Here is a 72,089-nt window from a genome sequence, read left to right on the forward strand (position 1 = left end):
AGCTTGTTGAGTAGTGGCAGCATTCTTAATAGTACTCCTATTTTGTAGGATGTGAATGAACTCTTCCAAAATCCCCTCCAGAGGATCACCACTAAGTGATACAAAAGCTGGACTGGATCAACTTTAGTTCTGCTTTAGAAGTTTAATAGCATTCTTAAAGGTTAGAATACACTAAAGAATGTAGTCAATAACTACGGGGTTGAAATGTTTATAAAAATAATTAATTAAAAAACAGCATTTTTATAATATTAAGATTTTCTTAGTTCGTAAGATACTAAACTTATCAAAAAATAATAAATGGTGATTGGGGTACAGCTCAGTGGTTGCATGTTTGCCTAGCATGCAAAAGACCCTGGGTTTGATCCCCAACATAGTAAATATAATAATAATAATAATAGATATAATTAGTTTACCTTGTTGAGTCTTTATTGTGATTACAGTAGAGTGTCATAAGTCATCTCTTCAGGAATGATTTTCTTATTTTTTTAATAGGGACACCACATACTAAAGATTAATATTGAGAGCAATTAATTATCTTTTATGTATATTTTTAAATCAAGTCTATTTCATTGATGCTTACTCACTTAAATCGAAGTATGTTTTTAAAAAGTCATTTGACTGGAAGAGATGACACACACCTTTAATCTCAGCACTCAGTATGCAGATGGCAGGCAGAACTTTGTGAATTCAAGACCAGTCTGATCTACATAGCTAGCTCCATGCAAGCCAAGGAAACATAGTAAGACCCTGTCTCAAAACAAAGAAAAGATCCATTGGCCAGAAATCATTCTTCTGACTTTACCATCATGTTCAAATAAGACCTTCCATTTAAACATGTTGAAAGAAACTGATAAAAAAAAATATGGGACCACTCCTCCTCTGAGTGAGAGCTTGTCTGAGTGGAGACAAAGTAATAACAAGGAAATAGAAAGACCCTTGAGTAAAAATCAAGCCTGTGATGTGAAATCTCTCAGAATTATTTAGAGTTACACCTTCCTCTGCTATCTCCCACTTTATCTTTCCTGCTTGTTTCCCATAGTGCCTTGCAAACTGTAGAGGGACTTTAGGGATGCCATTTGTGGCCCTCTGTTGCTAATCCTTGGGATCTATTTTCTTTTCTGGATCTTGTGCATGATTTTCTCTTTTTATAATTTATCTGTTATTCATGTACTCTTTCAATGGTCACCCAGATAATGCATTTTATTTTATTCTATTCATTGCTTTCTTGGTCACTGAAGATTTTACATTTAGAACATATATAACATTCTGTGGAATTTCCAATTGCAGACAGCCCACCAACAGGAATGTTAGATGAAAACACCATAAATTGATAACTGAAATACATGGCTAGAGACAGGTACGAAGCCACATCCTCTTTCCATTCCTTTCAGCAGGAAGGCAACAGATTCTGAACCACTTGAGATTCAATTTTCTTGTCTTTAAAATATAGATATAGCACCTATTTTGTGGTGCTATTTGGCAAACTAAATTCCAGTATATAAATGACCTAGTTCACAGCAGACAGTTCCTGCTATTGTTATGATTATATCTGCTATTTTACTGTGCTTGTGGTGAAAGCTTCTGTATGGGTCTGGATGCTAGAAGTTAAATCTTACATCTTCTACAGGAAAACAAGCAGAATGTTTTCATAAAATGAGGTAGTGAAAAAACACATGAAACATTAACTTAAAGGAAAAGACTGCTGCATTAGACTTTATTGAGACTTAAACCTTCTCTATTTATAAATATTATGAAAAAACTAGTACAAATTCCTTTGCATAGTAACACAATTTAATATATATGAAACTTTTGACACTATTAAAGAAAAAGACCTCTAAACTAAAAGAAAATGTTGATGAGTACTTCAACAGGAAATCAATCAATGGACAAAGTCATATGGCAAAATGGTCAGATCACTCGGCATCAGGAGCATTCACCTTAGATACCATAAGACACCATTATTCACCAGCGAGAATGGCTCAGAATTATCTTAGGAACAAATGTGGACCACCTTGAACTGACAAAGGTGCAAAGTAGATTGATCATCGTGGGAAACTGTCAGTATCTACTAAGTTGAACATTCATATAGCCAAAGTCACAGCAAGATCACCACTGTTTCTATACTAACAGCTTATACTACAAATAGTTCAGTGTTGCTGCCGTGGCTAAAATAAGAAATGTCCATCATAGACTTGTGTATTTTAGCACTTGGTTCCCAGTTGACAGCATTTAGGACACAGGTTCTTGGAGAGAATCCATCAATGGAGTCGAGCTTTGAGAGTCTGTGCCCTCACCCCAGCTGCAGTTTGCACTCTCTGCTTTGTGCATATGTGGCTGAAGTTATTATCTATCAGCCACCATTGTGGACACCCCCGCCATAGAACTGTAAGCCCAAATAAACTCTTCTGTATGCCACTTTTGGTACTGGTGTTTTACCACAGCAACAGAGGGACAACTAACACAATTAGAAAAACCCTACCTGTCAACTGCTTCTGTTGCATAAAGGTTATCAAGAAATGGAAATGAATGGATCATGGTAACATATTACAATAAGGACTTAAGGTTATGAGTCATAAACGGCAGCAGAAAGAGCCTAGTGCTGATGAATACAAGCAATGTTGTTCCTTTAATGAATAAAGTTGAAAAACAAGCAAAAGTAAATTATGGCCCTTGGTGTTATAATAGTGATGACCTTCAGGGAGGGAGGAATGGTAGTTTGGAGAGGCATGGAGTGGTAGGTTGGACTGATGAGAACATCTTCATGAGAGGTAGAGTCAATGATACCAGAAAAATTCTCTTTATGATATTTCTTTTTTATTGATTTTTATTGAGCTCTACATTTTTCTCTGCTCCCCTCCCTGCCTCTCTCCTCCCCTTTAGCCCTCTCCCAAGGTCCCCATGCTCCAAATTTATTCAGGATATCTTGTCTTTTTCTACTATCTATGTAGATTAGATCTATGTATGTCTCTCTTAGGATCCTCATTGTTGTCTAGGTTCTTTGGGATTGTGATTTATGGGCTGGTTTTCTTTGCTTTATGTTTAAAAATCACTTATGAGTGAATACATGTGATCATTGTCTTTCTGGGTCTGGGTTACATCACTCAAAATAATGTTTGCTAGCTCCATCCATTTGCCTGCAATTTTGTGATATTTCTTACAAACAGTCAAGATACCTACAACTTTCTATATCTTTACTATACTTCAATAAACAAGTTTATTACAAATATTTACTCCTTATTGGGAAAATATGCATTTTTTTTATTTTACAATGGGAGTTTTCCCTTCTGCCAAATAAGTTGTACTTTGACAGACATGCAAACAAATACAAGTTGGAAATTGAAAGTAGAAATGTACTTCATTACTTTTCTTTTCTAATAAATATTTCATTTGTTGATTTCACAAATCCCCTGAGTCTCCAAAGAGAAAACAGATTCCAGGTGACAAAGCACCAGGCTAAACAAGAGTAGAATGTTATCATGGATCACCTTATTGGCCCTTCATAAGCAGGGTCTTCCTTTCCTTCTGAAGTTAGTTTTTTTGTTGTTGTTGTTTTTTTAATTGAGCATAGACTCTACTCTCACACAACACATCCCGACAACAGTTTTCCTCCATACACTCCTCCCAGACCTTCCACCTCCCTCTTTTCCTCCCACCCTGCTCATTTCCCTTCAGAAAAGAACAGACCTCCAAGAGACAACAATCCAACACAACAAAACAAGACACAATGAGACGAGACAAAATCCCTAGAGGCAGCAGTAAACAGGTGATACATTCTAGACGGGAAGATTGTTGGTTGATATAGAAATGTATTTTAACATCATTTTTTTGGACAAGCTGCAGTAACTTGTTCTGCGGTGTTGGAGTTAAAGGATGCATAAAGGATGCTTCAGAAAAGTTACGTAGTTTGACACGTGTCTTTGAGGAAATTGCTAATCATTTACTCAATATCCTCATCAGATGGCTCTGTGATAGAAGAAAGTTCTTTAAAGATTGCGCAGAGAAATTATTTGATCAGGGTGTAGTTGTGGTGTGTCCCCAGCGGTTCAGTATGTGCTTAGTCCCCAGTACACCATTATTGCGGAGAGGTAAGGGAGGACTTTTCAGAGGTGGAGCATAAGGGACAGTCCTCAGAAGAGTCTGATGTCGACAACCACAAGCTGTCAACAAGTGTCTCTATTTGCCCTGATCCTTTTGTTATTACTGTGGAACCTTGCCCATGCCCACCCCGCTTGGATACACTTCATATATGCCATTCATCATGTTGAGGTATAGACAGAGTCAAAAGCCAAGCTTAGTATCATGCCTTCAGACTTCCAGAACTGTAGGCTGAAAAGTCTCTTTTCTTTGCAACAGACCCAGTTTTGTATATTTCCTTATTGCATTGCTTGATGAACTAAGACAAATCCCCAGAAATATATGTTTTTTTTTTATTTAAATCAGGTAAATTCCTCATTATACCATTCTTTGGGCCGCTGGGGCAAGCGGAGCTAAAGCAACTTGGCTTTCCTTTCTGCATTCTACACAGCTTACTAATTTCTGTCTGATTTTTATTTTTTCCAAAATTTTATTGTTACTACATTGTTTACAATCTATATAAATTGCTTCTTGGGCAAAAATGATGACATTAAATGTGTTGTTCTTCTTTATTTTAAAACCCTTTTTATTTCTATGAAGATTTACCATTTTAAAATGAAAATAGATTCTCCTCTTCCACTACATCACAACCATAGTTTCCCTATTCTCCCATTCCCCACCACCAAAATATAACTGTTTCTGTTATTCATATATGGTTGAGAAGGCACAAAAGTATACTGACTTTCATAGAAACTATACTGTAGTGAACACATGTACGCAAGTTGGATAATAAACATCAAACAGAAGAAACGCAATAAAAGCTTTCAGCCTAGAAAATAAAGGCCTCAAATGTACACAGAGGTCAGTGAAGAAATTTGATCTGGGACATCAAGCATTTCTATGAATCAAAAACCAAAGATTTAATGTACTATTAGTCTGGTTTATTGCCTTTGAAAGAAGCACACTTGAATTAATTATTGAAAAAATACTGTCACAGAATACTTTATTATGGAAATACATTAAAGAAACATGCTTGGCAATTTTTGTTGAAATATGAGCGGCGGGGCTGCGTCCCCAACACCCCAGCCGCTTGGCTAGCTCATGCCCGAAATAACAACACACAAACTGTATTCATTTAAGAACTGCTTGGCCCATGAACTCTAGCCCTTACAGGGTAATTCTCGCACCTGGACTAGCCCATTTCTAATGATCTGTATAAGCACCCCAAGGTGCGCTTACCGGGAAGATTCTAGCCTAAGTCCATCGTGGGTTGCAGCTGCCTGGGAGAGCAGAGCATGGCGGCTGTCCGGTCCCTCTGGAAGCAGCGCAGAGTCTGACCTCACTTCCTCTTCTGCCCAGAATTCTATTCTGTTTCCTCCTCCCATCTATGTTCTAACCTATCAGGGCCAGCCAAGCAGTTTCTTTTATTGCTCAGCCAATGAAATCAATAGATTGATATGACACTCCCACATCAAATTTTATCATTGCATGAATGTCATAGAATGTCCTTAAAGTAAGACAGCTATGACATCATAAGACTGCAGGCGATCTCTTCCATGGAATCATTGTGTTATACATGGTGCACTGTTGACCAAAGTTTATAGGGGAGTTTAAGAGCATAAGAAATATTTTATTTCATGTTAACAATTTGTTTATCTGAAAAATAAACATTTAGGAAATGACCTAGTCTACAGCAAGATATATTGGCTTTTGTAGCTACTAATTTTGGTGTTGTGATTTGTATGTTTGTTTTTATTTTTATGTTTGTTCCTGTTTTGCAACTGCTGGTGCTCTTTACTCGGACTTTCACAGAGGTAGGAAGCACTACCATTGAGCCATAAAACCTAAAGAAATTCTATGTACTGTTATGCCTATGAAAATTACAATTATTAGCCTGACATGGCGGCAGATGCCCTTAATCCCAGTACTCTGAAGGCAAGGCAAAAGGATCGCTTTGAGTTAAAGGCAAGCTTAGTCTACAAAGCAGGTTTCAGGATAACCAAGGCTGTTACATATAGAAACACTGTCTTGGAAACAAATATATATATATATATATATATATATATATATATATATATATGTATATATATATATCAACAAAAATTACACTTATTATTATATCAATGGGAAAATATCTTTAGTCAAGGTAATCATTTGAATAAGGTTAAGAATCAGCTGCTTCTTCCACTAACGAATGAGCATAAACTGAACATATATTTGTCTCTACTTTGCATATCCATATTAGCCCTGAATAATAGGTCTGAGTAGATAACTGGGATGGGCTACATGTGATCAGGGAGCCAAAGAGGGGGTAAAGAGTAATGAATTGGTGTCACTTACATGCAGTGACCTTGAACAAAGAAATAAAATAAAAGCCAAATATGAATATGGGTGAATTCATACTACGCTTAAACATGATTTTATACCCGAGGCTTTTTTACATTAATTTAACATGCCTGTAAAAGGGTGAGAAGTCTATCAGTGTATATTTGCAGTGAGAGCCAAACAATGCTTTACAAATGTCAAGATCAGGGAGATAAAAGTACTGCACAAGGAAGGCTCATAAAACAGCCCAGGACAGGTGGAAAGGGCCTTTACTGCTCAACTTAATGATCCAAAACTTGATGGCAACAGCATTCCATTTGAACTCCAATAATTTCTTACTGGACACTTTCAGTGTCTTTGTTGAACTATCCTTGGACCCTGTTACACACTCCAGTTTTGTTTCTCAGTCTTTGGGATGTATCTGTTTGCTGCCTATAGAAGGTTAAAAGTGTACACAAACCTCCTTTAATTCAGAGTTTATTGACTACTTGGTGTGCATCCACATTGCTCTAGACTCTACCTATATGGCAAAGCTCAAAATAAATAAATAAAAGATGTATATTCCAAGAAGCGAGACTAAACTAACAAAGAACCCCACCATGCAACACCAAAGGCTAAATTCAATAATAATTCATTTTAAACTATCTGAATAAGTAGTACAATGGTAACTGAATTTAATAACATTTTCAAATCAATTGGTAACTACAGCTAGAGACAAAAAAGAGGCATTGGAGGCTATTTCAGTAGATGTGAAAAATCAAATACTGTCAACAGAAAAATAAGGCAGGACATATATATATATATATATGATGTATATATATATATATGATATATATGATGGCTGCATCCACATCTATTTCATCCTCTCTTACTCACTCTTCACTGAAATCAATCCCCAAATCTGGATTGACTTTCATAGTCTAAATATAGTGGTCTCAAGTAGTAAAGATGCTGAGTCTTCAGGTAATGGCAAGAGACAAAAGATGGACCAAAACATCAATGTTCATCTCTAGAGGACCACTGCATGGGCCACTCTCCCGTACACAGACATGCAGCTGTAAGAGCCATTAGTCAGTTATTTCAGTTTAGGGGTTGCTGTTAAAGTTGATCAAATCACAATGGTGCTGTTTTGAGGTCAGTTGAGTGGGGATCCCCATTGAATACTGGAGTCTTGGAAGTTACATCTGACATGATCCTGATGGAGTATGATCAGATAATTTGAACTTTAAAATGCTATATCTTTTTAAAAATACCCTTTTGGTATTATAACTACACTTCTCCCTTGCTTTTTTTAACCCCTTCCACATACCCCACCTTGTTCTTTTTCTAATTAGTAGCCACTTTTCCATTAATTGTGTATTTGTGTGTATGTGTGTGTGTATTCAATTTGTATAATGCTACTAAAATGTTCATGTTTTTTCAAGGCAGACCATTTGGCTTTGGGGAACCAACTGGTATGCTCTTCTTCAGCACTCCTCAGCTGGCTGGACTTCTCTGTGTCAGGTTGCGGCCGCGTGAGCGTTCCCCCACCCATGTTAGCATGTCTGTTGGCATCCTCCTTGTTCAGACCATGTTAGATAGTTCCTATTCCTCACCAAGGAAACTTCTCTTTGCTACGTATGGAAAACCATGACAGACTGCAATGCAGAATTGTGGAGTCCACTCTTGTGAGTACACCAACAGAATAGCTCCCTTGCTAAAGGCTTAGGAAAATTGTGGAAGAGGGAGCAAAAAAGTTTTAAGAGCAAGGAGAAGAGGAAGTTTTCTTTGGGATTGTGTCTCCTAGAAATGTCAGGGAAGCGACCAGGAAATCTCTCTAAAATTTAGTTCCCTAAGGCTATGCCTTTATTTATCTGCACTTGGAAGCTGCCACATATGACACTAGGGACAGCTGAGGAGGGCAGGACCTGTCAAGTTCAATTGAAGTGTTTTGCTGGGCTTTTATAGAGTTTAAATAAAAATAAGAAACCCAGCCCCGGGTTAGATTGTCATGTAGCTTCTCTCTGGCTCATACAGCAAGGCTGGATCTGAAAGAGAAAGATGTCTCACTTTCCTACACCGCCACACATTTGTAGAGACTAGGGTGTTTCTCCCTGGGTGCTAGAGGGTTTTCTTTGTTCCTGCAGACTTAGTACATCTAATACTAGCACAAGTAATTTTGTTTTTTCTCCATTTTTCTTTTGTTCAAACCTAAACCCCACCCAATTCTATGATTACAGAGGAAGCAGCAGGGCTACTGCTGTGCACGTCTCCTCACAGTGCTGCACTGTATGAATGTGGAGTCAACAAAGGCGATAGACAAGACATCTTTCGGGTTTTCAATAGTGCTATTATTCTACTGGCGGCAGGAGGTATGGAGTATTTTCCCAATACTTCGAGCTTGAAACACTGTGAAAAGCATCATGGTGCCATTGGTATCTTTGGGGTTAAGAAAAAAAAATCCTTGCCAGTGTAATTAATCTAGCAAGGATTGGTAAGGCCAACAGCCCCTGGAAGTTGCCTTCCTTAGCTTTAAGACAAGTTAGCCACCTACTGGCAGAATTTACTATTCTGCATCACACACGTACTCTAGCATCTGACAGTGGATGTGTACAGATATTCCAGAGTAACAATACACTCCGGGATTGAAGCAGTGATGTGAGCAATGCAGATGGGACCAGTACCTTGGGTGCAGTCAGCAAACTGCCCCCTACCAAATTCATCTAATAAGTGAACTTGATTGTCTAACCAGTGTGCATATGTGTGTACAAGAATATTATTAGACATATTTTTATAAATATGACAATATACTTGAGATAAACAACTCATAAGAAAGAATGTTTACATTGACTCATGGTACAAGAGATTTCAACACATAGATAGTTAACTCTGCTGCCTATGGACCTGCAGCAAGTCAATGTATCTTGGTAGAGCATGCAACACTGGAAGCCTGTTCACCTGTCTACATTTAGGAAGCAAAGAGGAGTGAGGAGAAGGGGACTCCCAACATCCTCTTCAAGACATCTCCACAGTTGCCTAGCTTCCTTGTATCAGACCCATCCCTTAAAGGGTCTAATGCTTCCCAGAAAGCACCAAACTGAGAACAGGGGTTTAAATGCATAGACCTTTGGGTTTACAGGCCAGAACCAACTGTTCAAGGTCAAACAAAATAAGAAAACATTCTTGAAGAACAGTGTTGGAGGGAGCAGGATGCTGTTCATCCCAGCTGCCCAGCTAGCTTAGCCCCAAAATAACCACACAGAAATTGTATTGATTAAATCCCTACTTAGCCCATGAGCTCTAGCCTCTTATTGGCTAACTCTCATATCTTGATTTAACCCATTTCTATTCATCTTTACATATTGCCACTTGGCAGTGGCTTACTGGCAAGATTCTGTCATCCATCTCAGGCAGGGGATCCATGGTATCTCTCTCTGACTCTGCTTTCTTCCTCCCAGAATTCAGTTCTGTCTTCTCTGTCTAAGTACTGCCCTATCAGGACAAGACAGTTTCTTTATTCATTAACCAATAAAAGCAACACATTTACAGAAGGACCTCCCACACCAGAACAAAACTATAGAACTAACACACTTTGTGTTTAAAACTCCTATCAACTCTATTGTAATCAAATCAGTGTTGCACTAACTTAAAGACAGGCATATAGAAGAATGGAACACACCGGATGGCCAGAAACTGTTGTACTTATGATCTAGTGATTTAGATAAAACTGATAACACAAGTGAGTGAGGTGGAGATCTTAAAATAATTTTAAATAAAGACCATTTGTTTAAATGATGAGCAGCCATTTGAAGAGATTATTTCTCTAAATATGAATGAGTGACCAATAATCATGTAAAATGACATTCAACATCAGTGATCATACAGGCAACCATGATTTTATCATATCACCTGTGATTTTACCTTTAGGTCCTGAAAATCTACTTCCACACAAATTCTTGCATACAAATCTCAAAACTGTGTTATTCATAACAGTCAAAAAATTAGAATTAGTCATGAACAAATATAATTCTGTATATTATGCAATGAAATATTATTTGAAATGAAAAACAAAAATTAAAGGAAAAACAGACCATGTACTATAAACAATGAACCTTGAAAATTTTATATCAACTGGAAGAAGTCAGATGAAAAGCCTACTATTATATGGAGCTACTTAAAATTATATGTCCAGAGTGGGCAGAACCATGGAGACAGAAGTATGTCAGTAACTGCCTAAGACTGAGGGAGAAAAGATACTTGCTTTCCACTGCCAATGTGTGTGCCTTTAGTGGGTAGTATAAAAACATCCTAAAGTCAAACAATTGAAAACATTGTGAATAACCATGGATTGGAAGTTTTACAAGGTTGAACTAAAGTAATGTTAACTATATTATTACAAGGAATATGAGTTCTATCTTTATAAAATACAAACGAATCTATTACAACCAGTTTCATTCTAAGAGGTTTTTGTCTTTTGCTTTTGGTCTCAAAAGACCACCTTTGTCACCACATGCACACTTACACTCCTGTTGCGGTCATTACTCAGTGACAGTAACATAAACATGTGCTGTTTTCTGGGCCTCTACTATGCAGGGGTTTCCTATGCTGAAGAACACACACACACACACACACACACACACACACACATCTTCCTAAGTGGGATTGACCTTGCTATTACAGTTTGAGCCAGAGACCATCCAGTGTAAATCAGAGTGAAGCTAGTCCCCACAATTTTCCCTCTATTCCTCTTGCCTCTCTAGCTATTTTAAGACATCATTCAATTATCCTTTTTATCAATAATCCTCACTCTGATTTTTCTTCCTCGAAAAAAACATTTTTCTCATCCCCCCCTTTATGTGCACATTTAATACCTGGTCTTATTTCATCCTCAGAAAAAGAATTAGATTTTTTTCAATCCTGAATGAGTAAAAAGCCTCTGAAAGAAGAACTTACCTGAAGTTATACCTTAACATGACTGAGTTAAAACATGAATGCAATTTGTATGACTTCAGAGGGTCTGTTTTTAACCAGTATAAAGCACTCTCTCTCTCTCAAGTTCAACAGCCTAAATGTTAACAGCCTTCTTTGAGTTGCTGCCCTATTCTCTGCTCAAGGTGTGTAAAGGCTACTCATTTCCATTTATCATTCAGTCCACACCAGGTTAGTACTTTAGTTATTTATTAAATGCCATAAAGTCACACTTCTTTAGTACTGGGTCCTATGCCCTCCCGCAGAAAGTATTTGTGAACGCCTGTAGAAAAGCTCTTATACACTCTGGTTCTCAGAAGGGGCAGGTGAGGATGACATTCAGGATCTGTTGCTCTTTTGAAGAATAAGGGGAGGGTAATAAGGGAAATGCTTTCAAATGCTTCTTGCAATTGAAAAACAAAACTACATAAGCAATAGTAAACTGAGTAGTATCTGACATTGCAATCTCTTGTTCTTAATTACTTTAATAAGAGCTATAAGTAGTAGATATTGGGCATAAATCCACTAAAGTGAATGACAAACTCTTAGAAACTAAATTATCTAGGAGTGAGCTGCAGGCTGCACAGGAGTTTGGGTGCTGTTGGGACTCACACCTTATTTGAAGAACACTGTAATACATGTTAGCTTCACTGAAGGTGTGTTTTATCTGTGCACTTACAGCAAAGGCTGGTGAGGATTATGCTGTCTTTGGTGCTTCTGGTTTTAATTGAAAAGCCACAAAATAATATAACTTCTTCAAATAGAAGAGAATTCTCTTGGTGGTGATGATTTGATTTTCTTTTTATATATTTGTTTCATACCTTTTGACTAGGCAACCATTTTTAACATTATATAATAGAATTGGTGAGGTATTATATAGCACAAAATTAAGCCAAACATAAATATTTTACAATTCTGTGGCCATTTTATTTTGTGGAAGAGATCTTTTTATGGTAAAAATCTTTTCGGTATTTTTCTACAACATTTCATGTTAGACTATGTCTATCTTTCCTGTAGTCTCCAGCATGGACCTGCGGGACTGAAACTTGATATCTTTTCACCATGGTAGAGGGTAAAGTTTGATTTTAGGAAGAAACCAATTTTGAATCAGCCAGCTTAAGCCTTCCTGTAGTTTTCCCAATTTCTTTTCTCATTCTCTTTGCTTCTGTCCCCAATCCTACCGCATACTCTGCTCCTACATAGCGCACTCCCACTACTCATGTCTTCTTTACCCCACAGGCTGCAAGACTTTCTCAAGCTCCATAACGAAAGATGAAAATCCCAGCAAGAGATAATGAGACACGAAAATCTGAAGGGCTCTCCTTTTCTCTGTTTAGAATTCCTCTGACTCCACATGTAAGGGGTAGATTATGTTAGGACAGTCAACAAGTTTGAGCCAGGAGTAATGTGTGGCTCTGTGTGGAAAATGAGAAATGACAAAAAAGGGAAAGCACAAAGGGACCTCAACCTGCAGAAGTCACTCAGGTGGAAGAGTCTCCTAATTAGACCCACCCACGCTGACTGGCTCCCCAAGCAGATTTTCACAGATTTATCAACACCTTTCCTTTCTAGAGGTCTGAAAAGGAAAGTTCTCAGTTATCTGCCACCAACAAATACCTCCAAAATATTAAGTCAATTTTGGTATCTTAAATCATGATCTGGTATTTTTTTAATTATACCCTTAGAGTAAGTTTTTAAAACAATTTGAGCTTCTTCATCTTTCCCAGGAAAATATACTTTTATAGAAATGGGAAAAGGAGAAAGACTATAGTTGCAGATTTTCAGTGTGCAGATTTTCAAAGGGTTCACCTCTACCAGAAGTGTCAATTGACCTTCAGATATGTGCACCTTGCTGTTAACTGCTTAATCTAAATATTTTTCATCTGATGTCTACCTCATGAAAGAGTTTTGGTGTGAGTTCTTGAAGGGAGAAAGTATAATATGCTTCAACAAACAAGAAGATGCTGAACTCCAACCAGTCCACATGTCCATGAAAATGTGGCAGATGTACATAATGAAATTGATTCAGTTGTAAGGGAAAATGAAATTCTCAAAATGAAGTTTTAGATTAAGTGAGGTGACCCAGGCTCAGAGAGATGAAAATCACACATTCTCATGCACAGCTCCTGAACTATTTTGTTTGTGGGTATGTATACAAGAGGTTAGGAGACTACAGTAATAAGTAACCAGAAAGGTCACATGTTACAGGAAACGGAAAAGAGGTGGAAAGCAAAGCACAAAGGAAGAAGTGGGAAGAATTTGGAGAAGAAACAAATTTTGCCTGAAAAAAAGCCACTATAAATTATTTGTAAACTAATACAAATAAATAAGTAGCCAGCTGGTGGTAGTACACACCTTTAATCCCAGTACTCAGGAAGCAGGAGGATCTCAAAGTCTTCTAGGCAAGAACTTGGTCTTCTTCCCTTTCTTGACTCCTAGATCCAGAATCAAATACTTGGACACTTTATTAGTACTTTCTTCTCAGTTATATTATGAATAATACAAAAATTTTAGGATATATTTTAAGGATTTATTTGAAATGTTCTTTTATAAAAAAGAATTCCTCTTATAAATATTTGCAAATATTTATCTCTCTAGCAAATTTTCTTGTAATATTATTTAAATTTTTTCACACAATATATTGCTCATATTCCTTCCATCCGTCAATTCCTCCAAAATCTCCTCCACCTCACAACCCACGCAATGTTGTGCTGATTCTCTCTCCCATTTTCCCCTTTCCCCTCAAAAAAGTCAGCAACTCAAAATAAATCAAAAAAAGAAAACCAATAAAACAAAAGTATGTATTTGTAATCAGAGCAGTTATAACTGAAGAATTATCAAATTGCAATCTATAATCTCCAATACTGAGTCCCCTGACTATATTTGCCTTTTAAGTTTTTAGATGAATTGTGTTATATAAAAGTAGAGAACTTCTTCTTTTGATCTGTCTTAATTAGGGTTACTATTGCTATGACAAAATATCATAATTATAGTGGCATTTCATCTGTATTTTAAAAAAGAAAAATATCTGAAGATCACAAAGGTAAAATAGCTATACTGGCCACCCTGACAGACCAGGCAGCAATGACACACACCTTAAATCCCAGTAGCCACAACGACATATACCTTTAATCCAAGTAGCCACACTAGGTTTCCATAGAAACCAGGCAATAATTGCGCATGCCATTAATCCCAAAACTAGAGAGGAATATAAAATGGGAGAAGACAATTCTCAGTCTCAGTCTCATTCTGAGTTTTCTGAAGGCAGGATCACCATTTTTGCTAAAGGTAAAAGCCAGTGTCTGGTTGATTTGCTTTTCTAGTCTTCAGGTTGAACCCCAGTATCTGTCTCTGAGTTTTTACTAATTAACCATGGTTCATTCATATAAGCAAAACAACTTGAGAGGAAAGGTTTTACTTTACTCACAGTTCCATGTAACAGTTTATCATCAAAAGCAATGAGGGCAAAGAAAGCCAGCCTACAAACCACAATCCCAGAGAACTTAGACAATAATGAGGACACTAAGAGAGACTTACATAGATCTAATCTACGTGGGAAGCAGAAAAAGACAAGATCTCCTGAGTAAATTGGAAGCATAAGGATCTTTGGGGAGGGTAGAATTGGGAAGGGGAGAGGCAGGGAGGAGAGCAGAGAAAAATGTAGAGCTCAATATAAATCAATTTAAAAAAGCAGTCAAGGCAGAAACTCAACCAGGGCAAGATCCTAGAGACAGAAGCTGATGTAGAGGCCATGAGGGGATGCTGCTTACTGGCTTGCTCTCCATGGCTTGCTCATTGTGCTTTCTTACAACATCAAAGATCACCAGTCCAGGAATGAAACTACCCACAGTGGGATGGCCCTCCACCATCAATCATTTCTTAGTTGAGACTCCCTCATCTTGTGTGACTTTTGCTTGTGTCAACTTGACATAAAACTATCCAACATACCTTCAAAATCAGTTCTGGTCTAGATTCTTCAGAACACATTTCTAAATCATAGATTTATTTGTCTAAATCAAATAGATTTTGCTTTAGTTACTTCTCTGTTGGCTATGATAAAGTATCATGACTGAAGGCAACTTAGGGGAAAAGTTGATTTGGCTTACAGTTCTGGAAGGATAGCATCGATTATGATAGGGAAGACTCAACCAAGTGGGAAGCTGTTTGATCACATCTTTCATCCACATAAAGAAAGCAGGGAGCCAACTAGAAGTGGAACAAGGCAATAACTCTCAAAGCCTTCACCCAGGAAATCACCACCTACTTAAGGTTCCAAATCTCGCCAACAACACCACCAACTGGAGACCAAGTGTTCAAACACATGAGCCTGGGGAGACATTTCTCTTACAAACCACACAGGTTGCATTTATTGATGAAATTATAAACGCTACCTTCAGGATCTGAATAAGGAAAAAAAACAAAAGCATTACTCATTATTTGCTGAATGTTACTATAGTCATGGCAACAAGGATATAAACAAAATTGGAATGACTGTTTATATGCCCCTTCTCTCAGGGCCATTTCCTCTTAACCACTGTAGTTCTGAGAATGACAGTTCCTCCTTACTCCATCCCTGGCATGCTAAGAATCAGAGCTCAATACAGTGCCTGTCTGCTTCTCTATTCCATCACGATCCCATGAGACACAGGCAAATTCTCATGGAATAAAGTGCTGTGGGAAATATTCGATTTTGACAACTCCTTTCTTGCCAGAGATGTCTTCTTCAAAATTCTTGCTCTTATCCATTTTCTGCTTCAGTCCCTCTATGTTGCTGTCAAAAATACCATCTTATAAAAAAAAACTCTGACAGTATTCATATAATATCAATTTATTCAGTAATGGTACATATTTCCCAGAGGACATCCCAACAAAATAAGCAAAGGAGCATCAGTTAGTATCACTGCTGCTACAACACCGATGAAATGTAGGGGGCAGAATTATTACATCAAGTTCAAGAACATGAAGTGAGCTTGGGGAAGACTTAGCTGAGTACAAGGGCAATCGTGGGTCACAGTTAGAGACAATTGGAGCACTCTCTTCCCTTGGGAACAGCTGCACAGGATATAAATTGAACATTTTCCCAAATGTACTTGAAGAAATCTAGATATTTAGTCATTTCCTCATGACTAAGTGCTATTGAAAATAAGAAAATTTGAACACAATATAAAATTTCAATTTGAAAAGGGAGTTTTGAAAGTTATCCTATAGAATATGCAGATAGATAATGATCTTAACCACTGTATATTTATTTCTTTATTGTCTGGAAGTGCTTATTTTAAAGTATTGTGACTTGGTGTGCTGCCAGTGTTTGACAAAGCAGCTAACCAAATGGCAATAATAGTTGGAAACTTTAAGAATGTCACACTGGGGAATAATAGCTCTGGAAAAAGAAAACCCAGCAACAATAAAAAAAAAAAAAAAAAGCAAAACTTGTCTTCCCTGTGAGTATAAAGGGAAGAGAACATGATCAGAAAACTAAAAGGACCGGGAATGTGTACTGAAACATCTAGGCATAAATGTTGGCCAAGTCCAAAGTAAATAGATCAAAAGAGTCTATGCAAACACTCACAGCATTATCTAAAATATCCATTGTGTAGCTGATGACAGTTACGCTGAATTCGTCCTGCACCTATTAGGGCTTTGCCAACAAAGCAGCTCTATTCATTTCATCACCATAGATTCCTGTGTCAGGCTTTGTGCTAAGCACCAAGCATGGTGTTTTAAACAAGAAAACATACCACCGTAAAAGAGACAAGAGAAAAAGAAGATGCAAGTCTGGCTGTGAATGGCATGTTACAGTCAGACAGGTGATGCTATGAAGATACAAGGAAAGTAAAAGATAAGTTTGGGTTGTCAGCACAGGAGAAAGTAATCCAGGCATATAAAGATGTGTGTGTGTGTGTGTGTGTGTGTGTGCACATGCACACGCCAACAGATAAATAGAGGAATAAATAGACAGACAGACAGACAATAGATAGATAGATAGATAGATAGATAGATAGATAGATAGATAGATAGATAGATGATAGATAGATAGATAGATAGATAGATAGATAGATAGATAGATAAATAGATAGATAGATAGATGATAGATAGATAGATAGATAGATAGATAGATAGATAGATAGATAATAGATGGATAATAGATAGATGATAGATGTTAGACAGACAGTGAGAGATCACTTGAATCTTTGTGTTTGGTCATACATGAAGGATACGAAGAAAAGGCGGGAGAGATCACTTTGACAGTGGTTTGGAACCCTAATTTTAAGTCTCGAACAGTACTTCCAAATCAACTTAAATATGAGAGGAAAAGAAAGAATTTATTGGAATGACGCTTGAATCTCTCAAGCACAAACTAAACCATCATGAGAGAGATGAAAAGGAATGCATCTGAATTTCAAACAATGGCCACCAGTGATGGGCTGTGCTCAATCTACCTGTGTACTCATTATTCACATAGTGTTGACTCAGGAAAGGAAATCCCAGACATGAAGCTGTTGAATATTATATCTTGATTCAGCTTCTGGAGACGAGAGTTTACACCCCCCCACACACACACACCCTGCTTAATTTCTGATTCAAAAAATTCCTGTGTGATCCAGGCATGGATGTGTTGATTGTGTGTGGTGAATAAGACAGGCCCATACTCTCCAGGACGCCTCACCCTAGCATGGGGTGGAGGCGGTAGCAGAAAATAAGTGCATGAGTAATGCATCTGAGTAGTACTGCCTTGGAAGGAAGCAAAATAGAGCAATGAGTAGATATGCGACTGGAGCAGGGACTGGAGAGGCAAAACGTGAAACAAGTCTAGTTGGACAATGTCAGCAGGATGAGAATTTAAACAGAGGAAGAAGAAAAGGAGAGAAGTAATAGGGACATATTTGACAAACTAGAGGACCTTTAGATAGTGAACAAAAAGGGTGATAAAGTTAAATTTGAGGTAAAGTAAGGAACCAGACTGTACACAAGCTTATGAGGCACTGTAAAAAATAAGAACAACAATAATAAATTCCAGGAATTCTAAATGAATTGGAAGACCATTCTGAGTGTCAGAGGAAAGGAAAGGAAAAGAACGAGAGATGTGGAGCAGCAGGGACTTGTAGTAATTTAGGTAGAATATACTGGTGAGCTTGGATTCAAGTGTATTTAGGGAATATTGCAGAATGAGGGCCACAAGGGCTTGTAGATGTCATAGATGTGCAAAAGCAAGGGAGACTAAAAATCCCTAGTTTTGCAGCATGAAGGAAATCAATTACTAAGAAGATTCCAGAGAATGAGCAGGATAGTCTTTTATATTACATAGTGTTTTTATTGATTATTTGGGAATTTCACATCGTGCACCCGGACCACTCTCACTGCTCAGTCCTCCCAGGTCTATTCCTATACCCTCGTGCTCTCCCTCTCCCCAAAAGAAAACAAGTCCAATTTGTGTTTCCCATATTCTCACTGGAGCATACTGTGGGGAGCTGTGGTCAGCATCATTAGCAGAGTTTTTAAGATTTCTCCAATGACTTTATGTCTAGGCTGTTACTCTGTGGAGGGTGAGGATGGGGGTGTCCTGGAAGCCTTCTATGTCCCTCCTTCTCAACTGAGAGTCTGCAGTCATGGATACCACTGCAAAATTAACTTCTTTGCTCTTAACTGTCAGCAGGAGCATGGATCAGGGACATCTACATGGTTTCTGGCAACAGCACAGACCATGAAATTCCACATGGTCTCTGGTGTTAGCACGTGCCACAGACCTCAACATGGTCTCTGGTGGCAGTACACACCACAGACATCAATACACCCCTCTGCCACAGCAGGAGCCACAGACATCAGCATAGCCCTCAGTGGGGCAGCAGTACAGGCCAAGGATATCAACATGGCCTACAGGGCAACACGAGCCACGGATACCAATATGGTGCCCAGTGGTGATCCATGCCACAACATTAACATGACTTAAGGCAACAGCACAGATGATGGACATCTGCCTGGCCTTTGGTAGAAAATGGGCCATGGATGTCCACATGATTCCCAGATGCAGCAGGAGCATGGACATCAACATGGCCTCACATGGCTGCACAGACAGTTCACATCAGCATAACCCCTGGCAGCAACCAGACTTGCTGACACCAACATGGCTTCAAGCAGTGACATGGATCATGGACATCTCATAATCTTTGTTGGTGACCTAGGCTCTGTACAACAACACAACCCTCAGCTGTAGGATCACAGATTCAGACATGGCCAAGAAGGGCAGTCTTTAAGAGCTGGGCTGCACAGACTATGGTAAAATATCTAGAGGTCCTTAGAAAGTCATTAAAATTTAGTTGGCCCCACCACTAGGCCTAAAGATTTGTATTTTTCTATGCTATCAAATTGATAGTAACTGTTTTATTTGGGGATAAAGAAGGACAATTGTTATAGAAAAATAAGGAGGATGCAGAGAAATTATTGGTAGTGTTTGCATATATATTACAAGTATAATTATGTCTATGTACAATATATACATGTGTATGTAGTTTTACATATAATATAGGTATTCATCTATGAATAGCATTATATTGTACACACACACACATATATATGGACATAGGTGTCTGTATATACACATACATACACATAATATTACCTGTATTAATGTGAATTCACATTGAACATGAATCATAGCTGAAGCAAAATCCAAGAAGCATAGATAAGATATGCTGTGGTTGACTATGCCAGTATTTTCCCTTCTTTCTGGCAACCATTGGAGTCAGCCTTTTGCTCTTAACTCAAGTTGTCTACCATGATCTACTTAGTTACAAAGGAACAAAAAATACTAAGCACCTAACATATTCATTTATATGCTTAGGGCCATCTATATTTTGACAAGGAACTGGTTTTCAAAGTTCAGTCCATCGTGATTTTAAAACATTCACCCCATCAGGGAAAAAGAAAAAGATCCCCTGACTTAAGGATGGTTACTAGCTCAAATCCTGAGGATTTGCCAGGCACATCCTGCACAGCCCTTTGGATCTGCCTCTCTCCCCAAGGATATTTGTAATGCTGACAAGATGTCTCTGTCCTTCAGAAATAGCCCTGCAGGTGGTTATCAACCTTACAAAGCAGAACTCTAGAGAGAGAAAGAGAAGGTAGCTTGTTTTCCTGGACCAAGGTTCAAAGAACACCTCTGGGCTCCTCCCCAAACACCTTTGCCAACCGGTGTGATGTGGGATTTCTTGCAACTTTTTTTCTGTTCCTTCAGGATGGTTTTAATGAATGTTTTGTGGATTAATGATCCTCTCCCTTGGAAATCCTTTTTCCATTTGTATAATTTGATTAAATGGCTTAAGTTAAGTATCTATATTCATGTTAATACATAATAGGTTCCAGTGGTGACAGCAAATTGTGAACCATGCAGTTAGTGTCACGTGCTCAAATAGAACCTGGAATTTTATAAAGGAAGATTCTCTACCTGTGTGTTTAATGATTTTTGCTATAAATGTTGTCAGTTTATAATCGGTCTCTTTTGGGCTCGTGGGTGTTCGTCACCCGACTCTTCCTAAGTACATCCTGAAACAGCCCTGCTGTGATACCCTGCATACTTCTGTTTTTCAGGCATTGATCTTACTGCCTAGTTCAATGCTGTATCAGACACATTGTAGAAATGATCTTTTACCTGAAGGAGCCAAGAAAAACATTAGTCTTTACCTTCATGAATGCTACAAAAATGTCTTTGTGTCTTCCTCATAGAGGTATGACTTTTGGTAAGAATTTAGAATAGATTTCTTTTGGTATTCACTATAGGAGTTTTTGTTAATGTGGAAATTCTAGATTAACACCATGAACCACACAGTGTACACAACACAGTGAAATCTAGAAATACAGACAGGTTGTAGCATCTCTATGTGTGACACTCAGGGTTTCAGCTTCTCCACCTGGAAGTGACAAACACACTGAGGGATCAGATACTTCACTTCTGTGTGTGTGTGTGTGTGTGTGTGTGTGTGTGAAAGAGAGAGAGAGAGAGAGTCATAAATTATGTGATCGTGTGAGTGTGCGGTGCATGTGTCTGTGCATGTATAGGTCAAAGGATCATATGTATATGTGAGTGCATGTGAAGGTCAATATGTGTGTCTGTGTATGTGTGTGAGTGTATATGAATGTGTGTACATGTGGAGGCAAAAGTTTGATGTGTATTTTGAGTTGATAAGGAAGTCAGAGGTTATATGTGCATGTGAGTGTGTTTGTGCATGTATACGCATGCATGTGTAGTCAGAGGCTCATGTGCATGTGTGATTGCCTAGGGGGTACGTATGGAGGCTGGAGAATAGGTGTATTTGTGTGTTACCATATGTTTATGCATATGGAAGCCAGATATTGAAGTCTCATGTCTTCTCTAATTACTCTTAATCTTATCTTTTGATAAAGTGTCGTTCGCTAAATGTGGAGCTTGAAGATTGGGCTAGACTGGCTGGAGATCTGAGCTCAGGGCCCCATGTTAGTAGAAAGCACTGTTCTAAAGGTGGCTAAAGCATCTTCCAAGTTCCCTCTTCGGACAGAGAGGTACCTGAGACACTCATACTTCTACACTGTGCATACATTACAAAGCCAGAACTATTTTGGCTTTGAGGTTTGAAAGGTTCACCTCAGGGAAAAATTCCTTTTGACCTGATAGTCTGTACCAATACTTAGTTTTGCCAATTTTGACTTGACAAAGGGGAAACTCTATCAAAACTCCACTAACACAAATAACAGTCATTAAACAACCTTAAAATAATTCCAATTTGTAACAAATTCTGCTTTTCTAAAATGTTAAAATTAAATATCCTTTGAAAAATATTAAAATAATGATAAAATTAGTATCAGACATATATATAAAACATATACATGATTTTTTAAAATTTTTATTTATTTATTAAAAATTTCTGCCTCCTCCCCTCCACCGCCTCCCATTTCCCTCCTCCTCCCCCAATCAAGTCCCCCTCTCTCATCAGCCCGAAGAGCAATCAGGGTTCCCTGCCCTGTGGGGAGTCCAAGGACCTCCCACCTCCTTCCAGGTCTAGTAAGGTGAGCATCCAAACAGCCTAGGCTCCCACAAAGCCAGTATGTGCAGTAGGATCAAAAGCTAGTGCCATTGTTCTTGCGTTCTCAGTAGTCCTCATTGTCCACTATGTTCAGCGAGTCCAGTTTTATCCCAGGCTTTTTCAGACCCGGGCCAGCTGGCCTTGGTGAGTTCCCGACAGAACATCCCCATTGTCTCAGTGTGTGGGTGCCCCCCTCGCAGTCCTGAGTTCCTTGCTCGTGCTATCTCTCCTTCTGCTCCTGATTTGGACCTTGAGAAATTAGACTGTAAAAGGCTAATCAACCCAATTATGAAATGGGGCACTGAGCTGAACAGAGATTTCTCAACAGAAGAAGTTCAAATGGCCAAAAGACACTTAAGGTCATGCTCAACTTCCTTAGCGATCAGGGAAATGCAAATCAAGACAACTTTAAGATACCATGTTACACCTGTCAGAATGGCTAAAATAAAAAACGCCAATGATAGCCTTTGCTGGAGAGGATGTGGAGTAAGGGGTACACTGATCCATTGCTGGTGAGAATGCAAACTTGTGCAACCACTTTGGAAAGCAGTGTGGCGGTTTCTCAGGAAATTCAGGATCAACCTACCCCTGAACCCAGCAATAGCACTCTTGGGAATATACCCAAGAGATGCCCTATCATACGACAAAAGTATATGCTCAACTATGTTCATAGCAGCATTGTTTGTAATAGCCAGAACCTGGAAACAACCTATACATGATTTTTTAAAAAATAGTTCTTTAATGAAACTGAATGGCTAGCTGACAGAAACATATTTTTAAAGAAGTATACTCTTAAGATTTGAACACATGTGAAACGAATACATTTATTTGTGTAAATTCATCTCTGTAAACGTCTGTTACTTCTGCACTAAAACTTTTGTTCCAGCTGATCAACAATGAGCAGCTAGCTGAAGCCGAGCAGCCGGAGTTCCTGAGCGGCTTCGAGCCAGCACATGACTGCATTTCACAGTTCACCCCTCTTCCTAAATCACTACTTAGCTACCCTCAGCCAGTTCCCCAGCCTGCGAGCTTCAGGTAAAGCTCCTTTCCACCCCATGTGGGTTTGTTGCTAATGCTGAGCACGGGCTGGTCTTAGAGTGGGAGAAAGTGAAGTACATGTTGGCACCATTATCATGAAGGCCAATTACAGACTCATGAGTGGCAGGGAAAGCCATGAAAGCTGTCTAACTGACTATGGGGTGAGGAGGGATGTGGATTAAAGCAGGGGATCTCACTGGAGACAGCCCAAGCTCCTTCCCAACTAAATGTTTCAATAATTACTTTTTTTCTTACAATTATCTACTGTGAGTGTGTTTGCATACACGAGTTCCATGGTGCACACGTGGAGGCCAAAGGTCAACTTTCAGCATTTTCCACCTGTCACCATATAGATCCTGGAGATGAATCAGGTAGTCAGGCATGGTAGCAGCATCTTTATCTACTGAGTGACCTTGACTATCCTTGAATTATTATTTAAGTTCATGGGTGCTGTCTCCAAGATGGTTGCTTCTGTCTGTTTCTTAAATAGGATTTTCCTTAGTAGGAACATGAAAAATAATAGTTCTAAATTTTTTATTTGCCAGCTTTGCTAAACTTCACCAGGCACTAAAGGTAGAAAAGCAACTAGAGAATATCATTAAATTAGGTCATTCAGAATTATTCATAAAAAAGATTACCTCTATATCAAAATTAGTCACAGAATCACAAATATGAGAGCAAAACTATTTGAAACTTATGTCACTGAAAATAAAGTAGCTATTCACTGAAACGAGTGAGTCCAAACACGGAAAAGACACCTTCTTCTGTTGTGTATAAGCTGACAGGCAGCCATCAGTGACAGAGCATGTCATCAGTGTTTATTAAAGTAAAAAGCTGAGCCGCCTGAAAGATGGCTGTGCAGCTGAGAGCACTTTCCGCTCTTCAAGAGACCAAATCTTCCCCAGCACCGCAGTGGGCATCTCACAACCCTCCAGAAGGCCAGCTCTGATGCCTCTGACCTTGCTGACACCAGCCAGCACGCATGTGCACAAACACAGTCTCACAGAACTAAACAGTAAAGGTAAAGAAACAAACCCCTTTAAACATCAGTTCCCTAACTGTGGCTGTGTAGATATACAGGTGGACTATAAAGACAGGAAGGCGTTTCATGTATTTCAGTATGCAAGGTGGTAAAATAATTCAAAATAAAAATTTAAAATAATGAGGAATTGTCTAGAAATAGTTTTGCAGTAGAATTAAATATCTTTGCTTTCTGATAAGATAGAACATATATTATGCTTTATTATCCTATGTTTTTGATCACTGGGTTTCTAAATCTGTCATGAGTAATTTTTTCCTTAGATGGAACTGAACGCCTGCTCCCACCTGACTAGGGTGCTCTTTCTCTCAACACTGAGTGTGTAGGTGTGTAGGTATTGACTAAGAAGATGCGATTTCTGGTGTTCTATCCAGTTTGAGGCCAAATCTTAATTATAAAACTTACTCTGTATGGGAAAATTTCTAATAGCTATATTTTATTTTCTTTTTTTCACTTATTTATTTATAATTTTTCAAAACAGGGTTTCTCTGTGTAACTAACCTGACTTTGTAGACCAAACTGGTCACGAACTCACAGAGATCTGCCGGCCTCTGCTTCCAGAGTGCTGGAATTAAAGGCATGAGCCACACCACCACCGCCCGGCTTATTTATTTATTTGTTTGTTTGCTTGTTTATTATTTTATTTATTGATTTAACATCCCAACCACAGTTTCTCTTCCCTCTTCTCATCACAGCCATTCCCCCTTATCTTCTCTCTGCTCCAACCCCAATTCTCCCTTCCATTTCTATTCAGGAAAGGGCAGGCCTCCCATGAATATCAACAAAACATGGCATATTAAGTTGCAGTGAGACTAGGCAACTCAGTGGAGCAAGTTGTTCAGCTCTAGAGATCAAGTAGCATAGGAAGACAGGAAAAAGTCTGCTCAAAGACACATCCCAGTGGCACAGCTTTCTCCTACCAGGATTCGCTTTTTTGTGATCTTTTTCTTTTTTACCCTTTTAGCTACCTTGTCAAGTTTTTTTTTAAACTATTTCTTTTGTTGCTTTTATATCTTTCTTTTTTTTCTTCCCCCTCCTTCCTTCCTTCCTTTTTTCTTTCTTTCTTGTTTGTGTATTTATTTATGAGATTATAATTACTTACATTTCTCTGTTTTCTCCCTTCCAACCCTCTCATATGCTCTCCTTCAAATTTATGACCTCTTTTTTTGCTAATTGTTATTGCATGCAAATATGCATACACACACATTCCTAAATATAACCTGCTGAGTCTATATATTTCTTGCTTGTGTATTTTCAGGGTTGACCTTTTGGCACTGGACCACCAATTGGTGTGCTCATCTCTGCGGAGGACTCACTACCAGCTTTTCTCAATTACCTACAGCTCTTTGTATAGGGTTGAAACCTCATGGCCTTTTCGCCATCCACTTTGAAAGCCCCACTACTTAAATGCTCCTCCAGCATACAGCAGTGCTAGAGGCTGGCAAACAAACCTCTAATTTACTAAGCTTTAGGACACAGTTGTCCAAGTCTGAACAATGGGACATTTTGGAAGATCAAATAATTGACACATTAAGAAGTTGATAACCAGATATACACATACACACACACACACACACACACACACACACACACACACACACATTCATTGCCCAATGGCTGTTATTATCCTACAGAAATAACTGCTATTATTATCATAAAATTAAGGAATGACTATGACTTGTGACTTACACATAATTCCTAAAAAATAGCATTTAGGAAAAAGCTAGGACACTTTTGATAATATTTGGTCAGTACTTTATTAGGTCTTTGTACTATCGCTCAATAACATAAAATGGCAAAACAGAAGATGGGATTGATTATTTCTGTCTGGGATTTTGAAGAATAAAAGAGCCCTATAGAAATTCATCCTTTACCTAACAGAAAGGGAAAAGTTCCTCTGTCAAAATGGATTAATAATCCCTTAAGACATGCACCAGTCATTGTGGTCATGAAATACTTTTTAAATGTCAGGTTCAGAAAGCTGATCAAAACCCTTGATTTTATAAATGAGAACAGAGAATCGGAGAGATTAAGTAGTCTAGCCAGAGCTGCCCAACTGGCTTGGAAAAAAGCAGTGTGTCATTATTTACTAGGAACATTTTATCACTACCTGAGTGACTTCCAATAAATTTTTCACCCTCTATGAGCCTCACTGCCCTCATTGGTATAATGAGGACAATCTAACAATATGACCATGGGGAAGATTAATAATCTATTGCATGGGTAACATCCAGGTACTTAACACAGCCTCTGGTCCTCTTTAGACCCAGGAGGAAAAGAAGAATGAGCTCTGACAAATGGGGAAATGACTAAGGCCACAAGGAACCCAAGAGCTGTCAGCAGAAGATAAGGGATGGATGGAGTTGTTCTTGCAGCTACAGAAGCTTGGGTTCCCTCAGAAACTAGACCGTTTGGAACCTAATGAATATTTATTGAGGACTTAGAATTAGGTACCAGGTATTATATTAAGTGTTGGCTTCACCAGAGTGAATAGTACAAGCTCTGTTGAGGGAAAGAGCTGGCCAATGTACAAGTTAGTAAGAAAATTGGACAATGTGCTAAATTTTGATTATTGTTACTGGTGGCAAAAGCAGAGAAAAGTGGCAAGGAGGCAGGCCATAGTGTATGGAGGGTGTTATGAGCATTAAATAAGATGGTCCAGGAGCAGAAGAGTCTCGAGCAAACCACATTAGAAGCATTTTTACAGTGTAGGAAAAGCTTCCCTTTCGGAATATGACATTCCTCAGCTTCACATGTATTTGGAGATTCAGCTCTCATAGCTTTATCTTATAATATCAAGTCACAATTGAAGATTTTATTAAGTATATACCGAGAAAAATACATGAACTTTTGATAACATGTTCTAGGAGAAAATTCCATGGCCGTGAGGCTATGCTTTATTTGAAGTATCCAAAATATACATTCTTATTTTCTTAAGTACATTGCAATGATTCCTCATAACTTGTTGATAGTATTTATCTTATTGAGACAAGATAGAGATTTTTAACTTAAAAAGATTCTTTCTTTTCTTCTCACATCTTTGTATCAGAAACAAGTCATGCAGTGACAGGAGAAATTTATTGCAGGAGAAATTTATAAAGGATCTGAACTAGAAACTCTTCTGACAGGCCAGCACAAAGGCCAAAGTTGTCAATGCAAATGTCATTCAAAAATAAATTTGAATTCTTCCTTTGATGCTTTTATAAATAAAAGAATTGCACAGGAGAGGTCTCTCCTAGACAGAAGCTCATGCAAAATGTCTGGGAGGTTTAACGACCATCAGCTCCAGGTGAGCCAGGAGTGTGCTGTACCTTCTCAAGAACGTGTAGTCCTCTACATGTATTACTACGCTGTGGTGTTAGCAGAGGGGACCCAAGTCCCATTGCAGTCAACATTAGGTGAATAAAATCTGGTGCACAGATGAGCTGAAACTCATGGCTGGGTCTTGCTTTTCTCTGCCACAGTGCCAGTCATTTCGGCTGTGCATTCACTTGCTCAGTGCCTGCTCCTCCTGCAGGTCTGTATGTTCCCTGAGGTCAGGAACTGTAGCTTTATTGTTTAACACTTTATCTCCTGAATCCAGAAGAAGTACTCATGAAAATAATGTATTTTATTATTCAGTCTTGTCAATTTTAACAACCTCACTTGTTTTTTTTTTTGTATATTGATAATTGCAATGTTCATATGTACTAAATATAAAGTCCAAGCCCTTTAGAGGCAGAAATTGGTTTATTCAACTTCATTTACAACTATTTGAGTGGGGTAGAAGAGAGAACTGATTGCAGGAAGATTCAAAAAATTGTCAGAGCTAGTACGGAGCAGGAGTTAATAATCTGAGCCAGGCATTTCACCAAAAAGCCTGTAAGGGACTCAGAAGAAAATTATATGTAAAATGTTGAAAGAAATAGGTTCATTACACTAAAAGCAAGGAAGTAATTTTCAACAGAGATGACATGATAGTTTGGGTTAAAGTTTAGAATAGTTTTCATGTGAAATGGAAAGTAGCGAATTTAATGACTTTAGCTCAGGAAGTCCCTTCTACGTGGTAAGAGCCTACACCCTGTTCACCTGGTGCTGAGCAGTTTCTCATGCTGCAGTGCACTTGTGGTATCCTCTTTAACTAACAAAAAGTTCTAATTTGAATGGTGAGTTATTGCATTGTCTCTAAATGGCATAAAATATCTTAAATTATTACTTGGGATCTTTGAAAATGTAATGTCTCCTCTTAAGTTGCTAATACCAAATGTCCTGAAAGAAATATTAAGAAATAGTTTATTGGGCTTACAATTTTAGGTTACAGTCAATCACGGCAAGGAAGTCAAGGCATAAACTTGATGCAGCTAGTCACATCACATCTACAGTCAAGAGCATGCATGTTTGCCTTGCTTAGCCTCCTCACTACACTTGCACAGTCAAGGACCCAAAGCTAGGGAATTGTTCTGCCTTGAATTTGTAGAAAAAGCAACGGGCTGCATTCCTGTCTGGCTTGCAGCTAGCTTTACCCAAAATAGTTACACAGAAACTGTATTCATTGAAACACTGCCTGGCCCATTAGTTCTAGCCTCTTATTGGCTAACTCTCACATCTTGACTAACCCATATCTAATAATCTGTATGCCACCACAAAGTCGTGGCTTACTGGCATGAGTCTAGCCAACATCCATCTTGGGAATGGTAATCATAGTCTCTGCCTGACTCTGCTTCTTTCTCCCAGCATTCTGTTCTGTCTACTCCACCTATCCAAGCTGCTGTCCTATCAAAAACCACCAAGGCAGTCTCTTTATTTCACCAATGAAAGTAACACATAGACAGAAGACCCACCTACATCATCAATTAATGCAATTAAGGCAATCCTCCACAGACATTTACACAGGCCAATATGATGTAGACATTCTTTTAACAAGACTTTCTTCTCAGGTGACTCTGTTTTGTGTCAAGCTGACAACTAAAATTAACTATCACGGTTATTATGCACTGTAAAGAGTATAGATGGGCTCCTGGGAACTCTGTCTTTTAGTGGCAAAGCTAGAACTTGATCCTGGTAGCCTAGTTCAAACTCTTTGACCTTCTGTTTGTTCTGGAAGGTAATTTGATTTTTCTCAGATTTGTTACAGAGTTCAGGGTGTAGAAATAAAAGATTTTCATAGGAAATAGCCTATGTAATGCAGTTTATATGCAAACTGATTGAACAAATGAGCAGTATGGTTAGTCAGAAATAATCTGACCCCTAGAAAGTGCCCAAGCACAAGACTAACATGACAGTTTGTGTTATTTAAGGATGCTCAACCTCATCATATGGGAACTAAATAGCACACATGATTCTCAGCTGTGGTTAGGAAGAAAAGCTAGGAAAAAGGTCAAAGATATATACCATAGGTGATTGTGGAAGGAGGCCAGTTAACTGTAGAAAACATTGGCCTGCCTGGTAAGGATTTTAGCTTTCTTTTCAATTATAAATTCAATCCTTGCACTTCTACATGGTTGGTCTTACTACACTCTCATATGCTAACCTGCCGTTCAACCAATAAGAAGTAGGGTTCAGCCTCCAGGGAACAAAGACTTCTAACTAATTAGATTTGATACCATTATTCCTCTTTCGTTTTAATTTATGCTAATTTTGGCTTTCCATTTATAGTTGTGATTTAGTATGACTTTTTAGTTTTTTTTTAATACTTTGTTGTTTTTAATTGAACTATACATTCATTCCCATTCCCCTTCCTTCCTCCCCTCTTCCCTTTCACCTCTCCCAGTACCCTCCATGCTGCTCCCAATTTACTCAGGGTATCTTGTCTTTTACTCCTTCCTAAGTGGATCCATGTATTCCTCACTTAGGGTCTTTTTGTTGTTGTTGTTGTCTAGGTTTTCTGGGGTTGTGACTGTAGGCTGGTTATGCTTTACTTTATATCTAATAGCCACTTATAAATGAGTACAAATTTTATTTGTCTTTCTGTGTCTGGGTTTCCTCACTCAGTATGTTTTTTTCCCCAGTTCCATTCATTTGCCTGAAAATGTCATGATGTCATCATTTTTCACTGCTGAGAAGTATTTTATTGTGTCAATGTATCACATTTTTGTATGCATTATTCAATTGAGGGGCATCTAGGTTTTTTTCTAAGTTCTGGCTATTATGAATGATGCTGCAATAAATATGGTGGAGCAAATATACTTGTGGTATGATTGAAAATCCTTTGGGTATATGTCTAAATGTGGTATTGCTGGGTCTTAAGGTAGATTGATTTCTAATTTTCTGAAAAAAATCACCATTCTGATTTCCAAAGCAGCTGTACAAGTTTGCACTCCTACCAGCAATGGTACTCCCTTTACTCCACATCCTCTCCAGCATAAGTTGTCATCAGTGTTTTTGATCCTGGTCATTCTGACAGATGTAAGATGGTATCTTAGATTTGTTTTGATTTACGTTTGCCTGATGGCTAAGGATGTTCAGCATTGCCTTATGTCTTTTTTGGCCACTTGAGATTCCTATGTTAAGAGTTCTCTGTTTAGATCTGTATCCCAACTTTTATTGGATTATTTGTTCATTTGATGTCTAGATTTGAGTTCTTTGTTTATTTTAGAGATCAGTCCTCTGTCAGATGTGGGGTTGGTGAAGGTCCTTTCCCAATCTGTGGGCTACTGTTTTGTTAATGTCCTTTAATTTACAGAAGCTTCTAAGTTTCAGGGGGTTCTATTTACTTATTATTGTTCTCAGTGTCTGGAGTTAAATCTAGAAGTGATCTCTTGTGCTCATACATTAAGGATACTCCCTACTTTGAGGTTCAGTGTGGTTTTATGTTGAAGTCTTTGATCTATTCGGACTTGAGTTTTGTGCATGGTGATAGATATAGATCTATTTTCATTCTTCTACATGGCACTAACCAGTTATGCCAAAGCTTCTTTGTCAAAAATCAGGTGTTCATAGGTGTGTGAGTTGATATTCAGGTTTTCAATTAGATTCCATTGGTTCTCCTTCTGTTTTTGTGCCAATACCAAGCTTTTTTATTACTGTAGCTCTATAGTAATTTTACAACAGGGACAGTGATGCTTCCATAAGTTAGTTTATTGTACAGGATTGTTTTGGCTATCCTGGGTTTTTTTGTTTTCCATACAAAGTTGAATATTGTTCTTTCAAGGTCTGTGAAGAATTTCCTGGGATTTTGATGAGAATTGCATTGAAACTGTAGATTGCTTTTGGTAAGATTGCCATTTTTACTATGCTAATCCTACTTATCCATGATGGCCATAACTTCTAAGAAATGTGTGATTACTGAGTCAGCCTTTTCCAAGCTCAAGGCAGTTGCCCATTGAAAACCTAAATATGTGTCTATGGTGTGGTACACATTTTTTAATTTTCCAAATTCTGTAAAGTAGAACACATCCATCTGCCAGATCTCATTCCTTTGAGTACCCTTTGGGTTACTCACTGCAGGCAATGGTCTTTGGTTATATAAAAAGAGCAAGTAGGACATCTCTTTATCATCTCCTTAGCTTTCCACCTAATAGGAAACTCTTTCTTTAAACCTTTGCTATTGACATGATGTTTTTTATGAAATTATGAGACCTGCAACACACTTCCAATCAATAATTGATCAATTTCTTCATTACTTTGTGCTAGAGGACCTGGCAGACCCATATGGGATCAGATGTGTGTTATGTATATAGGACAAAGCCTATTCCTGATTATGTCTTGTTCCTGAATAAATAATGAAGTCAATTCTGTATTATCTGGTATAAATTCGCAGTTTCAATATGCAAGACAACTCTATCTGCATATTGTGAACAAGTGACTATATTGAGAGGTTCTTTAAAATCCCTTAGTACCATAAGAATAGCATATAATTCTGTCCAGAAGACAGAATTATAAAGGCCTTGTTCCACCGTACTTAATTCTTCTGATTTGTAGCCTGCCTTCCCTGATTTATTTGCATCAGCATAAAATGTATGGGCTCCAGTTATTGGAGCATCACGTAGTTCGGGGAAGAATCCAAGAAGTTCTCTTTATAAGGTTAAGTCTATTGTTTATAAGGTTAAGTCTTCTGGGATAACTGCTACTAATTTCTACTAAAAAATTAACACAAGCCCTTTGCCATGATTCATTGTCTTCCCATAATTTCTTTATTTTATCAGTAGTAAATGACAGTATAATCTCTGCTGGCTATTAATGATGTCTCAATTTGCCTTTTATAATTAATTCATGGACTTTTTTCACATAACTTTTTAATTTTTTTTTACTTGGTTTATGTGGTTAAAAGATCCATTCTAAGATAATATCATTCCTCTGAATTAAAATTCCCATAGGAGAAATTCTGGAAGGCAATATGACTATAATACAATTAAGATTTGGATTAACCCTATCCACATGTGCCTCTTGTGATTTCTCCTCAACAATCTTCAATTCCTTTTCTGCTTCAGCTGTTAGTTCTCTGCAATTATTTAAGTCTTTACACCATCTAAGGTTTTATTTAAATGAATTATTGATTAGGTGTTATTCCAAACGCCAGTTGTCGACTGGAAATGTTTCCTAATAATCTTTGAAAGTCATTAAGTGTCTGCAACCAGTCTCTCCTAATTTGTGCCTTTTGTGTACTAATTTTCTGTAAACCTATTCTGTAAGCTAGGTAATTAACAGAATCTCCTCTTTGAATCTTTTCAGGAGCAATTTATAATTCCCATTTAGGCAAAACTTTCTTTACTTCTTCAAACATTATTTCTCAAGTATATGCATTTGAATCAGATAACAAAATGTCATCCATGGAATAGTAAATTATATACATAGAAAATTTCTTACATATTATTTCCAATGGCTGACTGACAAAATATTGGCACAGGGTGGGGCTATTGAGCATTCCCTATGGGAGAACGGTCCATTGATATCTTTTAGTAGGCTGAGAAGTATAAGTAGGCACTGTGAAGGCAAGTTTTTCTCTATTCTTTTCTTGTAAAGGCATAGTGAAGAAACAACCCTTTAAATCAATAACTATGAGAGGCCATTCCTTTGGTAATAGAGAAGGCAGAGGAATTCCAGATTGTAGAGTGCACATAGGTTGAATAACCTTGTTGATAGCTCTAAGATCTGTCACTATTCTCCATTTTCCAGATTTATTTAAACAACAAATACATGAGAGTTCTAAGAGATTGTAAATTCTTCAATATGTCAAGCATCTAGTTGCTCTTGTATGAGCTGTTCAAAAGCCTGCAGCTTTTTTCTGTTAGAGGCCACTGTTTAACCCATATTGGCTTCTCAGTTAACCATTTTAAAGACAGAGCCATTGGTACCTCTTTGTCAATTGCTTTGTGTTCTTGTACAGCCTGAATGACTGACGACCTTTGTCTACAATGTCTTCTAATATCTTTCTCAGAAACATAAGTTTTGGGGGCATCAAGAACGTTAATCTGGGTATTCCATTGCTGTGATAGGTCACAACCCCACAAATTCACTGAAATATTAGTTACAAATGGCCTCAGTCTTCTTCTCCACCCTCTTTGCCTCATGCATTCAACCCATCTCATGCTTTGTTTCACTAGGAACTGAACACCTACCTCTTGAAGAGGCCAACCCAGATGCCAAGACTCTGGAGTAATGATATTTACATCTACACCCTTGTCTAGTAAGCCTTCAATAAAAATGCCATTTATACATACTTTTAGCTTTGGTCTTTGATCATTTATAAAAGTCTGCCAGCACATACTTTTCCTATGTCCTATTGGAGTGTTTGATTTGTCCTCCACATCGATTCCACCATCCAGAACATTATGGTCTTTTATAGAAGGCTCTGGATTTTTAAATTTTCAAGGTAAGACATTTTCTCAACAGTAACTGGGAATGATTGAACCACATTCATCATAGTGGCCTGTGAGATGCCCTCCAAGTAGTTTCCTGATGGTAATGGGTTGCCTTGTCTGTCTTTTGTTGACCTACCTTCATGGGTAAAATGTTAGCCTTTGCCACACCTCCTGAAGGCTGAGTCCTCCTATCCTGTCCATTCCCAGAGCAGACATTATTCCTAGAAATTTCTTGTCTACAATCCCTTCTCTTATTTCCTATTCTACCACAATTAAAACATTTGGTATTTTGATGTTTCCTTATACCATTGAAAATTGTTTCTCCTACCCAAGCTTCAGTGCTATGGTCAAGTGTCTCAATATTTATTATATGTAAGATCTATTAATCCATTGGTACTGATCTGACTTTAAAGGCCCAAGGATGTTTGCATTCTAAGTTGGCATTCTCAAAAGCCAAAGATTCAGTTAGTATGCATCTAATTTCTGGGTCTGTTACCCCTTTGTAAAGCAAAGGTTTTACAAGGATAACCTTAGTTAATCTTTGTAAGAAGTCAGTAAAATGTTCTCTCTGACCCTGTTTAAACCTAATATATGATCAACTATCTTTTCTGGTTCCAGAATCCTGCCTGAAGCATTTAAAAGTGCTGTGCTACATAGGGACAAGGTGTGTTCATTATAAAAAGCTGAAGATTAAAGATCCTGAAGATTAAAGTCTCTCGCCCAAAATTTGATCTTGGGAAATCTCAAGTCCTTTTGCTTTTCCCTGTTGCTCTAAAATTTTTGCCTCTTCCCTGCAGTAGCACCTCCAAAACAAATGTGGTCCATTTTCTAGGACTGTTGAAATTAACTAAATCCAAACTTGTGGCTTTGCTTTGTTGCTTGAAGCCCACATTTTAACCATTTCCCTAACGAAGGATGAATGTATTCCATAAGACACAATGGTTTGTTTAATTTTTTTTAGATCAGTCATATATATGGACTCCTATGTATATTCTTTGACTACCTTAGGGTATTTGGTGCCAGATAGTCTTTCTGATGATATCACTGGAAAACAAGTATAACCCTGGGTAAGCTACCCTGGAGTTTGGTATGTACTGAGGAGGCTAAATTTTATCTTTGTAAGTTTTGTGCCTGGTCATCAAATTTGATAAATTCCTCAATCTTTTCAAATCATTTTACTACTGCCTTTTGTACAGTCTCTATCTCCTGTCCAATGTTCTGTTCTAATGCCCTCATTGAGGATTTCAAGGTGTGAAGTCTGTCCAGTAGAGATAATGTCTCATCCTTGAACATAATCTTCATAAGATGCATATTACCTTCCTGGAGAGACGTTCTATCAGTCAATCTATCGTGACACTTCAACAGAGTCTGATTAATACATTCAATAGTATGAATTCTCTCAGGCAATGTCTCAGCACCCTCTGTCATTGACTGGGTTTTGTTTGTCAAATGGGTGGTATCCTTCACTGGAATGCTGAATTATCCTTTTAATTGATCATTATCAGTCTGTAAAAATTGTATTATTTCTAAAACCATGTTTTTAAGGATAAAATATGAAGGAAAAAGATAATCCTCACAAATAGTTGAGTGTAGGAGGGAAATCATATAAAACCTTGCATAACATCATATATGATGTAAGTGAAAAGACTATTAAATTCCTGGATGGTTAAATTGTCCATCATTTTCCCTTATAAATTATAAATTTATAATTTATATTTAAAATTATAAATCTTACCTGTGGTTTTGAACTGGAGTGGGTGCAATAAGCATTACCTGCCAGTAGGTGTCACAGTGCCCTTGGAGCCGCATGGCAAATTTGAATCTGATTTTAGTGTTCAATGCTTAAAGATATGCTCAGATTAAAAACAGGGCAGGGAACCCTGATTGCTCTTTGGGCTGACGTGGGAGGGGGACTTGATTGGGGGAGGGGGAGGGAAAGGGGAGGCAGCGGGGGGAGGAAGAGACAGAAATCTTTAATAAATAAATAAATAATTTAAAAAAAAAACAGTGATTTAGTGTAAATCACAGACTGTTTGCTTCATGGAGGTCCCTGACTCGTCGGTAGCCACACAAGCATGAGAATAGCAAGGTAGCAATGCTGAACAAAGGCATCTGGGGAAGCCCCAGGGGAGCCTGCATCTAGCATGAGTTTCCACAGTGAGGAAAAATCTGGACCCAGAGCAACTCCAAGTCCTCAGGCACCTTGAACCTCTGAGACTACGTGGCTCTGAGGTGTTTAATGAGGAAATATGAAGGACCTCAGCTAGAGGCTATTCAGGGCGGCTGCATGGGAATTCTACACCCAAAATGAACAGTGATGTGGAGCCTGACTGTTGCTTGCCAGAGCCACCAGATACTCTAGCCCCACGAATCGGGCGTTACCTGTAGAAATTAACTCGATTCCAGAAATAACCAGGCTAGCTAAAGGATAAAACACTTATATTTTTATTTATGATAAGGGGAAAACTCACGAAAAAGGCATGTTCAGCTGTGCCCCATGGGAATCACAAAGAGAGAGAGAGAGAGATCACCTGAGTTGTGTGCCCATTTTTCTCTCTGGGTCCCAGAAAGCCACTCCTTAACGTGGATCCACCTCTTAAAGATAATTGGCTAAAAAGGATTCCCCATCAGAGACTTTGACCTATAGATTTATAAAGTGATAAATATGTACTGGTACTATCATCAATTTTCTGACAATTGGTTTTAAAAACAAATAATAAACTAATAAAATAGAATACAGGGATAGACTGTTTTTATATTCCAATATTTAAATGATTATACATAAAAAGCACCAATTCCAGGTGACTTACAATGCCCTGTGTAATTCTGAGACTCTCTACAAACATTTTGTCATGGGTTAGGATTCTCCTCCTTGGAGTGAACTATAGAGTTCACTATGTTCTCACTGTTGAAGAAGCTTATTTTTAAGCGTTGAGAGGCAAGGTGAAAACCTCAGGACTCAGTAGATCAAAGACCCAAGTTCTAGGAGAAATTGGACTACAGTAATACCATATCAAATTTAGAATTTTGGGAATTTATTCTTGGGAAGTTTGATGATGTTTGGAGAGTTGTTCATTGTTCAGGGTTTTTTTTTTGAGTTATGCATATGTCAATCTTATTTATAACATCATTTTTACATAGATTTCATGATGGGAAAGTGATCCATTTGCCCTAAGCTATGATCACCAACATACCATAATTTCAAGTACACAAATAAAATATATTCCTATGTGCTATTCTCAATGCCAGAAATTAAGCAGCGCTTCTCCTCTACTTGGAGTAAAAAGCACTCAGAGCATGCCAATGAAATGGAAGCTGAGTTTGATGCATACATGCATAGTGTTAAATTATAAGAGAACAATAGAATTTAATGAGATCTGTTTGTTCCATGTTATTTTACCTTGCTATATTGGAAAGTCACATCCCATAATAATCTCTTAATACTAGACCTAAACATATCTGGTTTATGCAGCCATTAACTGCCTGCTGTTTATCTCCTTTACCTTTGACTTGTCTACATACCTGAAGGTACATGAAAATCTCTTCTGAAAAGAATCAAGGGCTAATGTAGGGATAAGTCCCACCCCTTAGGGGGCGTGTTCGCCTCAGGCTAAAGTTCTCCTATAAAATTGGTGAGCATGCTCCCAGCGCTCTCTTCTGCTTTCCTGGTCTCCGCGGGAACAGTGGTTCTGTAAGTCTATTCCTCCATTAAAGCTGTCTATATTTTGACAATCTGTCTGCATTCGCTTACGCCGTTACATTTTGGCGTCCAACGTCGGGCTATTTTGCCCCCGACTCAAGCGCGTAGCCTGCTAGCTAACACAGCACGCTCCCGGGTGTCATTTTCTTAGTTTATGACTCGGGCCCCAGGGCTGAGTCCGAGATACACTCTGCCTTCAGGCCCATAATATCCAGAGAGGCAGGCAGATCTCTGTGAGTTCAAGGCCGGCCAGGCGGTGGTGGCAGACGCCTTTAATCCCAGCACTCCGGAGGCAGAGGCAAGCGGATCTCTGTGAGTTCAAGGCCGGCCAGGCTGTGGTGGCACACGCCTTTAATCCCAGCACTCGGGAGGCAGAGACAAGCGGATCTCTGTGAGTTCGAGGCCAACCTGGTCTACAAGAGCTAGTTCCAAGACAGGCTCCAAAACCACAGAGACCACCACCGGCAGGAACCAGTCGTTGCAGGTAAGAGAAAAAATTTTCTTTTATAATTAAAATGTCTGAACACGTTACCATTCAAGAATTTAACAGTTTTTTTAATTGTACCATGTGGGAGATTTTACAAGAGGTGTCTATCACCCCACCTCTATGGATCTTTCTGGGATTCGTAGTTTTCCTTGGCACTATATGGTTTGATAATAGAAATATGATAAAGTCTTTACGAGCAGAGGTTGCACGCTTAAAAACAATTGAGAATGACAACAATCTTCTCAAGAATCAGTTTGAAGTTCTCCAGGAGGAGAACAGATCTTTGTTTAACATGACTCGATCAACTGAGGAAAATTTAAAAAAGGTACAGACTGATATTAAGGAGAAATTCATTACTATGGAAGAGGGAACAGCTGATTTGGATCGTAAGCTCCAGTCCCTTTCTGTAGGAACTGAAACATTACAGGCTGATATTAAGGAGAAATTCATTACTATGGAAGAGGGAACAGCTGATTTGGATCGTAAGCTCCAGTCCCTTTCTGTAGGAACTGAAACATTAGTGGCTGATATTAAGGAGAAACTCATTACTATGGAAGAGGGAACAGCTGATTTGGGTTGTAAGCTTCAGTCCCTTTCTGTAGGAACTGAAATAGTAACTGAGAGAATCAAAACTGCTGAATGTGACTATCGGATTTTGTCTAAAGCTTATGACAGATTGGCAGAAAGATTGTCAATACAAGAAGGCACGGTTTATGCCATAAAAATTATGTCCAAAGATGAGAACTTATCTCTAATGGACAAACTTCATACTTTAGAATCCTCAATGAAGGCTTTGGAACATAATTCTGGACAGGAGATACAGACATTGCAGAAGGCAATGGTGAATAGAATTGAAAAGATTGAGGAATTTCTAAATTCTGATGAAGAAGAACAAACGGTAGAAAGGCAAATTTTAACTACATCTGTGGGTAAATCCCTCCGGGACAATTTCCACAAATCTCTACCTACAGCTCTACCTGCCTTTCCAGTAATAACAACAGAGAAGGTGATTGGTTCCAGAAACCCTAGGGTCATTAAGGAAGATACATGGGAGCATGTCCGTATGAATGATCTCAAAGAAATTAAACAGGCTGTCATGACTTTCGGGATGCATTCCTCTTTTGTTAAAGAGATGCTAAAGTCTTGGGCATCCACAAGCAGAGCTACGCCATTGGACTGGCTCCAGCTGAGCTCTGCAGTCCTTGAGAGTGGGCCGCACTTAAAATGGAAATGCTTGTTCAGGCAAGAGGCTAGACTTTTAGAACAGCAAGAAAAGGCGAAGGGAAGTGACATCTCCCTAGATAAAATTCTAGGTGAAGGACGCTTTTCTGACCCTCAGGAACAAGCTAATTTGGACGAAAACACACTCTCCATATGCACTACAGCAGCCTTAAGGGCTTGGGACAGGGTACAAGACCCAGGACAGAGAATGGAATCATTTGTCACAATTAAACAAGGTCTGAGAGAACCTTTTAGTGATTTTTTACAAAGACTTACTAAGGCTGTGCAAATAGGGATACCTGACCCTGACGCAAGACGTATAATGATTGAGTCTTTGGCTTATGAAAATGCAAATGTGGAATGCAAAAAGATTTTGGGGCCTTTAAGGTTCAGATCAGCACCCTTGGAAGAATGGGTCTTGCATACACTGGATGTTGATACATTTGATTATGGCACTGAAGCATGGGTAGAAGAAGCAATTTCCAATGGTAAAAGGAGACACCAGAATACCAAATGTTTTAATTGTGGCAAAATGGGTCATATGAAAAGGAATTGTAAACAACGGATCTTCAGAAATAATAATAATGCATCTTCTAGAAATAACAGAAATAGGAGGACTCAGCCTTCAGGTTTATGTAGAAGATGTGGAAAAGGTAGACATTGGACGAATGAATGCAGGTCTACAAGAGATAGACAAGGCAACCTGATACAGACGGGAAACGTGAGAGGGGGGGCCTCACAGGCCCCCATGGCAAACATGGTTCAGTCATTTCCAGTTTCTGCAGAGAACGTGCCTCGTCAGGACAATTAGGAAACCTCATGCCTACTGTTACAAACGATAATGAGCAGAAAGATGAGTTACGTGTGTTTTGGCAAACTTCTATAAATGATCAAAGACCTAAGCTGAGAGTGTGTGTAAATGGCATTTTTATTACTGGCCTGCTGGACACAGGTGCTGATGTAAGTATCATTACCCCAGAATCTTGGCATCCGTATTGGCCTCTTCAGAATGTAAATGTTCAGCTCCTGGGAATTGGAACCCTATCTCGAGTAAGACAGAGCACAAGATGGGTTGAATGTATAGGGCCTGAGGGACAAATAGGAAAATTAAGGCCATATGTAGCCAATATTGCAATGAATTTATGGGGTCGTGACCTATTACAACAATGGAATACCCAAATTAACATTCCTGCTACTTCTAGAGCCTATATTTCTGAGAATAATATTAAAAGATATTACAAACGGAGAAAACCGGCCATTCGGGCCATACAAGAACAAGTAATTGAAGCCCCTTCAGAGATACCAACAGCCTTGCCTCTAAAATGGTTGACTGAGAAACCAATATGGACAAAGCAATGGCCTCTAGCTGAGGAAAAGTTACAGGCTTTAGAACAGCTGGTACAAGAGCAATTAGATGCTGGACATATAGAAGAATCTACCAGCCCTTGGAATTCTCCTGTATTTGTGGTTAAGAAAAAATCAGGTAAATGGAGAATGGTGACAGATCTCAGAGCTATCAACAAGGTTATTCAACCTATGGGTCCTCTGCAATCTGGAATCCCTTTGCCCTCTTTATTACCAAAAGGATGGCCTCTTATAGTTATTGATTTAAAGGATTGTTTTTTCACCATACCTTTACAAAAAGAAGATAGAGAAAAATTTGCCTTCACGGTGCCTACTTACAACAATTCTCAACCTTCCAAGAGGTACCACTGGGCCGTCCTCCCCCAGGGTATGTTAAATAGCCCCTCCTTGTGCCAATATTTTGTGAACCAACCATTGCAAATAATACGCAAGAAATTTCCCAAATCTATAATATACCACTACATGGACGACATCTTGTTATCCGATTCAAACATGGATACCTTGAACAGACTGTTTGAAGAAATAAAGATACTTTTACCTAAATGGGGATTGCAAATTGCTCCTGAGAAGATACAGAAGGGAGATTCTGTTAATTATTTAGGTTATAAAATAGGTTTGCAAAAAATTAAGACACAAAAGGCACAAATTAGGAGAGATCGCCTACGGACTCTTAATGACTTTCAAAGACTGTTAGGAGACATTTCCAGTCTACGACCAGCTGTTGGGATAACACCTGATCTAATAATTCATTTGAACAAAACCTTGGAAGGTGATAAAGACTTAAACAGTCCCAGAGAATTAACAGCTGAAGCAGAAAAGGAACTGACAATAATTGAGGAAAAATTACAACAGGCACATGTGGACAGGGTGAATCCAGAGCTCGATTGTATTCTCGTCATATTACCATCCAAAATTTCTCCTACAGGAATTTTAATGCAGAGAGATGATATTATCTTGGAATGGATCTTTTTACCACATAAACCAAGTAAAAAACTGAAAACTTATGTGGAAAAAGTCTCTGAGTTAATTATAAAAGGCAAGCTGAGACTTCGTCAACTAGCAGGCATAGACCCAGCAGAAATTATAGTGCCTTTCACTGCTGATGAACTAAAGAAATTATGGGAAGATAATGAAACATGGCAAAGAGCTTGTGCTAATTTTTTGGGAGACATTAATAACAACTATCCAAAAAGCAAGAGGCTTAACTTCATAAAGAGAACTTCTTGGATCCTTCCTCGAATCGTCCGTGATGCTCCAATAACTGGAGCCCGTACATTCTATACTGATGCCAATAAAACAGGGAAGGCAGGTTACAAATCGGAAGACTTGGGTAAGGTGGAACAAAGTCCTTATGATTCTGTCCAGAAGGCAGAATTATATGCCATTCTTATGGTGCTAAGGGATTTTAGAGAACCTATTAATATAGTTACTGATTCACAATACGCAGAAAGAGTTATTTTACATATTGAAACTGCTGAATTTATACCTGATGATACAGAACTAACCTCATTGTTTATCCAGGTTCAAGATTTGATCAGGAACAGGCTTTGCCCTATGTACATAACACACATCCGATCCCATACGGGTCTGCCAGGTCCTCTAGCACAAGGTAATGCAGAAATTGATCAATTATTGATTGGTAGTGTGCTACAAGCCTCTGAATTTCATAAAAAACATCATGTTAATAGCAAAGGTTTGAAGAAAGAGTTTTCTATCACATGGCAACAAGCTAAGGAGATTGTAAAGAAATGCCCTACTTGCTCTTTCTATAACCAAACGCCACTGCCTGCAGGGGCTAATCCAAAGGGCACCCAAAGGAATGAAATCTGGCAGATGGATGTGTTTCACTTTGCAGAATTTGGCAAATTGAAGTATGTTCACCACACCATTGACACTTATTCAGGCTTTCAGTGGGCAACTGCTTTAAGTTCAGAAAAAGCTGATTCAGTAATCACTCATTTATTAGAAGTCATGGCTATCATGGGTATACCTACACAAATAAAGACAGATAATGGTCCTGCTTATGCCTCTAGGAAAATGAAACGGTTTTTTGACTATTACAATATCAAGCATGTTACAGGTATACCATACAATCCTACAGGTCAAGCAGTCATAGAAAGATCAAATCGAACTATAAAGGATATGTTGAATAAACAGAAAGGGGTGGAAAACACCCCCAGAAATAGGTTACATAATGCTTTGTTAACCTTGAATTTTCTTAACGCTAATGAGAAGGGGACAACGGCTGCAGAAAGACATTGGATAATGGAAAAGTCTACTGAACTAAATCAACCAGTTTATTTCAAGGATGTGCTGACCTCACAATGGAAGCCAGGAGATGTGCTGCGTTGGGGAAGGGGTTTTGCTCTTATCTCCACAGGTGAGGAACAATTGTGGATACCGTCAAAATTAATAAAGGTTCGGTATGAAGAAGAAAAGCCATTTGGAAAAGATAAATAACAATTCATTCACAAGGATGGCGAGCATACTGATGGTAAGGAATTCAGGTAGGTTGGGGGCAGGGTTTTTTTTTTTTTTTATCTCCACAGGAAAATACTGATCTTCAAAGAATTTAAGGGACCCTGAATATTTAATAACTGATGGATGGAAAATAGTTACGACCCACTAAGACTCAACAGTAACATGAGTAAGTATTGATTATATATATATTTTCTTTTTTCTCTTTGAACGCTTCTTTATAAATATGTAGAGCTGGTTTTGGAGTTGGACTATGGCTCAGTCCCTCTTCAATTCCAAGCCTGTTGATAAGAGATATCTCAGAGTTTCTGTCTCAGATCAGGAGCCATGAAATGGGACAGAATGAGGATAATTATATACTTGATAAACTTTCTTTGCTTTTCCTCATATCTGTGTCTTTCTTTATATGTCAGAATATGTCCTTGTTGTTAATGTTTAAATTTCCCATAACAAGCAACAAATTTCCCTACAGTAATTTTTGAAGTTTCCAGGATGAAGATGGGGCCCCACAACATCAACTCAACCTGGTTTTTATGACGTCATGAATATTTTTTTTCTTTTTCTCTTTTTTACGCGCTAATATGAGACCTGTTTTTTGGTACCAACTGCACAAGACAATTTCGAATGGTGCACATTTTTGACAACACTCTGGCCGGACCTTCTCAAAGTGCTCAGGGACTAGTTATAATTTTCTTAGGTCAAAGGTTAATTTGGGAATTTTACCATCATTTGCTTTCACAGGAGCCCCTAAGGAGAACATCGCCCCCATGTCAGCTTGAAGCAATCTTAGAGGACGACGTCCCCTCTCCCAACAGAGTTTGCCCTCAGGGTTAGGGACATCTTTTAGTGGTTGGTTTGGGGTTGAGGGGATGGGGAGATGTTTTATGGAATTAGGGGTATGTTCGAAAAAAAAAAAGGGGGGGGGATTAACTGGTTTGATGGGATGATTGGTATTTGTGAGTTACTGTTTTTAGAAAATTGTATTGGTACTGTTTTCTGTATATTGACATATTGAATATTGAATGTGAGTGTTCCTACCTCTATTTTTGTATAAGAATATGCTTATATTGTATTGATACATCTACCATATCACAATGTACATTTCTACCTCTGATACTATTTATGTAATAACATTGTTTACATTTGATATGTAATGACATTGTTTACAGATGAAGATCATTGTCTTCATATATTGCACAGTTGTTTATTGTTTTAGTCTTTAAGTTAGATAGATATTGAGAATTATATAGATTAATAGTCATCTAAGTTTGTCATTTGTAATTAGACTAATCAGGTTCTTTAGATATATAGAGATTATACTCAGTATAGATAGATAATCTTCAACCTCTTTGGAGAGCTGTAGAATATGGCCTTTAATATAACTCAGAGTTTCGTGATAGTGAGACACAATTGCTCCTGGCAACACCGCTCTATTCCCGAGAGAACGTTGAGCACCAAAGACACTCCACTGGGAGCTTGTCTTCTTGGCAGAACTGGCCTTTGGGTTAAGAAAAGCCCATACCTCAACCACTGACAAAGATACAGAGCGTGCATCAATGGATACAACAGGACTGTCATATCCTGCCAAGACAGGGTAAGATAGTTTTGAAAAGTTCCTTGCCTTTAATAATGGTATGTCAGTTATGTTAGGCCTTAGCCAAAGTTGGTTGACTCAACATTGCAAACGAGACTTTGGGTGATTGCTCAGGTAGTCAGTTGTCTTTGTCAATTGTTACACATTTGGATCGTTTGTTAAGTAATATTTATTGCCTTCTCGGATCTTTGATGGAGTTGAAGATTATATAATTGTAGTTACTCTCTACATTATTTAGACTCCTTGAGATAGAATGTTTAGCAAAACTTTTGATTCTCAATATTGTTTGTTATATTTATTTGTTATTATTGTATATAGTTGTATTTGGTTTAGTTCTGTCTTATTTAGACAAAAGGGGGAGATGTAGGGATAAGTCCCACCCCTTAGGGGGCGTGTTCGCCTCAGGCTAAAGTTCTCCTATAAAATTGGTGAGCATGCTCCCAGCGCTCTCTTCTGCTTTCCTGGTCTCCGCGGGAACAGTGGTTCTGTAAGTCTATTCCTCCATTAAAGCTGTCTATATTTTGACAATCTGTCTGCATTCGCTTACGCCGTTACAGGCTAATCAAGTACAAGTAAAAAAATGCGTCTATTCTACATTACAAGATGGCACCTTAATCTGCAGACTAATATGTACATTGCCAGCAAATCATATCAGATTCAATAAATGTGGTTTGTTCTCTCATGATGTTAGGCACTCAAGTTGCCTCAAGTATCTAACGAGGCAAATGAATGTCAACTGATCTTAAATTGAAATGGGAGATATCCTAGAAATAGCCTTCTTTTTCTATATTTTTTGACACTTTCCGACTTTCTTAGGTGGAATTAATTTATCTTGAGCACATGCATTTTACTGCTAATGCTGCTGAAATAACACCTGAGGGCAGATGTGAAAATGTCAAGGTGTGACTTACAGTAGCTTTGGAGAAGAGGGATAGCCAGGTGTCTAGGAGATCTGCCACCAGACAGACCATAAAGGTCATGAAGACACCACTCTGATTCACCAGCCCAACGTGTGAGGCCTCATTCAGATGCCACAGGGCATAGAAAAAACATCTTTTCTACAGAGAAAAAGTCAGCTCCTTTGCACCTCATTTGACAAACAAAATATCATCCATTCTCCCACAATGACACGACCGTGTATCCTTAGAAAAGTTGACTTTTGGGCTAAGGACCAAAAACCAAACATGATGTAGAGCAGGTCCTGGAAAGTGTACTGGTACTGCAGAGAAGAGAGGAAGACACTCTTTCCCTGCCTTCTCAGTGTGTATCACTACTGACCACATCAGAACATTCTGAAACTATTTGGTATTTGTCTTACAGCAGAGCTAACAAGCTGAATTCCACATTCTGAAAAATTAGATGGTAGTAGCATGGACTTGTGAAAATTTTAAAGTAGAGCTACTTCTAAATCTTTTCAATCAGTTGAACTTTGTAAATGTATTTTTCTATTCTCTTTTCCTCATACAAATCTACCAGCTGCTGAGAGAATCCCAACAAAATCACACACACACACACACACACACACACACATACACACACGTGCATACATACAAGTGTGTACATACATAGTTGTCTATACATTTTAATAGACAAATTTATAATTCTTTAATAATAACACCAATATTGTCTATGTTATATCTTTAAAGAAAATAATTCCTTCGTCTCAACAGTACTGGAGTCTTTTAACAAGACCTTTAACAAGCACTCCTTTTGAAAACTGAAATTCTGCTTGCCCAGACTGCCTTTTGCCCTTGGCCCCTGTAGGTCATTGGTGGCTTCAGAAAACATACTCTCTTTCTTGACCTGGAAGAGACCTGATCCAATTGCATATTCCTCTTTAAACAAGAATCTGGAAAATAATGATGTAATAGGGTAGAAGTAGAGTCGTAGGATCCTTCATACTAATTGCTAATTGTCACATGACTTCTAAACTTAGGGCTAGAGAGATGGCTTGGCAGTTAGGTGCAGAGGACATGGATTTGACGCCCAGCATCTTTTAGGCAGATCACAATTGCCTGTAACTCCAGCTCCAGTGACTGTGACAAGCTTCTGACCTCATCAGACAAATGTATACACATATACACAAAATAAGTAGTAGTAAAATACTTTAAAAAAATAAATTTACCTATATAGGAAACTATTTTTAGCAGACCACCAAAACATTCAGTTCTGTATTATACTCCTTGACAGTTCTACAATGACATTTTGAAGTATTAAATGTCTTTTGAAGAAAAAAAAACTTAAGGATGGTTTTTAGAGAGACATTTTGTATAAACACTATATGACTCCAATAAAACGTATGTCCTTACTCTTGCTCATTTTAGTATAAATCAATAACTCTGATTTCAATGGGAATAAAACAATAGATAAATGCTACCTTCATAAACTATTAGCACCGTCATAAAAGGAAGCAAATTCCCAGCTATTGCTAAGCTGGTCTGTTATTCGATCTTTATTTAACTTCGTTGGTTCATCAAAATTGATTTGCTGCTGAGATATCATGACTGTTCACAAGTTGTCATTGGCCTTTTTAAAAAAAAAAACTACACAGTTAAATTAGTTCTATGCTTCAATTATATTTGTCAGTTTTATTTTTTATTTTGTAGTACCCTAGAGGAAATCATTTTATTTAGATCCTGAAAAGAATAGCCTTGTTTCTCCTTGTCATACATCTATTTTTTCAAAATCTCAACCAAGAGAGAAGCAACCTGGGCTAGAGAGATGACAGTTGGCAAAGTGTTCCAGGACCTGAATCAGACACCCAAAGCCCATGGAAAAATAGCACAGCACCCTGTTTCTGGGGAGGCAAAGCCAGGTGGCTCCTACGCGTGCACTACCCAAACAACTTAACCTGCTTGGTGAGCCTCAGGTGAGTGACAGGAGGCTCTAGGGAATGACACCTGTGGTAGTTTGAATGTAACTGGACCCCATAAGCTCATAGGGAGTGGCACTATTAGGAGGTGTGGCCTTTGAGAAGTAGGTATGGCCTTGTTGAAGTAGGTGTGGCCTTGTTGAAGAAAGTGTCACTGCAAGGGCAGACTTCGAGGTTTCCTATGAGCAAAGTATACCTAGTTCAGATCACTTTCTGTTGTTTGCTAGTCAAGATGCAGAACTATTGGCTCTTTCTCCACTATCATGTCTGCCTGCAAGTCACCATGTTGAATCATGTTGATAATGAACAAAACTTCTGAAATGTAAGTCAGTCAATTAATATGTTTCATTTATAAGAGTTGCCATGGTCATGGGGTCTCTTCACAGCAATAGAAACACTACCTGAGACAGAAGTTGGTACCAAGAAATGTGGAATTGCTGTAATAGGCCTGACCATGATTTTGTTTGAAAGAATATGGACCTCAGGACAATGAGTTAGAAAAGCTGTTTAATGGTTTAAGTGCTGCTTAATGGTCCATACCAGGAGGAGCATGGAAGACAGTAGTACTGAGTTTGGCTTGATGAACGTGAAGGTCTAATTTAAGATGATTTAGATGAGAAGAATATTAATATGTAGTTAAAAAATTATTCTTGTGATATTTGGTGAAGAAAGTTACTCCTTTTTGCCCATGTCCAAAGAGTCTGAGTGAGGCCTAAAGTAAAAAGATTTGGATTAATTCTACTGGCAGAGAAAATCTGTAGATGGAGACTTCTCATTCATTCCTGGCTGACCAAACCTTAAATAATCACACAGAAATTATAGTAATTAAAACATTGCTTGGCCTATTACCTTAGGGGCTTTATTAATTAACTATTACATCTTAACTTAACCCATTTCTATTATTCTGTGTATCACCACAAGAGTGGCTTACTGGGTAAAGTTTTGGACTCTGTCTCCTTTGGCAGCTACATGGTGTCTCTTTGACTCCACTGACTTTCTCTACATATCTCTATTTGGATTTCCTGTCTGGCTTTATTCAGCTTTGCAATAGGCCCAAAGCAGATTATTTATTAACCATTGGTAATAAAACATTCACAGCACACAGAGGAGAATCCCAACTCACTTCACCTTTTTTGTCTAAGTGAAAAGGAAGGTTTTAACTTTAACAGAGTAAAATTACACAAAACAGGTATCAAGTAAGAATTATAGTTGCAATATTTAGTCCACTTACAAACAGTCCAGACAAGAGGAGTTTCTTTCCCAAATGGCTAGCAAACTCCATAAGGAGCCTCTTTGATTCCCATCATCCTCTTTAAGTAGATTGGTGCTGCCAAAAGCAGATGTGTCTCATTGTCATGAAAAGTCCAAAGTTCTTAAAACATTTTAAATGTCATACATTCTTAGTCTTTTAGAAGTTTGAAGGATACCTATCCATCTGAAATATATCTCCATACATCTACAAAGCCCAACCAACATGACTACAAGTTTAACTATTATAGATGATTATCTACTAACCTGTATTTTTTAATTATACATTACTTTTTAAGTGAGCTGCACAAACACAAAACCTTAATCAAGAGCAGAAATATACATATAACAATTGACCTTAAATTTGTGTCAGTAAACCAAGATCCTTGCCATCCTTGCCAATGCAAAGTATTCATCTCTATAGCATATCAGCCTTTTAAATGTACACAAGCATTTGTAAACAATTATTTAAGGAATTTGGGTGTTGTTGTCTCAACTATGTCCTGCTGATTAGGGACATTGTTAGTCATGTCTTTTATGGGGTATTCTTTGTGATAGGTCCATCTCAGCCAGCAATCCTAAAGCTGTTATGGATGTTAGACAATCTGAGCCATTACTTCATGGAGTTTTGTTTGATCATATTATCTAGTAAGCAACTCACAGCTTTCTATCCTCTTTGGAAATAAAAGCAGAACCTTTTTTTTTTTCAAAGCAACATAGCCTTAGACCCAAATTTTTAAGTCAAAATACCTTTAAAATACATGTGTTGGTTTATCTTAGCAGCCCCCCAAAACAAATTCCTCTCTGCAGTCAAAAATTCAAAGAAAATGCAATAATATACATAATCTAGACTGTGTGTAATTCCATATTTAGTGGCTTATTTTTCTTTAATCTATGACTGACTCTACTCTTTAATATTATTTTACTATCTTTTTAAAAACTGTTTTATTTTTTAATTTACTTTATTTTATTTTTTAACAAGGAAAACAAACTGCCTTTTTATTTTACATACAAATCCCACTCCTTCCCCTCCTCCCATTCCCTCCACATTGCCCTACAAAACCCATTCACAACTCGGAGAAGGTAAGGCACATTGCTTTAAAAAAGATCCAAGGTCCTCCCTACTATATCTAGGCTGAGCAAGTTATCCATGCAAAGAGAATAGGTTCCCAAAAAGCCAGTATATGCAGTAGGGATAAATCTTGGTGCTACTGCCAGTGGCCCCACAGGCTGCCCCATTCTGTCACCCACATTCAGAGGGACTAGTTTGAACCTATACTGGTTCTTTCCCTGTCTGGCTGGAGTTGTTGAGCTCCCATTAGCTCAGGTTAACTGTTTCAGTGGGTGTCCCCATCATGATCTTGACCTCTTTGCTCATATTCTCACTTGTCCCACCCTTCAACTGGAATTGGGGAGCTCAGCTCAGTGTTCCACTGTGGGGCTCTGATTCTGTTTCCATCAATTGCTAGATGAAGGTTCAGAGATACCATCTTACACCAGTTAAAATGGCTAAGGTCAAAAACACCAATAGTAGCTTATGCTGGAGAGGATGTAGAGCAAGGGGAACACTCCTCCATTGCTGGTGGAAATACAAACTTATACAACCACTCTAGAAATCATTGTGGTGATTTTTCAGAAAATTAGGAATCAATGTACCTCAGGACCTACCAATACCACTCTTAGGCATATACCCAAAAAATGCTCAATCATACTACAAGAACATTTGTTCAACTATGTTTATAACAGCATTATTTATAATTACCAGAACCTGGAAATAACCTAAATGCCCCTCAACCTAAGAATGGATAAAGAAAATTTGGCACATTTACACAATAGAGTACTACTCAGCAGTAAAAACAATGACATCTTGAAATTTGCATGCAAATGGATGGGACTATGAAAACCCATACTGAGTGAGGTAACCCAGACCTAGAAAGATGAACATGGTATGTACTCACTCATAAGTGGATACTAGCTGTAAAGCAGAGAATATTGAGCCTATAGATTATGATCCCAGAGAACCTAAGTAACGGGGTGAACCCTAAGAAAGACTTTATGTTTTAAAACCTTTTACTTCTTTTTATAACTGTCTATATACTGTTTCTCTTCTCTCTCTCAAACATATATACATTTTTTAAACACACTGTGACCCGTTCATAGGTCTTTTTCATTTGAATCTGTCATTATTGTGTATCTGTACTGTAATTATTTTCTGTCCAGGAATGCCTTTTTTCTAAATGCTAAGCTGGCATGGATAGGACCAATTCTGCAGCCTTACCTGTTTGCTCTGCCCAGTCCAACATGCAGACATGGCAGAGGTATGTTTACTGAAAGCTCTGCCCCAGTGCCAGGGATGCAGGAGGTCTATGTCTCCATTAAGCAATTTGTAACACGCCACATACAGACCCCATTTAAGTGCAGGACCTCCTGAAAGAGCCAGAGGTATTTGTGCCACCATTGCCAGTACAAACCAGGGAAGCCATTTATTAACGAATCTATGCAGTTTTTTATGTTTTTGTTCTTTTTTTCTGCTAATACTGGTCAGGAAGCCTTCTCATAAAGGAACCACACCTCTGCTTGCTGCCAGCAAATAAAATCTATCTGAATGCAGCTACCAAGAAGCTGTGCTCAACTCTCTTCTTTTGTGCCTAGAATTTTTTCCAAGCTCTCTCAGGTTTTATGTGGATGTGGCTGGTCCACGTTGGCGAGCCATTTTGTAGGCAGAGACCGCTTATTTGTTTTCTGGCCACCCAGACCCAAAATAATCACAGAGAAATTATATTAATTAAAACACTTCTTGGCCTATTAGCTTAGATCTTATTAATTAACTCTTACACCTTAAATTAATCCATTTCTATTATTCTGTGTATTAGCACAAGGCTGTGGCTTACCAGGTAAAGTTCTAGAGTCTGTGTCCTTTGGCAGCTACATGGCATCTCTTTGACTCTGCCTACTTTCTCTCTATATCTCTTTTCAGATTAGCTGTCTGGTTTTATTCTGCCCTTTTATAGGCCCAAAGCAGCTTCTTTATTAACCAATGGTAATAAATTATATTCACAGCATACAGGGGGGAATCCCACAGCCAATTCTCAAAACAGATTAGTATAGACTCTGTCATGTGACTACTAGTATTCTTGCATATAAGATTTATAATGAAAAGGAGAAAAATGAGCACAAGATGGACAATTTGAGGGTGAAAAGAGCTCGAGGATGTAGAATGGAACTAAGTCCCACACTCATGGTGATAAGAAATGGAATAAACAGAGTGGTGATCCCAGTGCAAGTTATCACCCAACTAAGTTTCCAACTTGTGAGAGATAAAGGAAAAACTTAGAGCTGTGTGAGATGGTGCACAAGTTTAATCCTGGCACACAAAAGGCAGAGGATGGTGGACCTCTGAGTCTGAGGCCAGCCTGGTCTACAGAGCTGCTTCTGAACAGCCAAACTTAGATAGTCAAAAAAAAATGAGGCTAATGAAGATGTAATTGAATGAGGAGGCCATGTTCTAGCCCTAGCAAGCAGCAGAATTTTGCAGCTTTGAGTACAATGTTTTGGCTTTAGAGTCAAAGGTAGAAGAATGTGGTTATGGAATATTCCTCTGTGACTAAGGAAAGCTGCTGATGCTAGGTATGTGTTAGGAGTGTCCCTGAATGGAGGTTCAGAGGGGCCATTGTGTGAAACTGAAGGAGAAGCCTGGATTGCCTGGGAGACCCTAAGATGTTTGAGATGCCAGAGCCATGGGATTCTTCCTGAGGAAAGTTGCTAGTAAGGGGTGGAACCATCCCAAGAGAAAGAAGTGTGTTGCAGTCAGCAAAAATGAAGAGTTGGAGATCTAAAGAGCATTTTGACATCAGACATGGAGATGCAGAGCTTTCAGTTTTGCTCTGGTCCAGTATTTCCTCACTCTGCTTCCTTTCCTACATTTTGGATGGGTAATGTATATCCTGTGCCATTTTATGTTGGAAGTATGGGATCTGTTTTATTTTATTTTTATTTTAAGAGCTTGTATGAATCTCAGAAGAGACTTTAAACTTTGGACTTTAAAACTTTGTTGATACTGTGATAGACTATGGAGACTTTTGAAGTTGGATTGAATTCATTTCACATTATGATATGGTTACAAGCTTATGGGGGACAGAGCGTGGAATGTGGTAGTTTGCATGTAATTGGCCCCCATAGGGAGTAGCATTATTAGAAGGTGTGGCCTAGTTGTAGGAAGTATGTCACTGTGGGAGCAGACTTTGTGGTCTCTTATCCTCAAGCTATGCCTTCTCTTGTTTTCTGCTGGTCAAGATGTAGGACTCTCAGCTCTTTATCCAGCACAATGTATGCCTGCACGTCATCATGTCACACTGTGATGATAATGGATTAAATCTCTGAAAATGTTAGCCACCCCAATTAAATATTTTTCCTTTATAAGCATTGCTGTCTCTTCACAGCAATAGATACCCTAACTAAAACAACACTTGAGTCTGGTTTCTGGCTTCTACATAGACATGCATGTATACACCCATGTGCACACATGCAGACAAGTACATTCACATCTTCTCAGGATTAATGTTTAGTGACTTGTAGTCACTCTGAATTCTTGTAGCATTTACATTAGAATGGTGCATTTCTTTCCTTGCACACTGAGCCCTCTTGGTTCTGACAGAGAGAGTGGATCCTTTATGTCAGAAGTAACAGTCTAGGAGCCAACGCAGGCAAGCTTTAACACTGGAGCACTGCCACCCCTTTCATACTGATTAGAACCAATTCTTACTCAGGCTTAAGGCAAAGACTTCACCCAACATTATTCCTTTGTATGTCTCAAATTGTTAAGGTTCTGTCCCTAATACTTTTTTTTTACACTGGATAATTTTTCAACCCCAAATCCCTTGCTCAAGTTAGATGATTGAGTTCTCTATTCTGCTCCAATGAGTGTCCTTTGATGGAATATTTAAGTATTCTTAAACTTGTTCTTCCTAGAGGACAAGCAACATTACTACAGTGGAGCTGACATTTCAGGAGCTATGAGCCTGGATTATGCAGTTGCTTTCATATTTACTGCAAATGTCATCCATCATTAGGAGGCTAGGTTGGTTCATAGACAACAAAGGCAACCCCCAAAGATATGTGACCTGGAGGATGACCACCGTCTCACTGTGCTGAGATACTTCTGCCTCTCAGTCTCTAGTTCTTCACTGTACTGGAATGCACATGTTTTCAGTGTGCAAGAAAACAATGATTTAAAAATTCTTGCAAAGAATTGTAAGCACAACAAAAACAGACATCCTGAGTGTGTGGCTCTTAGTAGGAAAAGACCACATACTCACAGGCAGTTTTCTACTTATGCTCATGGTTATTTTTGAAATGTTTTTCATCCTAAAAGGAACAATATTTGCCATGTAACTGTTGACTCTAACTCTACAAAATTGTCCACTCCTTTGATCCTCAACTTCTAAGAACATGTGCAAACAATGAGGCAAGCAGTATCTGTGCTATGGTTATTGTACTTCCTGACTTTGCTGCTGATTTTGCTCTTGTCGATGCCTTATCTAACCATGGAATAGACTCCCACAAGCAATTTTATAAGAAAGCGTAAAGATTATTCTATGTTAATTTCAATGCAAACACACTTGAAAGAACTGTAATTTGCAATCTTAGTAGATCAATTAAAGTTACCTTTGCTAATTAGTTTCATAATTAACATTATTGATCTTCTTCCATGTGTAAGTAAAATAAATGTAACAATTTAATTCTGAATATGAGCTTTATTCATCTGAACCTAACGTTCAAGAAAGATATTAACATGTAACCACTTTTAATCAAAATTTAATATTTACTTTTTTATTCATCAAAATCAATTTTGAAAAGTAAGAGTATCCATTTCCAATCAAAGTTTAGTTTTACTTTTTTGTTCTTCCTAATCAGTTATGAAAAATTAAATGTTAATTTTGTGTTCATGCACTTATATTTTTAAACTTACGTCATAATATTTATATTTCTGAACAACTAATTTAAATTACTATGGACAGAACTGAATAAAGGATGACCTGGGAACCAAATCCAAACTGCTTCTAGTTTTGTGAATAAAATATTGAAAGAAAACCACATCCACTCTTTTATGTATTGTTTAAGTCTGTGCTACTCTACATAGGTATGAAATACAAGGTTCACAAAGCTGAAAATATTTATTATGTGACTTTTAAAAAACACTGTGGCACCTACTGTCATAGATGACCAGAACTTAAGCAATTTGAATGTTATTTTGTATCTGCAATTGTTTTCCTGATATATAATAAAAGTAAAATATAACTCAAAAGCAAATGCTTGCCTAATTCAACATCTTAGTATAGACCTCAGTGATCCTCTGGATACAATCGCATCTAATTCAATAGACAAGTTTTTTAAAAGTTACTTTTTAATATCTTAGGCAAATAATTTGATGAATGCTTTTGCTTACTCTTTTGAATGTGATTGTAACACTAAGAAACAATATGAGATAATAATTCTATGTTGATACAGTTCTCCCTGCCCCAAACATACAGCAAGAATAACTAAGTTACAAAGCCAAAGCCAAATGTATCTACTTCTGCAAAAGAAGCATTAATATTGCTAAAGACTAGAAACAAAAAAAAATGAAATACAAGACTCATTTGTTGTAGGAACTGTAGGAACAGCAGCAGGCTCCTGTGTCCCGCCACCCAGCTAGCTTTACCCCCGAAATAATTACATGGAAACTGTATTCTTTTAAACACTGCTTGGCCCATTAACTCTAGCCCTTACAGGCTAATTCTCATATCCCAATCAACCCATCTCTAATAATCTGTGTAGCATCAATCTTACTGAGAAAGATTCAGCATGTCTGACCTGGCAGCTTGCTTTATGGCATCTGCCCAGGAGAGGGGAGCATGGCCTCTGAGCTCACTTCTTTTCCTCCCAGCATTCTGTTCTGTTTACTCCTACCACCTATGTTTTAACCTATGAGGCTAAGCAGTTTCTTTATTACTTAACCAATGACCTTCCTCCATCATTTCCCTTATTTCTGTTTAAACAAAAAGGAAAGGCTTTAACTTTAACATAGCAAAATTACATATAACAAAACAGTTATCAAGTAAAAATTACAATATTTACATCTATTTTATCTTTATCATAACTAAGGAAAACTATAACTATAACTAACTATTCTTCAACTCCATCAAAGACTCCAGAAAGATACAATATTACGTAAGCATCCAAGAAATAAGCAACTTCCAAACTCTAGAAATGACAGAGACAGCTCGCTGCCTGGACAGTCACCCAAAGTTTCTCTGTACCATTGGGGCATCCATCTTTGGCCTACAGCAGACTTTTTCCATGAAGCAGGAAATTTCAAAGGCAGTTCAGTCACTCTGCAGAATGTCTCGCATACTCTTTCATGAGTCAGGAACCCTGAAAGGCCAACTCACATTTAGGCAAGTTCAGCAGTCCTCTTTCTGCAGGTTCTTTGTGTCCAGTTTATGCAACGGTCCAGGCAAGAGCAATTTCTTGCCCAAATGGCTATCAAACTCCATAAGTAGCCTCTTCGATGCCCATCTTCCTCTTAAAGTATATTGGTGCTGCCAGGAGCAGATGTGTCTCATTGTCATGAAAAGCCCCAAGTTATTAAAACATTTAAATGCCATATTCTGCAGTCTTTGAAAGATATGAAGAATGTCTATCTAACTGAAATATATCTCTATATATCTAGAAAATTTAACATGACTACAAGCTTAAGCGATGATTATCCATTAACAGCCTATACTCATTCACAGCAAAAATGACTGGTAAAGTAGCACACAGGAAAATTAAACAATAAAATAATCATCTGTCTCAAACATTCCAGTTAATGCTAAAATTGTAGAATTATGTTAAGTCAAAAGACAACACAATGAAATTTTATTCAAACAGGAAGCAAAATGAAATCATGATATTTACAAGAAAGAGGATGGAATTGGAAATCATTCTGGTAAACAAAGTAAGGGAGGAAGGCAAATCTCTGGTTTTCTATCATATGAAGAAGCTAGATTTAAAAGTGTGTATATGTTGTGTGTGTAAGAGAGAGAGAGAGAGAACTAGAAAGGGGATCATGAGAAGTGATTAAGAGGAAGTAATAATAGATAAAAGAAAGGGTGACTGTGTAAAGAGAAGGGAATGAGCCAAAGGTGAATCAGAAACCACATAGGAGGACAGTGAGGGGGTGATAAATTCAAACAAAAGTGATGATTATTATGTAAGAAATACTGTATGGGGCCCATTACTTTATATGATATCATAAAATTAATTAAAAGGCAAAGATATCTCATACTCATTTCCATTAAACACTATAACATGTTGAGGATAATGAAAGACAATGTGTGAGTACTAGAAAGAAAAACATTATTCGTTTCACAAAAAATACATTGCTCACAGAGAAAAGTCTATGTGAATTAATGAAAATAAGCTAATGAAAGTGATTTTTAAAAATTAACTTAGAGGGCTGGAGAGATGGCTCAGAGGTTAGGAACACTGATTGTTCTTCCAGAGGTACTGATTTCAATTCCCGGCAACCACGTGGTGGCTCACAACCATCTATAAAGAAATCTGGTGCCCTCTTCTGGCCCGCAGGCACACATGCAGACAGAACACTATAAACAAAATAAATAAACAATCTTAAAAAAAGTTAACTTAGATTGCAAGAAATAAGAGCAATACAGATATTAATAACAACACTATATGCAAAATTAGACTATGTGATAGGTTTCTAATCATAAATGTTACAAGAATCATAGACCGTATTAGTAACTTTTGTATTGGTGGGTCCAAAATGCGTTATTAACAAAAATTCTTACATACAAGTCAAAGAAGATAAGCAATCAACTACAAAGTGGGAAAGAAATGGAAGTAAAAAATTCTTTGAAGTAAAAAGGAAAGGTCAATAAATATGTGGAAATAAATTTAGCCTCATTAAGAACTATAAATAAACAAATGTTAGGGTAATCCACCGAGAAAACACTTTGAAATGTGACAAGATCAAGCGCATCAGGTATAAAACAATGGGCGTTCACAGACACTAACTGTACAGACATAAAGTGAAGGGCTGCTTTGAAGAGTAGCTCAGCAACATCTCAGAAGGGATAGCATTCCTCTGGTCCAAGCATTCAACTTCTGGATAAACAGTTCAGAGAACATCAGGTGCAAGTATACAGGGCACTCTGAAGCAATGGTCACCAAATCACTGCCTATGATAGAAGAGTTGAAAGTGGTGTAAGCATCCATCAAGAGATTAAATGGTGGTCGGCTTCTTCCTAGTCGTCAAATAAATCATCAAAAGCATGCGTAATGAGCATAAAAGATGCTACACAAAATGCTTACAATATACTATTAACAGATGTCAGTTAATGATTTTGAAGTATAGTAACTTTATTGAAGCATACTTAACAATGAAAAGATAAGTAGAGAATGACAGTTATTTGGGGGACACATTGGGGGAGGCAAATGTGGAGGATTCAGTATAATCAGTATAATAAACTGCTGTCATTTTTAGTCTTAAAGAAATTGTGAAAACTAACAGTGAAGCATTATTGAATGCCGAACAGTTCCTATACTCTCTTCCTGTCTCAATGCATTTAAACATGAAGATATCATAATAGTTTTTACAACTGAATCACTGAAACAAAGAAAAGGGAGAGAGCATGCTTATGTTGGCTGGAGGTGACAAAGCTGTCAAGACTGGCTTGGGTACAGGTGTTATCCACCCCGCGACTGAGGCCTTCATTACCATACTATCTAGCCCCACTTGTCTGATAACATAGGGCCAATGCTAGTATTTTGTAGAACTGGAGTTTAAGTATTTTAAAAATGAATTATTCTAATAATTTTTACTATTTTCTTTACATTTTAGTTTTTTAAAAGAATCGTAATATTCCCCCTTCTCAGAGAAATTGGGCTGTCCTTGTGACCTAGCCTATCTGGTGCTGTGGATTATAGCATAGTTATCCTTTACTTTACAGTTAATATCCATTTATGAGTGAGTGCGTACCACGTTTGTCTTGATGGGTCTGTTTTTGTTTTATTTCCATCCATTTGCCTGAAAATTTCATGATGTCACTATTTTTAACAGCTAAATAATATTCCATTGTGTAAATGTATTACATTTCTTTATCCATTTTTCAGTTGAGGGATGTCTAGGTTGTTTCCAGGTTCTGGCTATTACAAATAACACTACTATGAACATAATTGAGCAAATGTACTTGTTGAGACATCTCTTGGGTAGATGGGGGCCAGCAGGGATGGAAACATGAGGAATTAGGTTGTGGGGTAGAGCAGGGAGAGTAATGAAACAGATGTCTTGATTGGGGAGCATTTGGATGCCAGGTAGAAACCTGGTGCAAGGGAATCTCCCAAGAATCTACAAGGATGACCCCAGGTGAAACTTCTAGCAGTAGTGGAGAGGATGCCTGAACTGGCCATCTCCTGTAATCAGATTGGTAACGTTCCCAATTGTCACCAGAGAGCCTCATCCAGTGACTGATCAAAACAGATGCAGAGATCCACAGCCAACCTCTAGGAAGAGTGCAGGGAATCCTGTTGAAGAGATGGAGAAAGTATTGTACAAGCCAGGGGTGTCAACTCATCACAAAGGAAGCCACAGAAACAACTAACCTGGGCTCATAGCAACTCACAGACTCTGGACTAACAGTAGTTAAGGAGCCTGCATGGGACCCACCTAGGTCCTCTTCATTTGTGTGACAGTTGTGTAGCTTGTTCTATTTGTGGGACTCCTAGTGGTGGGAATGGAGACTGACCCTAAGGCTTTGGCTGTCTTCCAGAAACTCGTGGGTTGCCTTGTCCAACCTTAATACAAAGGAAGAAGCTTAGTCCTACCTCAACTTGCCCCTTTCTGAAGAGTAACAGAGAAGAAGTGGACTGGGGATAGAAGGAGGAAATGGGAGGAAAGAGGTAGTGGAAACTATGATCAGGATGTAAAATAAATGAATAATTTTAATTAATAAGAAAAGGAATCTAAATACTAAACAACAATATTCATAAGAATAGGAATTTTTAGTAATTTTATTCTATTTTCATCAATAACATTCAAAATCATTAAAATAAATCATTCTTCAAAATGCCCTTTACTTCATAAGTATTTTTGGTCTTCACCATTCCTAAGCAGATTTTATTAAAAACTGGACTCAATAATACTATGATGTGAAAAAGGCCATTTGGTTGTTTTCTATGAAGGGAAGACATTATGAATAGCTATTTATCTGTAACAGGTTAATCACTGATGCAGCCTGTGAAGAATTTCTCTACAAGAATGTTTAAGAATAACTTTGTGAGATTTTTGTACTGAGTCGATTAGAATACATTTAATAATGGAGAAAACAAAGGAAGAAATTCCTCCATTATCTGTATCAAATTTACTCTCCCAATTGTGTCCAAAGGCACTTCATAGTTTTATGGTTCTTGTAAAAACAGCTAAGATGCAAATACTGTCCCATGTACCTGAGATCTTTTAGAGATAAACAGTAAGAGGCAACACAATTTTGTTCTAAGAACTCTGACTCTCACCTTTTCATTTTTGATCCACAGCTAATAACTCCCTGCATGAAAAGCATACGAGGTGATGCTTTGACTTGGTATCCTCTGTGTCATGATCAAATTAGGGCAGCTGGCACACATATCCAGGACTTGAAACATGTGTTCTGCCTTTGAATTAAAACATTCAAAATCTTCTCTTCTGGTTAGTCTCAAGTAGTATTGAAAAAAAAAATAAAGGAAAAATTAGAAAACAGCAGGTCCCTAATATTGAGAAGGAAAGAGCCAACAGTTCTGGAACTGCCTAAAACTTGTGAGCAATAGATGGTTTTGCTTCTGTCTTACCATTGTACTTTATCCAAAAAAAAAGGTAGCTCTCTACTTCCTAAGGAATTTGCTTCAATTTTTATTTTATTTAGCTATAGACCCATAATTAAGGAATATGGTTGCATTCTTGATCTAAAATTTTACTGCCTTTGTTCTAAATTCTAATGCCAACACCCAATCAGTTAAGTGCCAAATAACTAGGAAAGAACTGCAAGGCTGTGGTGGGGATAAGAGGGCACGACAGCAGGCGAATCCCAGTTCACATTGTATGTGTGGCCTCGGACTTAGGGCTGACAATTTTTTTGAGAGCTTGAGGAATATTTAATTATTTTTAAAGCAGAAAATTTGCAATTTTAGACCTTGCTTAATATTGTTTCAATGGATGATACATAGTGGAGTTAAAAATAACTCAAAATGTTTCTGAAAAGAAATTTGAAAAGCTGGTATCTGATGTTGGTAAGAAAGTGAGAGACATTCAGTAGAAATCATACTTTGACCTTTCTGCTTTTGAAACAAAGTCTCTTATGTTGTGGTCTGTCTTTAAGCTCACTGAATAGTGGAGAAAGACTTTGCACTCCTGATTCTCCTGCCTCTATCTCCCAAGTACTTGGATTTTAGAAGTGAATAATGACACCTAGTCTACGTGATGCTGGAGACTGAACCCAGGGTTTTGCGAATGCTAAGCAAGTACTCTACCAACTGAATCCCAAAACCATACTTTGACTTTTGAATGTGGAGTTCTTCTAGGGTAGCCGCCACTTGTGGTGTGATCCTCTGTTGGGACACTGGGCAGCTACAGTGTGTCCTGGCTCCCTCTCAACCCCACCAACATGAGGAGGAAAGTTCCGAGACTCCACAGTATATCGATCGTGTGGCTAACCTATGCTGCTCAGGGTAGACTTTGGCCGATATTGTGATGGTACATAAGTTCTCAAAGCTCTTGGGCCACCTTTCTTGCCAGCAGGTAGGTGAGCTGCACTGACAGATCTAGGCCTGGTACGCTCTAATGCATACTATTTAGAAATTATGGAACAAGTGCCATTCCCATGAAGAACTCACCTCCAGAGAGCAGACTGTGAGGAAAGGTAGCCTCCTTTCTCCAGCTCCTTTCTTTAACTCCCATTTGAGAATGGGATTACCTACTGATGGGAGATTAGCTTGCCCAAACACCTTCTTGGATGAACAAGTAGTAACTGTATACACAGCACCAAATCAGGTAAAAAGAGGAAGAAGTCGTTATCAGCTGAGGGTGATGTGTGAGAGGTGCTGCCCTAGAAAACTGATGTCTGGAAGAGAAGGCTCCTGAAAGAGCATGCCCTCCTTCCTTTTAGGGCTGCCTTCATAGAGTTCTTCTGGGAAAACTGGCTGCTTAAGGACATTGAAATAACACTCCATGGAAAGGGGATGAAAATTAACTCCCTTCCTATAGATAAGTCACAATACTTACTCCACGTACTCAGTCTTCATAAATGTTCCTTCCATTTTATGCTACCAATGTTTTGAAAATTAGAACAGGGTATTTACTGACAGAGCTAGAATACACAGTAAGAGGAATAGAAGAATTTGTTAGAATTCATTATCTACAAGTCAGGGATTATCTGCTTGTAATGACTTCCCCAAAGCCCCACAAAATAATGCCCATATTCTCAGATTAAGAGAAAACAAGGCTTGGCTCAGATTTTTTTTTATGTAATGTAAGTTAGTAAGACTCAAATCAAATACTATCTATACTACCAACAAAACCTTCCTAACTTGCTGTGATGCAAAAGTGAGCAAGAGTTCAAGAGACTAGGAAGAAACAAGGCCCTAGTCCTAGCTCAAACAAAGTGAGGTTTAAAGTCCAAACTTGGTTGAACAACTGCTGACTCTTGCTTGTGAGAACTGGTGTCTGGAAAATGTTGGTGCAGGCTATTATCCTAGCATTTATTATGCTAGACCAGTAGGCACAGAGAATTAAGGCAGGCATGATAAGAAGAGAAGGTACAGATGCCAACAAACCAACAAGCACACAGTTGCTACACATAGAGTTTAATTTGGTTTCTCCATAAGCAAAGCGCAAGTGTAAGAGTGCAGTGTGTGTGATTTATTTGAGATATTGCTCCAGGACACACAACAAGAGCTGAGTACAACTGAGGAAGAAAAGGGGAAATAGCACCTTGAGGGACCAATTTGTATCTTCTTTCTCCTTGACTCTTGGTGATTGATATACAAGGGCAGGTGCCTGTTACAGTTATGTGCTTCTTCTAGCAACTCCTTCCTCATGAATTGTGTTCATCTGTTCAAGCTAAGTTCTGTGTACATTCATTATAGCACACCATCATTTTGTAAGCCTTGAGATGCTAGATGTCAACCTGGAATGTCCTTTAGTATGTCATTCATACTTGGAGACCTGCCAACAAATGCTGTCCTTTTGTGTCTAACAGGGAAGAACCATTTCAGAAGTTTAGGTTGTTTTTTATTGAAGCTCTGCCTCAATCCACGGTGATGTTTATGTAATGATGAAGCCATCACCTCAGTATCCAGTTTTCAGAAGTCACTGTTTCAATCTTTTCCTCCCCAGAGGCAAGCTCTGTGATGAGAGTTAGAGCAGCAGTTAGTCTTGGAAGCCATCTCAGGAAACAGTGGTGAACGTGTGAGAAGAAATGGAAGGCAGAAAATTAAGGACCACTCTCAAGTTAGTTACCATCTTGAGTGGGATGGATTAGTTTCATCTTCCTCAGGAAAGGGAACCGAGATGAGGATTCCACCATGGCTGCCCCAGCGACTGGTTGATGGCTGCTCCTGAGACAGGGAAGCATTAAGACTCCATTTCTTTAGGCTGCCCAGTGATGAAGTAGAGCAGAGTCACAGACAGCTCTGAAGCTGTATGGAATAAAGTTAGAGAGGATTGAAGGAGAGGGCAGCAGTGTCTTCAGCAAAACGTCTTGAAATTTCCAAGGTCCTGGACTATCAGTAGAGATATTTATCAACACATTGCTTACCTATTAGATATGATACATATTCTCATCTTCGGGTTTTATATAATGGTAAAACTTTGAATATTTGTGATATTCACATAAAAATACTAAGTGGAGAAAGAGAAATGTGGCCTCTCATTTTTCATTTCAGATAATTATATTCCAACTAAACCCCCACAGCCAATTTGTTGGTCTGAGTATTTCAACTAGACTCTTCTATGGTTTATATTAAACATGAACATATTTTCTTTCTTCCTCTACACTTTTTTGAAGGGTATGGAGCCTTATGTTTATATATGAATGAGGAAGGCACATGCTTATATATGGATATTTGCCTCTATGTGTTCATATGCATCTATGTGTAACTGCAGAAGACAGAGGTCAACCCCAAATCTTGTTCTTTAGGAGCTACTCAACTTGTTTTTGTGAGAAAGACTCTCTCATTGAGACCTGTGATTTTCTAATTTAGCTACATTGGCATGCCAGTGAGTTCCATAGAGACAAGGGTTCTGCCCCACACTACGTGGGTGCTGGGAACTGAATGTGAGTGCTCACGCTTGCACAGCAAGCATGCCACCAAGTGAGCACATCTTTTTCTCTACTTTAGAAACACATGGAAAGAGGAAAGATGCAATATTCTCTATCATGTTTCTTAAACTCAATATTTTTTGATTACTATTCCATATTTTAGAATATTGGTTTTTCTGCCAACTGATAACCCAAATTATGTGGCACATGATATATTTAAGGACCTTATTAAGGTTGGTCATTCTCCATTATTTATTATTATAAATATTAGGGGAGATAGATTGTTTAGAGTCCTCATGTCTGAGCACATCTATACAGTAAATTATAAGTAGTTGAATTCTTGTATAAAATCTGTATGCATTTTTAATTTTAATAGACATGGACATATGCTGCAAAGTGTTTTCATAAATTAAAACTAGTGAAATATTTCAATAAAAATTCCATTATCCTTCCTCTCTGCAAGTAAATATTAACTTATTTAAGTTGGTAGAGCTGGAGAATTTACATTCTGGAAAATACTGCTAGTATATAAAATACTGAGCGACACTATGAAATCGTCAATGGTGTTTTTGTGCTAAATAACTGTCCAAAGCAAAAATTAAAACAGTTCAGTTGCTGCTGTGCATTAATATTTGATAAGGTCTTTGTGTAAAAATGAGTATATTTTAAGAGGGTTCATTTGGAAAATGTCCTCAGTGTTTTCTTAGAAACTTAGAAAATGGGAGCCCTGGTGGAAAACCCAGGCATAGTTTCAAGGGTTAAAATTTCATAATATTATCACAATTGGTAACAACACTAAATAAACATGTCTTCTTCTGTGTCTGAGTACATGTGAGTATATGAGCAGGTATCCATCCATGTGTGTGCTTGTGCATACGGGGCTAGGGGTTAGCCCCCATGCCTTCTTCAGTCACTATCCATCTATTCTGAAATAGAATCTGGTATTGAGCCTGGGGCATAGGAATTTAGCAAGGTTGACTCTCCCAGCAACACATAGATTCTCCTGGCTCAGTATTCTCTAGCATAGCAGTTATAATAAGCACGAGCAACCTTGTCAAGCTGTATTTGTTTGTTTGCTTCTTTCACATGGACTAGTCAGTCTTGGTTTGAACTCAGTTCCCAAGCATCTACAAGCATTTTCCTGGCTGAACCATCTCTCCAGGTGACTTTGTATTATTTTATTTATTTTATTTTATTTTTTACTAATCAGCACAAGTTTGAATTTAACAACAGCACCAAAACATCACCAGTTATTTGGCTTATGCTACAGAATTCTCTACCACAAACACACACTCAAAGATTTTTCTTTATGACACTATTGACCTCATTGTCATTCTATCAAAAAGCCGACGACACGGAAGAAACTTTAATGGCATCTTCTTTGATTTAGGCCAGTTGTCCTAGCTATCATTCTCTGCTGGGAAGGGGAAATTAATTTCTTACACTTTCCTCAGGCTGAAAAGATAGTCTATAATACATACACCAAAATTTCTCTTTCTACCTGAAAGATTGATTAATCTATAGCATAAAAAAATGTAAATCTTCAAGATTCTTGTCACTTTTATGGTCTGAAGAAGATGAATTCAAGCAGGATTTCAATATTGCTTGGGCCTCTGGCCTCAAAATAATATAGCGATGCCACTGGGGGAAAGTCTTTGGGAACATGCTGTGCTGTAATAGTTTACAGATTCATAAAAAGTATCGATCAAGCTTCGTCTCCTATAGTTCTAAATAGAGTATTAAAGGATTTTATCTTCTCAGCCACGGCAGCTGATACTGCTAAGCAAGGCAATGAACAAAAGCCTGAAAATCAAATACAGCCAGCAAACACCAGACATCTGGCCTGTGTTTAACTCAGTAATCAAGTTAACAGTACAGGCATGGAGAGCTGCCCCCTTTGATGTCATAATTGGCTGTTTTCTGGTGGATCGATCTATGCATGGCAACCACGGCGTTTTTAGAAGCCAAGGTGTCAGGTAGGTCCCAGAAAGAGTAGTTTATGCAACTTCAATGTGAATCCAAAACATGTACCCGCTTCCCATCTATTTTTATGGTTTTGGTGATATTCTGGGTTATGAAAATATTGATAATATCAGCATGACAAGTATCCTGAAATTTCAACCTGCTCCTGGTGCCCATGTTCAAAGTTTATGTTCTGGAACAGACTTTTAAAAAAATCATATTGATTTGTTTTTGGAATTACAAATACTATTTTCCCCTATGTGTACTATAATGCGATTTTACCATTGACCCAAAAGTTCATGCATGAGTGAGATTTATTTCTTCTTTGTCAATTTCCCTTTGGTTTTGATGTTCATGTAGTTACCTTCCTCCAGTAAGAAAAGAACTGGAGCAGAGGGCTAACATTCCTTAATCATTCTGTGATAATAAAATGTCAGTTACACTGGGATCATTCAAATCAGCTAAGGTTTATACTGTTGTCAACAAGCTCAAATCCTGCAAGTAAATTTTACAGTGTTTGCTGCTGTAAAGGTCTGTAAACTTCTGTTTCTGTTGGTGTAGAAAATAAGGAGATGTGTCTGCATGCACATACAACCTCTGGTAGAGTTTGAGTCTAAGATGTCCTCCAAAAGTCCTTGTGTCAGAGCAATCAGGAGGTAATGGAAGTGCCAATTAGTGGATCTGTAGGTGCCCTTGAGGGAAATAGTGGGAACACCAAAACCCCCTTCTTTTCCTCTCTTTTACTTCCCTGCAATGGGCTGAGCAGTTTTGATCTGCTTTGCACTTTTACCTGGTACGTATCACAACCCCAAAGAACTGAGGACCTGTGTACTGAAACCTCCATGTCTGTGACTAAAACGAACCTTCCCCAAGTTCATTTGTCACACATCAGGTAATAGAAAGTTAAGAGAACGCCCAATTCCTATGTGTAAACATGGATTTACTAACATGCAAAGTAGCTCATGAAGAGAAGCACACAAGTTTTTCATAAAATAAATGAGGTTTGGGGATTCTCTAGAGAGGATACATCTTTCTTCACTGTCTTGTCAAAGATCTAAAACCCAATAGATGGAAAAAAAAATACCAGTTGCCTTTTTGCAGGACTAAGTATTCAGAAGTGCTTAATGGACATTTAAATGTTTCTCTAATTAAATTGGGAAGACAACTAATCTTCATTATCGGCAAACTACTTGCAGACGTTGTCCAAGGAGCATCACAGCCCGCAGTGCTGGTGTGCGTGCCTCCACAGAGGAAAGGGGGAATTTCTCAATAACTGTTTCATAGGCAATTCAGGTTGCAATTTTCATTTTATTGCTGATTAAACCAAATCTCTCCCTGGGTACACAAAAGACAGTAATTTCCAACTATACTGAACTTGGAGATTATCTTTTTTATTCTGAAGAAATAAATGTCTCAGCTAATAATGCATATGTTTCAATAGACAATCAATATCGCTTCAAGAATCAATGTTTCTGACTCAAAGACACACTCTGAATTCCACATGAGCAATGAATTAAAACATGTTCAATGTGACTGATATGAGACAAATCCCCGGAGCGATGTTCATTAGGCCAGTGATGTGGTCTACAGGTATTTTAATATAATAGAAGAGTAAGGCTGTTTTCAAGAATGTTTCGAATCATTTCTGGGAAAGTTGTTACACAAGTGAATATTCTTTATTAAATGTTTTAATAAAGGACATTTATGTACATGTGCAGTAAAGAAGGAAGGCACTCCTGATACAGCACACAAGCAGGGGTCAAAGACTTCCATGCATTGGTTCTCTGCTTTCACTGTGTGGACCCCAGGGGTCCAATCCAGGCCTTTGCTCACCCCTCTCATTCCCCCACAAGGCAATAGCTATTCTTCTGTTGTTGAATTTGTTGGGTTTCAGTGAAAGTCAGAAAGAAAGAAAAAAGGAGATTTATTCAATGTGGTTGGGAGGAAGGACCAAGAAAAGATCTAATGACTCAAATCTATCTTCCTGGTTGTGAAGATATCAAAGTTTAAACAGCTATGCGCATCTAGTCAGCCCGTTGGGGTGGGTCCTGCCCACCATGGGCTGGGTTTCAGGGTCTGACAAGTTGTTACAACTGTTTGAAACCTCTTCCTAGGTGACTGGCTCCCTACCAGCTGGTGTTCTTTCCTTGTGCCAACAGGAGGTTCTTGGGGGAAGTCCTATTACTTTGGGGTCCATTGTTTTAATAACCTGATAGCTGTATAAAGAAACAAGCATGTCTCTTTAAAATATCTTCATTTTTTTTTCCAGACTTCTCACAAATTCAAGGCATGAACACACGGCGGTCAAAGGTCTAATGGTCCTTCGCAAAACAGGCCTTGGCTTTTCTTTTTCCTTCTTAGACAGTAGGGAACGGTTTTGCAAAGCTCCTGCGAACCAGGAAGATAGTTTCCCAGCTACTATAGGTGAGCACTTGGCTTCTTTTAAAACATAATCGCTGCATTGTAAATAAGACATAACAAATTCTAGAGACCAGTGAAAATGAAGCAGTTTTTAATATATAATTTTGCAGAAAGGGACACTGGTATAGGAAAAAAAATGGGCACTACACCATTTTTGCCTAAAACAGAGAATGGATTTTAAATCTCTCTCTTTTTCCCCTCTCTCATAAGCCAGCGAGGGCTTGGTGCCTTCCCAAACTCTCCATCCTATCGCCTTAAGATGCAGCCTTGTCTAATGAATAGCGTGGTGCTTGAGACTGCCCTTTTCCGAATGTGGAGCCAGTCCATTGGCAAATGGTATTCTTCTGTACCTGTATCGTTTTGTATCAAAGGGTTTTGAGATAACAGCCACAGCTGGGAAGGAGGAGCCCACTGCCTGCTGCTTGTCTCTAACCCTGCCATAGAAGTGCACACCTTTCACTGAAAAGATGCCTTAACATCTGTCTCACAAACAAAGGTACACAGAGTAAGTTGCTCACCCAGGGAAACGCAGGCTCCTCAGAGGGGTCCTGTGCAAAACCAAACGAGATAGGAGCTTTGACTGTCTTCAGGGTGTGGCATGAGGGGACAGCGCAAACTCCAGGAAGTATTCCAGAATCCGGAAGTCCTATCAATTTGCTGCTCATTTCACACCTGTATTCTTGCTGCTATCCTGAATTCAATCCTTCCAAACTGAGAATTAGGAAACTCCACATTTTGTTACTGTGACAGTGCGAAAGACGGCTTCCATTCCAAGATCTGCATTGAAAGCTGACCTTCTGTGCAATACTCTTGAGAAGTAAGGCCTTCAGAAAGTGGTTGCCCCATCGAGGGTTCTGTCTTGGTGAATAGGATTAGCACCCTGATGAAAGGAGTTGGGGTTAAAGAAAGAAGAACATTTTGCCTTGCTGTCTTGTTCTATGTGAAGTTACAGGAAAAAACAAATAGCCACTCTTTGGTACAGAAAACAGCCCTCACTGGGCAGTGGTGACACACACCTTCAATCCCAGTAATCAGGAGGCAGAGGCAGGCAGATCTCTGTGAGTTCGTGGCCAACATGGTCTACAAAAGCTAGCTCTAGGACAGATTCAAATGCTACAGAGAAACCCTGTCTCTAAAAAAACAAAAGAAAAAAGAAAACAGCTCCACAAGACACAGGTAATAGTACTTCAATCTTGGACTTGCCAACATCCAGGTATGTAAGAAATAAAATTACATTCCTAATAAATTGCACGGTCTAAGGCGTTTTGTTATAGCAGCATGGATAGACTAAGATAGTTCACTTGGCTCAGGTTATGGAAGAGTTCGCCTGGGTCAGAGGGTCATGACCTTTTAAACATGTATATGTTCTCTGGATCTCACTCAAGGATGGATAGTTTTGTTCCATCCACCCTGCAAGTTCCTGTCCATAGAGTGCTGAGCCACTCGTGGGAAATGCATGTCTTTGTCATCATCCTCCAGACTAAAATGCAGGCAGAAGGGAAGCGTGCAAAGTGATATCCTTGCCTCTTTGTGGTGATTGCCATCACTTAGGAGCCACTGAAAACAGCGAATAATGAGCTCTCCTATCTAGTGTATTTTCTCCCTTTGCTTGGCAAGGCCCATTCCACACACAGATAACCTCCACCTGACCGATGACTTTCACTTGAGTCACTCTCTTATTGCTTACCTTGAAAAATAGGGACAACACTAAGCATTTTCCTTTACTTTTTTTAAATCATAAAATCAGTATGTGATGAATCTAGAAAAATAAATTAAGAAAATAATATAAGAAAAAAGATTTAAAATTTTCCATATAAATAAAATAGTAAAAATCAGAACATAAAACACAGACGACATGCTTTAGCAGAATTTTCCATTTGATATTGCAAATAAAATAGATATTATAAAATAGCAACACCAAATATAATAGAATAGTAGAACCTAGTATTCTATTCAATTCAAATAGAATAGAATGGAATGGAATGGAATGGAATAGAATAGAATAGAATAGAATAGAATAGAATAGAATAGAATAGAATAGAATAGAATGGAGTAGAATAGTAGAACCTAGTATGGTAGGAATAGTTGGGACTATCCACATGCAAAATATCATTTCTAAGGCTGGGGGAAATATTCTAATTAAAAAAACATTGACTTGACTTGGGTAGACAAGAAACAAAGTAAAAAATTATAATTCAGTTTGTTTATTCAAAGTGAAAAGCCCTGCGGAGGCTGAAGGATGATCAATACTTTTCAGTGGATTATCAAAACCCAGAGGCATTCATTGTGGCACATTATATACATGCTAGGCTTTGTCAGTCACAAACTATGGTCAATAAATGGATCAGTGACAGAGACAGCAGAAATAAAGCCTACCTTACTTTGTTTCTGTTTCCCCTTCTCACATAGCTTTGTTATTACTTGGAAAGTAAATGTTCCTCTTTCTTGTTCCTATCTTCATTTTCATGTATGCAAGGTGCCTTAATGGCCTATCTTCATATCCTGTGGCTCTACCTTAAAGCTGAACACACACATGTTTTCCATGCCTATAGCATAGTCATCAACTAAAGATTGATAGACAGCTCAGTCTATAAAAGTGCTTGTCCCAAAAGCGTGAAGACCTGTGTGCTAATCCTAATACTGACGTGAAAAGCCAGATTTAGTGAGAGTATGCATAGAAGAAACATATTCTAGATAAACAAGAGACTTTGCCTCAAAATACAAGGTGGACAACACCCAAAAGAATTACAATTCATGCTGTGCTCTCATTGTCATGCACAACACACACACACACACACACACAATTAAAATATATGCACGATATTAAGCTTTCTGTTTTTATTTTATTGCTATTATTTGTTTTTATATGTAATTCTCACCTTTTAATTTTTTTCTTTTTCCACTCTGCAAAGCAAAAGGCTTCAACTGCTTTCTTAGGTGTGGTTTCTATTACTGCAATGAAACACCATGGCTTAAAACTAAGGTGAGAAGGAAAGGGTTCATTTAACTTACTCTTTCATATCAGTGTTCATCATCAAAGGAAGTCAGTACAAGAACTTACACAGGGCAGGAGCCTGGAGACAGAAGTTGATGCAGAAGTCATGCAGGAGGTGCTGCTACTGACTTGTTTCCCCTCGCTGGCTCAACCTGCTT

This window comes from Alexandromys fortis, unplaced genomic scaffold (genome assembly GCF_014885135.2).
Source record: "Alexandromys fortis isolate MF-2015 unplaced genomic scaffold, M_Fortis_MF-2015_v1.1 scaffold_104, whole genome shotgun sequence".
Lineage (NCBI taxonomy): Eukaryota > Metazoa > Chordata > Mammalia > Rodentia > Cricetidae > Alexandromys > Alexandromys fortis.